We start from the raw sequence: 71,930 nt of genomic DNA on the forward strand, positions 1-71,930 counted from the left end.
TGGTAGGCTTGCAGTAAAGGTTTGATCTTTGAGGAGGAGCTGGACTCTCAGATAAGAGAGAAAACATCCCAGGGCAATAGTTTTGTCATCTACCTAGGAATTCGAGTGAAGAATATTTGTTTTAAATATTGTTATCACAATCATAGCATTGAAGAGTGCTTATCACAGGAGCCATTCAGTAAGTGGTTGTTGCACCAGAGATGAGATAATGGCATGCAGCAGAACACTTGGCTGAATAAGGACACTGTGCACAGGAGCTGGTAAACAGGTACTGTACAGTTCAAACTGTGGAAGTGGTGGGGGGAAGGAGTGAGGGCGGGGCTTGCAAGATGGGCTGGGATCAGTGTACGAAGGATCCCAAGCTAGCCACTGAGGGTTGTTCAATGGGGAAGTGGCCCATTTCTATCTATTTCAGAAGTTATTTTAGAAAGACCATTGTGGGAACAGTGGAGACAATCAATGGATAAGAGCAGGGAGCAGTTAAGGCACCACGGCAACAGAAAGATAAGGGTCAGAACTCCCGCTGTGGCAGTGGGAGACCAGGGAAGGCACGGAAGGCCTTGAGAACACTCAGGTCGACCCGAAAGCTGCTGATCACTGCTGATTAAACAAGAAAAGGGAGTCCCAGAACAGGAATGGGTTGGAGATGCAGGTGGAGAAAACAGATAATCAGCTTAGTCTGGGACGTGCTGGGGGCAGTGCATTCAAAACCACCAGAAGTACAGTCCGCAGGCAAACACTGCAGAGGCAAAGCTGGTGCCAGTGACAGGGGCTGGAGAAGCTACAGCATGGAACGCTGCAATACCAGCACTGGGCTATGAACTGCTGCTTGTCCTCCTGATAATTAGGACATGGATTATTTCACTGAATTTCATTTCACCTGGACAAAATACACAACTAAGTACATAAAAATCAAGCATCTGATTACCAAATTTCAACTCTTGAGCTGTACACAAGTCCAAATAAAATTATATGCAAAAATTTCAAACCACCAAAACAATAATAATCTCATGAAGGTATTAGGTGCTATGTTCAAACTTGATTAATTAAGAAAGGTAAATTTGTTAAAGCCAAAATCAGCCATGAAATCTAACAGATTTATGAAAAAGATAAAACCGTAGAAACAATAAAAAATTAAACTTCAACAGATGCAAATTGCTGTTTGAAATTTTAAAAAGTGTTCTTAAGGCCGGCGCTGCGGCTCACTAGGCTAATCCTCCACCTGTGGCGTCGGTCGCTCCTCTTCCAGGCCAGCTCTCTGCTGTGGCCCGGGAGGGCAGTGGAGGATGGCCCAAGTGCTTGGGTCCTGCACCCGCATGGGAGACCAGGAGAAGCACCTGGCTACTGGCTTCAGATCAGCGCGGTGCGCCGGCCACAGTGGCCATTGGGGGGTGAACCAACGGAAAAGGAAGACCTTTATCTGTCTCTCTCTCTGTCCACTCTGCCTGTCAAAAAAAAAGTAAATAAAAAAAGTGTTCTTAAAAGGTCTTCAGCTGGAAACCATCATATTTGTGAAATCAGTCAGTTCCCAAAAGACAGACATTGTATTTTTTCCCTGACCTGGGGTAACTAATGGAGTACCTGAAATATAGTGGAGTAAAATGGATATTCTGAGATTCTATGGTTGTTTACAGCCCTTGCCTCTTCTGTTGAGGAACAGTGCCTTTTTTTCTTCATATATTTGTTAAACTTTTTACTTAGCGTAGGGTTAACCATATGATCATTAAATAAACTGAAAATAGGTCTTTGTAAAAATTAGGAGTGGGAATAGGAGAGGGAGTAAGAAGGGAGGGAGTGTGGGTGGGAGAGAGGGCAGGGTGGGAAGTATCTCTATGTTCCCAAAACTGTATATATGAAACACATGAAACTTGGACAACTTAGTTTTTAAAAATTACATATACCAAATAAAAAGCTCTTTAGCCCAATTCTAACAAAAAGGAACACAGACTCTTCATTAAATTTCTTGCGTTCATGGATGTCAATCATCACATGGCAGGTATGAAATTCAGGATATGGAATTCACATAGACCCTGCACCCTAAATGAAGGGCAGAGGAATAGAAAATGAACTTGGGGTTTTTACAATATGAAGGATGAACTTGATCAATGGGCACATTCCAATCTATAATTGACTTTCCTATGTTTTATTTTGATCACTTCTCTCACGTAAAAGCTAGCATTTTTATAAAAAAAATCCAACCCATTATCAAATTTCTTAAAAATGGCCCAAAATATTATGATAATTCCATAAACAAACAGACAAACCCCTCTATTACAAAAAATACCAACTTAAATGTCTCTCTGCCACTTTGGGTCAAATCTGAACCTCTCAAGACTGTTTGAGTACTCTTATTATATATTAGCTTAAGAAATGCCTCACAGAAAAGCTAAGTTCTGGTAACTGGATATTTCTGGAGTATTGAAATCATTCAATTCATGGGGAAACTGTACCCCTCTTTGAAGACTCTAATAGTTTTGGCAGCACATTGTGTTACTTAATGTGTTAACAGAGTGCTGTCTTAAAAAATAGTGAGTTCTAAATTATCCTATTACCCAAGTCCAGTCATTACACATGCCAAGAGAAAGACAGAGCAAGCATTTTGCAATGACACTTGGTTTTCCTTCTCTGAAAAATACCAATGTAGCACATTCATAATCTTGGTTATAAATGACTTCCTATCACACTAAATGAAAATGACTAAAATCTCTCATGTATGCATAAATATCAAGATACTTTACTTTTTTCCCCTATCAATTCTTAAAAAAGTAGTGTGATTTGTTCTATTGTGAAAAATGACTTCAGTTTCCTTCCATTGGACAGCTGTGGGAATGAACTGTAAATGTTTCAAAGATTTAAATTTTTATAAAATGTTGCCATGATTAAGAAATGTTTCTTCCTCAACATCTTATAAAACAGGTAAGATTATAATACAGTAACTACCTTATCATTGATGTCAATAGAATTAAGGAAAAAAAATCAGGAACCAGAGAAGCCTAAAAATTTTAAGCAGTTCTCCCCATAAATAAGCCAAATGACTTGACATTTATCTACTTTCTTTCATTAAGTCTGTTACTTTATGACATCTGACACATATTCATCTTGTTAATTCAATATAGATTCTCAAAATCTTAAGGTTAAGCGACACATAACAAGGTTTTGGTCATCGATAGACTGTACATACAGTGGGGATCCCATAAGACTGCATCACACAGCAACGTCTTGGTTGTGTTAATTTGTGTAAGCACATTCCATGACGTTCACATAAGAAAATCACCTAACGACACCTTCTGATGCATTTTCCAGAATGTTTCCCCACAGTTAAGCCACACACGGCTATATAAGCTCTTCCTGCAAATGTCAAAGAGAAATTAAGTTCCTCTTTCTCCAATTACATCTAATGTACAAGTTTCAACACCAAAGCAGAGTAAAGGAATAAAATCATATTAATGCACAGTGACTCTAATTTCTGAATTTCAGATGTTAATGATTTAAACCTTTGTGCTTCAGTCTGGAAAAATTAAATCCTTTTAAAGAAGTTCATAATCATCGAAAGAGCCCCAATCGCTGTTTGCATCACATCTGGCAATAATGAAGACAAAATAACAATGAGATTTTGAAAACCTGGCAATATGATAAAGCCAAAGCATATGAAACTGCTTCTCCGTACTAAAGTCACCGGTGGTCCCAGGAAGGATCGACTTCCTGTCTTGGATTCTGGCATCGAAATTAAAGGAGGGAAACCTTACTGCAGTCTGGGTTCTAGGCTCCTGGTTCACAAACAGCAAAAGTCTAAACTCACTGGGCAGGAAAACCTCATCCCCAACACATCCTGGGAAGAATCTGCTTTTCTTATAGCTGCTTTCAATTTAGCTCAAAGAAGTGACAATGGCATAAAGTCACACCTTCAGGCATTTATTAACTCCTTTCATGTTATCCAACTTACCTTGGGCACGAGGCTTTTTCTTTACACTACACATATGAACACCAGAATTATTAAGCCTAAGAATTTGGTCCCATACAATTAAACTCTCATCTAGTTTTGAAAATATGATTACATTCATTTCTGTCTATGTAAGCGCCAGTTATATAATGACATTTTCATCCAACACTATTTAAAAGAAAAGTTTTAGGCAGTTTTATGTGCTTAAGTAATGGACTCCATACTTACTTTTTAACAAGTAGAGCTGTGATGACCAAAGTAGGAAAGTATTTTGTTAACTCTTAAAGAATGTTGCAGAAGGGCATAGAAGTATCATTTTCACACAAGCTACTCACCCAGCAAAAAAAAATCAGCAAGAATGGAAAATAATTCCACCAGCATTCCATTACAACCTGGCACAGTGGATGAAAATTTACCTCGGCTACAGCCACGTTAGCTTTAGACATGGGAAATAAATAACAAAAGGGATGGCGAATACGGCAGAAGGTATTAGACCACCTAAGGCACTGCTAAAATTTAGGAAACATGCATTCAGCAGTGACCTAAGCACTGGTTTTTACACTATACCACACCAGACTGCAGAAACATACCTTTTTCTGCTGGTAGTATTAGGAACAAACTAACATGCCTCCAATTTTTGTTTACATATTTCTCATTTACAATGTGCTTGCAGACATACCAACCTGATAGGAATCTGTATTACAATTCTGAGAGGTAAGCAACATGGTCATTTCTGTTCCTCCCTTAATGAGCTAAGTACAGTTTTCATCAATGTGAGATATAATACTGTGAGGTAATTAAGCCAAGAAACATGTTGCAAACAATATTGCTATTGTATAAATGGGGCTCAGCATTGGCATGACACATTTTATTAGATGTAATGTGCAAAATAAGATGAAGTGACCTCTATCCAAAAAAGATACAAGACAGTTATTATTTAAAATGCTTTAGTACTCACTTTCAATAAAAAGAAATCTGGCATTATAAAAATACATAAAATAGTCATGGATTTATACCATTAATTTACATAAGATACTTTTTTGGCATAAAACAAAGTTATAAAATAGTTTAAAGGGGTATTTTTATATGAAAGTTATTTCCAGTATAAAATTTTTATAACTTTTTGTAATTTTGGTTCATCTGTATAAATAAGGCATTTTGTCCTTTTAAAATTCATAGCTCCATTTAAAAACATAGGATTCTCTCTCTTTTAAATAAAGTCCACTTGAGGTAGTACGTTAGAATTTTCCCTTGGTCCCATTCAGTCTATGTGTCCAGGTCGAAAGACTGACAATTTGGAGTCCTACTGTTTTCTATGGTCTGTTTATAGGAACATGAGTGATTTTCTTCCTGAAAATCTGTCCTTTCTCTCTCTTCTTCCTCTGACTCAGAGTCCAGGTCTGGGGAAGACGGAGGTTTCAAGTGAAAGGCTCTGGGCTGGCCATCTGGCGTCTGTCCAGAGCCTGCAAAGGCGTCTAGGTGAGGTCTCCTCAGAGGTTTTCCAAACGTACCTGTAAGAAAAGAAAGCTCCCTTGAGCACACAGGTCCTTCTGCCACCACACATGTCAACAGAACTCATTACGAAACTCGAGGCACCTGAGCCACAAACGCGCAGGGGTTGTTTTTGCAAGCGTACACCCACGATGTATCTGGATTGTCTGTGCGTGGACAGAACACGCACACGGTGCCTGCATACCCGTGCATGGACAGAACACACACATGGAGCCTGCATACTCCCATGTGGACAGGCTGATCACTGTACTGAGGGCAGGGTGTGCATGCTCCCTCTTATTTACAGCCATGAAACAAATGCATCGAATCTCTACCACTTCTCATGGCCTAAAGTAGCATAAATCATTGCACAAGGAAGTTGCCCAAATCTTAGCTTCAGTTCGCAAGGGCTCGTAACTCTTCCAGGAGTGCATCTGCAGAGTAACAAAAAAGGGAACTGTGCCTGAACCCAGAAAAGTTTCTATCAAAATAATCCTTTCTTACTCAACTGTGGCAAACCCTTATTCAATTCCTATCTTCAGTCCGTAAAATCAATTACAATCATTTTCTCAAAAAGGAATAGGCAAAATACAGAATTTCTTAAAAGCTGGGTAAAATGTTTTAAAATTCTACTTCGCTTAATTTGGGGGAAAAATTAAAAAAATAAAACACAAAAATAAAAAAAAAAATAAAATAAAACAAAGCAGGGCAAGGTAAGGCATCTTGTCCCATATTGCTCCATTCAGCAAAAGGCGGATCTGTGTTCTTCCGTCCGCTGTTCCCACCCTAGACCCGCACGTCCACCCTGGGCTCAAGGCTGCGGCCGCCTCCTTCTGCCAGAGGTGGCCGCACTGGTCTGAGTGGCGGCTGCTGCCAGGTAGGATGGCGCTCTCCACCCTGCTTCTGCGGGTTCAGCTAGCAGCCGGCAGACACGGCAAGCCACAGTCACGCCGAGCGCACGGCCCCACCCCGAAGGCTGCTGGAGCCCAAAACCACTTTTTCCACATGGCTGATGAGCTGAGCTCCTAAGCCACTCCCCGAGCTCTGGTCTCCCAGACGATGCCACCCACAGCGTTACCCAGAAAACTCCTAAGGGTGATCTTAGACACAGATTAAATACATAATCAAGAAAAATCCCCACGTCTGCCTTTGCACTTAAAAATACTTAAAACTAACTAGTTAAAAAAAAAAAAAAAAGAAGAAGACTCTGTTGTCACCCATGTGACACTCACAGAGCACCGCTCTCCCACACACGGCCTGAAGTAGGGGCCCCGAACCAAGGCACCTGGGGATCTAATCAACATACCCATGAAACAACTACTTGAAGTAACGGCTGCCGGCTCCGCGCTGGTGCTGAACTCTAGAGAGGACTTGTGTAGGCACGCATTTTTCATGCCAGGGCCCTCATTCTGAGCGTAGCCAGAGTGGATCAGCGTCCTCACGTGGGGGGGCCACCCCATGGTACTGCAGCTCCGCTCGCAGGAATCCTCCGCGGGGTGAGGACCGGGGTGGCACTCCTTCTTGACGTAACTGGGCTCACAGTGGTCCAGCAAAGCTGCTCTCGGGTCAGGACTGCAGCCTGTTTAATTGGGGAATGACATCAGAGGCAGACGCAGTTAGTGCTTCTAGGAGTCTCCCTGGGCAACAGAACGGGCCCTGCAAGCGAGAAAAATCACATACCGGCATGGTAGGCTTCCAGCGGCTCAGAGCTGTACCCGCTCCCCTTCAAATACACAGGGCCGGGGGACCCTACGAAGGGACAAAGGAGCGGATCCGTGGCAGCTTCCACCTCAGCTTCACTGCTGTTGTCAACGTGGCAGTTCCCTGGACAACAAGAAACCTGCGTCACTGCACCTGCACCGGTTTTATTCAAGAGCCGTTCAACATTCTAAGGTGGCGAGCACTTTCTCTACTTCTAGATGGAAGTCCAGTTGAAGAAAAACTGCAGGAATGACAGCACGCTTAAAATTTCTGTTGGTGTACGCATTAGTAATTGCATCCACCTGTGACAGCTCCCTCCAAAGGCCTTGATGCACCCCTGTGCTAGGTGTGCCCCCCTTGTTCCTTTGCCCTAGCTGGTTTGCAAGGGATAGTGATCAGGGTGTGTGTGGATCCTGGGGTCAAAGCACCCAGGGTCTGAACCACAGCCCATCAGTACTGCCCCCTTCCTACAGAAGGTCACAGAAGACCAGAACCAGGACTGGGCGTTTGACAATGACCTCACATCGCAGAGAAATGATAGGCCAGTCAGGAGTGGACACAGCAGTCTGAGGCAAAGCAACATCATCAAGATCAGAATTGTGGAGGCCGGCGCTGTGGCATAACAGGTAAAGCCACTGCCTGTGGTGCTGGCATCCCATATGGGCACTGGTTCAAGTCCTGGCTGCTCCAATTCCAATCCAGCTCTCTGCTATGGCCTGGGAAAGCAGTGGAAGATGGCCCAAGTCGTTGGGCCCCTGCACCCGCGTGGGAGACCTGGAAGAAGCTCCGTTCCTGGCTTCAGATCAGCCCAGCTCTGGCTGTTGCAGCCATTTAGGGAGTGAATCAGTGGATGGAAGACTTCTCTCTCTCTCTCTCTCTCTTTCCCTCTCCTTCTCTGCCTCTGCCTCTTGGTAACACTGTGTTTCAAATAAATAAATAAATCTTAAAAATATATATCCGAGGTGTCACAACAGGCCGTGGGCCCGGGAAGCAGTCTGAGGTGAGGGGCAGTCCGAGGGAGAAGCAGGCCTGCAGAACGTATCACCAATGCTCCGCCAGGAGACCCACCTAGGGTCCAGTCTGTGCCACTTGTGTCCCGCGAGCTTAGCACTGACGTCTGCTCAGTCGACCACTGACCCCATTATATCCCAATGAGCCAGAGCATCTGCCCTTCGCCACCAAACAGGTCTCAAGAAGTCTCCCTTGCACACTCAGCTCAGCTCTTCTAACCTGATGCCCCATCACTGCCTTGCCAGGCACTTCGTAAGTTTTTAAAAACTGTTTGTCTCACCACTGACTAAACTGTGAAACTGAAAACAACTTCCCTCCCAACGACCAAGTCTGGCACAGAGCAAACACTCAATAAATAAACACCTGTGGGAAAAGAGGGCAAAATGTTTGAAAACAACGTCAACAGCTTCCACTTACTGTGTCCCTAACGTGCGCCAAGCGCTGTGTAGTCCTCCGTTCTCTGGATTTCCACAGCCACTCGTGGGAAGGCACTAACTGCCCCGCAGCACCCAGGCGCGAGGGCTTAAAGCAAGCCTGGCTCCTGCCTCGTGCTGCCTGTCTCTCTTCCCAAAGGCACACAGCATTGAAGCAAACAGTCAACCCCTAACATAATGACTTCAACTCATTTCTCTTTTAATGTTTAAGGAAGGCCATTCAGGGCCCCCAAACACTTGCAAATGTAAAGGAAATATTATATTGCACAGAATAATTAAAACTTCTTAATCTGCCTGTCTTCTTTTATTACCAGAAACAAAGATTTTTTTTCCCTGTAGGCATGAGAAGGATACAGCACTGTTAATTTCAGCCTTGCTAATGATCTTGGGCCAGGTCCTGAATACCACCAGTGTATGTGTTTCTGGTGAAGATGCGTTTTAGATCTGAGCCCTCCCCCACAGGACTTCGAAACAACGACAGTGCCGTGTTCATCTTAAACACTCACCATTACTATCGTGCTGCGGCAAGAAAAACCCGCCGCTGGAGGTCGTGACGAACTGGTGGTGGCTGCCACTCTCGGAGGAGACGTAGCCATCCTGTCTGTCAGCTAAGGTCCCCTGGGACGACAGATAACTGGGGATATCTGCAGGTAGGTTGGTCTCATCTGTAACCACACAACAGCACGCTATTGATGAGAACAATCGGAATCATCCCAGAGGCTTCCTGGAGGAGCCGCCCCAGCTGCTTCCATCCCTGCACGTGGCCAACAAGGGCAGATCGGCTGCTGGCAAAACCAGCTTTGTCTGTCACACCCAAGAGAGGCAAACGGGGGCTGTGGTGCTCTAGGCAGCCTGAGCTGCTTTGGCTACTCAATCACGTGCTGGACGCACCTCCCAAATTTCAAAACCGACACCAGTTTGAAAAGATAAAGGCTTGGGAATTCTCACGGCATCCTATCTAAGCTCTCGAATTTGGCTTGATTTCTGCCATGTGTGCAGCTTCCCTGAGTTTGTTCACACGCAGGGAGCCTCAAGGTCAGAAAGAGAGCAAACTGGCCATGGAGTTTCTGAAGCTCCTGGTACTACTCAAGTCACAAACCCCTTCCCTACTAATAACTAAAATCCCTACAAGACGCACGCACGCACGCGTGCACGCTCTGACAAAACAAGTAACGGCCTCAGAGAGGAAGCTCACAACTGCGTATCTGGGGCTCTGTCACCAGACTGTTTTACGCTGTGATTTAGAGTCTACCTCGCAGCCACAGAATGTTGGGATGAGCTTTAACAAAAGGTATGATTTCTACACACCAGCCTTCCTGCAGGCCAGTGTTATGTTTGGCTAGCACACAGTCACCCTCCTGACCACAAGCACACGCGGCGCCTGCTCACCCACCTGTGTTGGTGATGCTGCAGTCCTCGTTCCTCCGCCTCGTGTGGTAGATGATGATCACCCACACGAGCGACGTGCCCACCACGCAGCAAACCACCGCGATGATCACCACGCCCACGGTGGCCCAGCCGTCGTCGGCCAGCGCCGGGGCGGTCATCTGCGGGGAGTCGCAGGTGGGAGTGGGGATCACGCTGAGGCGCACGTGGCCCCTCTCCGTGCCAAGGGTGTTGGACATTTCGCACGTGTACTTCCCGGCGTCGCTGACGTCCGAGTCCACGATAATCAGCAGCTGATTGCCTGCCGCGAAGAAGTGCCTTTCGGTCACCACCAAGGGGCTGTCGTCTTTGGTCCAGTTGAGCTTCGGGGGAGGGCTGCCGCCGGCGATGCACTGCAGGACGGCCGTTTCGCCCTTGGTGACCGTCCGGTCTAACAGGGGCCGCAGGAAGGAGGGTGTTTCTGAAAGCACAGGGATGTTTTGCATTTCCTAAGTGAAATTCGGTTTCCATCATCTCTCTCACGTCTTTACAACCTCGCACTCAAACGTGTTCCTGTAACATCTGACGCCCACGCGTGCCTAGACTTGTGCGCTAAGACGCCGAACATGAACAGCACTTGCACATTTGGGATTTCATTACTCTGCTGTCGTTTGCTTGTAACAGAAGTCAAGGAGCATACTGACTACTGCTCGTCTTTATCTCTACCTCCTTGACTCTTGCCAAGGCTGGGAAATTGATGGTGGTGGGGCAGAAACATTTCAAAGACTTTTTTTTTAAATCTATAAGAAGTAATCGCAGGCGTAAGAATGTGTTGATGGGTGGAGGAGGGGGAAATCAGAGGGAAACTTCCTAGTTTCTGGCAGTCACAGATAAAAGCCTAAAAATGATTTATTTTGACTCTTTGCTTCTTGATCAATGTGTTCACAGTTTTAGAAAGCATTTGGTTAGGTGCAAGATTTGAGAAGGGGAGGTGAGGGGAGGCCTGGAGAATGGAGGTGAGGGGAGGGGTGGAGAGGGGAGGGGAGAGGAGGGGAGGGGAGAGGTAGAGAGGAGAGGAGGGGAGAGGAGAGGTGAGGAGGGGAGAGGAGAGAAGGGGAGGGGAGAGGAGAGAAGGGGAGGGGAGGAGAGGAGAAAGGAAAGGAGGGGAGAAGAAAGGAGTGGAGGGGAGGAGAGGGGAGGGGAGAGGAAAGGAGGGGAGGAGAGGAGAGGGGAGGGGAGGGGAGGGGAGGGGAGGGGAGGGGAGGGGAGGGGAGGGGAGAGGAAAGGAAGGGATGAGGGGGGGAGGGGGGAGGGGAGAGGAGAGGAGAATCCCGAGTTCCAGAGCAGTATGGAAGGATATTGGCGCTTCCCAGTCTGTTCCCTTAACATTTCCTTTATACTGTTCCCAGTCTGTTCCCTTAACATTTCCTTTATACTGTTAGGACTGTGGAGACTGTGTGAGTGCACAGCAGAGGACTCCCCTGCAACAAGGGGGAGCATGGGAGCTTTCTCATTCCCCTCTCCTGGGAACACAGGGGGCACATGCATGCCGTGGGCTGCAGACTTGAGGCTGCGAGGCGGCTTGCGCCTTCGAAGCTGCCCGCAGACCATTTGCTCTTTCCTCGGAAAGCTCTAGCCGCGCCCCGTGGGTTTTCACCTCTCAGCCTCACCGCCCCGGCCTGCTGCTTACCTAGGACGGTCAGCGTTGCGTTGGCGGAAATGCTGCCTGCGCTGTTCTGGGCCGTGCAGCTGTACACCCCGATGTCCTCGATCTTCACGTCCACGATGAAGAACACGTCGTCCTCGGGCATCACGTGCATGCGCCTCTCCCTGGCCGCAGGGAAGTCTGTGCCCCCGTCCTTTTGCCAGGCGATCTGCGGGGCTGGGTGCCCCACGGCGGCGCACTCCAGCCGGGCCATGGCCCCGGCGCGGATGGTGAGGTCCATGGGGGTCTTGGTGAAGGAGGGGAGCACTAAAACCAGAGAAACAGCGCAGGCACAGGCCTGAGTGCGTGGGCCCACCAAGGACTCCCTGCACTCCTTGTTAAACCACCACTGTCCCTGTCCCTGATGCTGTCAAGGCGGGGGGGGGGGGGGGCTTCCAATTTTAAGATAAGGAAAGGAGAGATTGAGAAATGCGCTCAGGGTTACACAGGCAGAAAGATGATGGAGCCAGGACGAAACACCGGCCACCGACCCTGGGACTGAAGGTCTTGCTGCTGCGCCCCGGCCACTGTTCAGCTTCCTCCACAATTAACGATGAGACAGTGGCCAAATCAATTCATCCCTTCCTCCCTACCATTCACCGCCCCACCACTTATTTTTTTTTTCTCTTCTAGAAGACTGAACATTCTACGGCCTGTGGTATGAATTCCATCCTGAGTCTCAAACGCCAGGCTGTTCTGTGTTGCCCAGCCTCCGCAACCACTGGTTGAACTGGATGCGTAACTGAATCAAATCCAAAAGCTTCTGCCACAGCAGACGCAGAGGGTTAAGTGATAAAGCGGCAAACTGTAAAACTGCACGCCTGCCACGCCAGGCAATCGATAACACACTATTAGTACTAGGGGTGCTAACATTTATTGTATTCCCTGAGCACTGTCCATACCCCAGCCATCTGCGAGTCCTCTAGACGGGATGATTTATTTAAAGCACATAATACCTCCAAGGAGGTAGGCAGTGTCATCCCTAAGGGAAAGATGGGGAAACAGAGGCACGGAGGCCTTGAATAACTTGCGCAGGATCACACGGTTACAAGAGCAGTGCTAGGATTCACCCTAGGACCTCTGAGTTAGAGGCGGTGTGCCTTCACGTCGGACCCTGCGACCTCCTCCGTCCGCCTGGCGCATTGTGAACTCCCAAGGAGTAAAACCACGGAAGGTTTCTCTCTACGTGCCCCAGCCACCTTCAGCAAAGCTAATTACTGACTTAGATCAAAATAATCAAGAGTCTTCATGTCGTGGACAGGCAAAGGGAGGGTCTGGTGGGGAACTGTGCGAGCAAAAGACAGGGTTAGGAATGGGAGAGAAATTTGGTGCCCTCACAGGGATGTTGCAAAGGAAAGTGACCACGTACTGTTGACGGTGAGCTTGGCTTTGACGGAGTAGGACGAGCCGAAGTGGTTGGAGATGACGCACTGGTATTTCCCTTCACTGGCGAACTCCACGTTCCGCAGGCGGAGGATGGTGGTGTACTCCATCACCTCGCCGCCCTGGGCCCGCAGGTGGGCGTAATTTTCCATCTCAGCGTCGTGCAGCAGCTCGTTGTCTTTTTTCCAAGCAAAAGTCATGGGGGAGTCGCTGCTGCTGGCAGCCGAGCAGATGAAACTCAAATTGGAGCCCTTTATTGCCGCCTGAGTTTCTGGCTGAACGGTGATCTGCGGTTTGGGAAAATCATCTGTGCACGATGGAGAGGAGGAAACAGAACAACGTGATGAAGGTTCGAGAGTCCCAGAGCTGCCCCAGTCGGAACACCGGGACATGCGAAACACAGCAACTCAGGTTTTAGCCTGCGTGGATGTCTTATGGACAGACCAGCAGCCCCAGGGCGGAAGTGACAGCCTGGGACACAGTTATAAAGCAATCCCTTCATTTCAAGCAGAGACAGACCTAGCTATCAATCATTAGTACCCGAGAGGAGACTGTGGCTTTGGGATGATCAGAAAACCCACGGTGTATTCCAGACCCCCTGTGCGCCACATGCCAGGCCCCGGAGCATCTCTGAATGCTACAGTCAGGAGCTGCAATTTTCCTTACGTTCTCCACAAACACAGAGCAGGAGAATTAAGAAACCAAACATCCATCGCGATCATCAATATCACTAAAGACAGCAATTAGCATCCCATTTACCAAAAACAGAAGCCATAGTAAAAAGCAGCAATTTAGGCAGGGCCAAAAAAGAAAAAAAAAAATCCTGTTGCCAATGAAAACGTATCTCCAGAACTAGCTGCGAGGCGCTGGCTCTGCCCGGAGTTCGGAGCTGCCAATCAATCACGGTGCTGTGCTACACTGTCAAGGCTACATTATAATTAGAGCTAAGCGACTCTTTCATTCCACGCTGTTATTTTTAGTTCTGTTAGGCCTGTGGAAAAGTTACCTTTTTGAACTTCAGCTTCTCAGAGATAGTCTAAACCCAAACGGAAACATCTCAGATTTACCAACAGGTATTATTTGGGCCTTCTGAAACAAAATGTTTAGGTGTGTGACTGGGAGAGGGGGCGTGCTCTGGTAACTCCAAGGTTGCTCACTTTCCACGCTAAGCCTGCGTGCTGGAAGCCAAGATGGCTTCTTCCGTCTGGTTAGTCTGAAATTCCCATTGGATAAAACCAATGATCAGATTCACAATGACGGGAGTGGAGAAACCAAGGATGTTCTATGGATGTCGCCAGAAAATGGGGAGCTCATATTATGAGAGCAGAGCACTGTGCAGGAAAAACCATGGGAAAGGAGCAGCTCAGGCCCTTCCAGCAGGAATGCCAAAAGCTTATTCGGATCCAAAAGCTACAGCAGAGGTTTTATTTCCAGAAACCGTTGGCACTGTTAAATACTGCAACCTAAAAAAATATCATGTAGGCAAAGCAATTTTAAGTAAATTTTAAAATGCCAACATAAAATAAGGCTGCATAACATTTTAATACCGCTTACATTTAAGTGAATTTTGATTTCAAGTTTGATACTAACACATTCTTTAAAAAGTCAGCCAATAATAAATAGCAGTATAATGTAGCAGACAGAAGACAGTACCAGCAATTGTGAAAAGATGTTTTTAAATCCAGATCTACTACTAACTAGGGATGTGAACTTCAGTAAGCAGGTTTCCAATGCTGAGACTCCAGGATGCTAAGACAGAGGACCTCAAAAAAAAAAAAAACTTGCAATAAATTCCCACTTTCTATTACTCTCAACGCTTTGCCCACAGATAGCTAATGTTTTTGCAGCCCATAAATTAGCTAGTAAGTCTGTCTTTCACACACGCCTCCAACGAGCCCTAGAGTTGGAAAGAGCAGATAACGGAGGCCCCACTTCATGGAGCCAGACAGACACAAAGACTTAGGGGATGTAAACCAAGTAGAGAGCCTGGGACTGCCCTGCAATTCTCCCAAGCTCCAATTTCATTCTCTTTCCACCCAGCCACTCTGATGCCAAAACAAAGGCGAAGGAATTTTCGAAAAATGCTTTCCCATCTGCCAAATTAAAATAATCAGCAAAGTATAGCTCCATTTTCGTCTACCTCAGCACAAACGCACGCTGTCCTAGGTGAACCGAAAATCTGTGCAAAGTCCTCTTTGGACGCAGGGGAGTCAAAGAAGAAGGCCTCCAAGGCAAGAGCACTACTAATACTCACCACACACAAAGCCGTCTGGGCTGACGGCAAAAATGCTTCTCCCCTTCAGCAGCTGAGGATGGGCACAACTGGCGCTGACGAAGCTCTGGAAGTGGTTCTCTGCCACCCACTGAGGGAGCCACTTCAGCTGGCAATCACACAACAGGCTGGATGTATTTAAATGCCTGCGGAGAGTCATTACCTTCAATTTGCTGTGCACGCGACGCAGATTTCTACAAGTCAACTGAACTTAAGTAAATATTAACAAAGCAATGAATCTGGAAACCAAGGACACACATCCCACGTCAGAAACATTTCTTCGTCTGTCTGAAAATGCAAGAGCTGTACCTGGCATGGTTTTGTTGTTCTCCTCACTGTCCCACCGAGATAGAAGTGCTGATGGGTTCAAAATTCTTTCCTACTGAAAAGCTGCTACTAAGTGTACTAAGTTTATACTATGCTATATTTGGTCCCACGGATTTAAGTTGGGAAATCAGAACACAAAGACCAAGAAATTCCTCATTTTAATAGAGGGAACAAGTCACCAATTTCTTTTGTTTTCTGGTATAAAAATGAAGTAGTGCCAAGAAAGCGCCAGATGCATTTTGCAGGCACAGAAGCTAGGACGAGACATCACGGGACAGTCTCCCCCCTCTATGCTTTATATGAAGTTCTTGGAAGGAAAAGAAAAAGCTTACAGTTGCTGGAGTTTCTTCATTTGTGAAAAGGCATTGCCTTGTAAAGACATGATTGCGTTGTCACTCAGGTCTCTGCAAAGCAACCAAATCAAACCGATCAGAGCCAAGCACAGTCAGTGTGTATCCCCGGGCTTCGATGCACGCGTCAGGCAACTCTGGAAGAACCCCTTACAAGGCCCGGGCTGGGGAATGAGGCTATTTGTATCAGAGAGGGACTCTGTCATGGTGGACATGATGGACTTCATGGCACCACTTACAGGTCAGTAGTCTCACATGAGCCCAAGCAGTTGTGCTGTGTTATTGCATTTCCCCACATTCAAATTACTAAATTTTAAAGACACAAATAAAATTCTGCACGGTTATGCCTTCAGAAGAAACCCCATTTAGAGAACACTCTGATATACCCTCTGTTTGGTGTTTTCTATACACTACTGCATTCATTCCTAGAGCAAATGAAGATGGCCTTACCACCTAGCTCAGCATGAAGGCGGAAAGATAAGAGTGGAACCAATTATTCCCAGTTCCAAAACCTGTGCTTTTATAAGCACTGGTCCAATTCTGCCCCACACACAGCTCACTAATATAAAGGCAGTGAGATGTTCAGACAAGATGTACTCGTTAAAGCAAACAAACATTTCAGCCAGGACATTCATAAAATGAGAGGATATTCAGGGCCGATTTTATTTTTAACTAGTATTTACGAGTAGCTTGAATTCAAGTATTCTCCACAATGATTACTACTCTGTTTTTCTTTACAGGGGTCAGAGTGTACCAAAGGGATTCTGAGTGAGACAAGTGGCAACAGAAGACAAAGAAGGAAGGTGCCAGACCTGGGAGGGAAGGCGGCTGGGAAAGCAGAGGAAGGTTCAAGAAAGCTGCACCAGAAGTTAATACTCCTCTGATCCACTAATTCCACTTTCCCAGAAATGGAACGGGACTCATGACAAACCCTTCTGGCTAGTTTTCCTCTGAAAATAATCTCTCTCAGAAGTATAGCAAGACTGGCCCTCCCTTCCCTAACCCAGCTTTTGCACAATCATTTCATTGCTATCTGAATCTGGTCTAGAGAGTCAAACTCTCTTAGACCAACTGGGCGTCAGGAGATGACAATAAAGTGCTTGATAGATAACAGCAATCTTCACTGCACAAACAAATACAAAAACTGAAATGTGGATTTTTTTTTCCCTTAATCTGACAGACACAAAAGAGAGACAAGGAGAGGTTGCTTCCACTGAATCACTCCCTAAATGCTCACAACAGCTAGGGCTGGACCAGACACAAGCAGCAATCTAGAACTCAATCTGCGTCTCCCACGTGGGTGGGTGGCAGGGACCCAAGGACCTGAGCCATCACCCGCAGCCTTCCCAAGGCTCACAGTAGCAAGAATCTGGGATTGGGAGTAGAGTCTAGACTTCAGCCCAAGTCAAGTGGCATCTTAACTGCCACGCCAAATGACCACCCCTCCAATGTTCATTTTAAATTATCACTTCCTTCACTCAAGTTAACAGATATTAAACTTTGGATTAGAAGCGTTCCCTAATGGAGTAGACATATCACACAATATATATTTCTACAAAACTTTACTGTTCAAGTGTAAAACACCTAGCCACAGTTATAAGCACCTGGTTGGTTCAGTTAGTCAAGATATGGTGCTCATGCAGGTTTTGACTGCTTTGAAAGTGAGCTATCGTTCTTGTTCTACTGTCTAAAAATCCCTGAACTCCTAAATGTCACTTCAGAAATGGATGCCAGGCATTAGAGAAAGCGCATGCTGAAACTGTGCAGGCAAGAGCTAACGTGACGCAGGGACACAGAGAAAGCAGAGGCTCCTCTGTTTAGAGTTCTGCTCTGCCAGTTCCTACCTGAGGGGTAACAAGCGGACAAGAAAGAGAATAAGCAGGAAGATGGACTGTACAGTTAGTAATAAGACAACAGCAACACCACCACCATAAAAATTCTCTGGTTATGCTAGAATTCACACTACTGGGGCCAGAGCTGGAGTGAGACTGATTCTGGCTGTTCTGCATCCCATCCTGCTCCCTGTTAGCGTACCTGCAAGAGCAGAGGATCTTGACCCAAACAACTGGGCCCCTGCCCTGCAGACCAAGATAGAGTTCCAGGCTCCTGGCTTTGGCTTTACCCAGCCAAGGTCATTGAGGCTATGTAGGAAGCGAAGCAGCAGAAGGAAGATCTCATTCTCTGTCTCTTGCTTTCACTATGCCTTTCCAATACATAAAATAAACCATAAAAAGGAAAAACCGTACTACTTCACAATTTTTGTGCAATTTAAAAATTATTCTAAAATTTAAAAAAGGTAAAGAGATAAATGTAATGTCCCCCAAAACCCACCATGTCCAATGTTACTCTTCTTATTTTTCAAAGATTTATTTGAAAGACAGAGTTACACAGAGAGCAAGAGGGATCTTCCACCTGCTGGTTCTCTCCCCAAATGGATGCAATGGCCAGGGGTGGCTCAGGCCAAAGCCAGGAGCCAGGAGCTTCTTCCAGGTCTCCCAGTGGTTAAGATGCCACTTGGGAATCTTAACCATTTGAAGTGCCTTGCCTGAGTCCCGACTCTAATTTCCATTCAGCCTCCTGCTACAGCACGCCCTGGAAAGCTCATATGACGGCTCCAGCACTTCAGTCCCTGCTACCCAAGTGGGAGAGCCAGGTTCAATTCCCGGCTCCTGGCTTCAGCCTGGCCCAGCCCTGGCTATTGCAGGTATCTGGGAAGTGAACCAATGGATCTCTGTGTCTCTCAGTGATTCAAATACAATTTAAAAAAAATTATTTTACAAAGTAAAATCATAAAGATAAAAAAAGATGAGCTTATTTTGATGCCAAAAAAATTTCAAAACCTGTACTGCTTTTCTATAATACACATGTTCCATGACCTTTATAAAACCCCTCATAGGGGTTAAGTAAGTAGACAGGTGGGTAAGTAAATATGCACGTATCTGTTATGGTCCTGGGCAAATGGCAACAAAATCACATTCTAAATTATCGTTGTGACACATGAATAGGTTACTATCTCAGACCACCCCTAGGGTAACTAAATTCCAGCTACTCACAGATGTTCCAGTGCATCCAAACCAGTGAAGGCTTTTTTGGTAATAGATCGAATCCGGTTTCCCTGGAGTATCCTGAAAAAAAAAAAAATTATATCCCATTGGAACAGTTAATAAAAAAAGTCATTTTGGGGATAGAATTCAGGTTAAGAAGAACTGCTTTTTAAATGATTGGTGAATAATTCTATTTTCTTCAATTAAACCTTGTAAAATGTATCCATACTATCTTTTTAAAAAATATACTTCTATATGGTTTTCAAAGCATTTAACAGAATACTCAGCAAAAATAGGTTCTCCAAAGGTACTCTGATGGTTAACACACTATTTTTCAAAGTCTTTTTAGGAATATGCAGAAACATTATCCTAATTAAAGGGCATCTGAACTCTAGGAAACAAAGCTGATATCAGCAAAGGGTATCTTCTTTCCCTCCTGTGTAGCTTCTTTCGTCAGCCTTAAACATACAGTGACCTATCTGCAAGACCATCTGGTGGCCCAATATCAAATGATTCTTCACTTGGAAACCACTGCAGCACTCTCAGAGGATTCTGATCCATATATTAACAGCCCCGTGAACAGTGCCAAGTGGAGGGCTTCAAAACGCTGGCATTAGTGAAGTGCGTAACTTTATGATGACAATCCCCAAAGTCTAAGCACTCAGGGCAATTCAAAACTCTCATCTAGATAGTGAGGTTACACAAACTGAGGTGTTGAAGAAAAGCCCTTTTAGCAAGAGAAGGAAAGTGGATTAACACAATTCTCAAAGAACAGCACTCATCCAGGGAGACGGGAAGGGGGTACCAACCAGATCAAGCTCCTGTTTCTACTAACTACAACTTCTGCAACTGGTGCCGCCTAAGACAAAACCTTTTAAGTCAAAGAGTGAGCCAAATCGCGAGGCCGCGCGTACTCACAGCCGCCGCAGTTTGTCAAGCCCAGAGAAAGCACCGTTCATGTCTTCAATAGTCCAGGAGATCTCGTTGTTCTTCAGATCCCTAATGTTTTGAGGCATTTGCGTTAGAGACAGGCTCAGATATCTCAGACCCCCACGCCGGCAGCACATTGCTTGTAACGGGTGCCCCATCTTTCCCAGCAGCGTCCCATGCCTTCCTCAACAACAGACAATTCTTATCTCTTCAGCAGAGCTGTGACACCCTGGCCCTCCTTCCCTCAGTAACACCTGCAGTGTTTGCCCCAAATCAGCACAGCGGACTCTGGCCTTGTTAATTCCTCTATCAAGATGACTAAATTCTGCAAGATCTGAACAGTTTAAGAAAATACATTAAAACCATGGTTCCAACCACACAAAGCAAGAGTTCGCCAAAACATACATTATGTCTCTCAATTATGTAATGCTTCAAACAGCGAGCAGGGAACATATTTTTGACAGTGTGCAAGTTAAAAGCCCACTGCATGGGGCCGACGCTGTGGCGTAGCAGGTAAAACCGCCACCTGCAGTGCCAGCATCCCATATGGGCACTGGTTCATGTCCTGGCTGCCCCACTTCTGATCCAGCTCTCTGCTGTGGCCTGAGAAAGCAGTAGAAGACGTCTCAAGTCCTTGGGCCCCTGCACCCATGTGGGAGACCCGGAAGAAGTTCCTGGCTCCTGGCTTCTGATCAGTGCAGCCCTGGCCATTGCAGCCAATTGGAGAGTGAACCAGTGAATGGAAGACCTCTCTCTCTCTCTCTGTTTCTGCCTCTCTGTAACACTGCCTTTCAAATATATAAATCAATCAAAAAAAAAAAAAAAGGCCACTGCACAATGTTGAATTCACAACAGAGATTTTTCAGAGGTCAACGAGTGCAACGCTTGGTTCTCTTTGGACAGACATCAGGTCGTGGATCTGACTGGCATGATAAACAGGCATCTTCTCTGGATGCCCCTTGTAAATCTTTTTTGCTTTGGGCTATATCTAATCTATATTGTACAGAAAAATCAGTGGACTTAAAAGTGCTTTGCTCTTAAGCAGTTACCAACTTTCTGGAGATCCTAAGAAGACAATCTGTCATCACCCAAGCCGCCGGTCCAGGAATGCAAAATGGGTCCATTTTAATTAAGCTAACCATTGCTCAAAGTGTGCACGCTTCCTTGACAACACAGGAAGTTGAAAATGGGCACACTGGCCGGCGCCGTGGCTCACTAGGCTAATCCTCCGCCTTGCGGCTCCGGCACACTGGGTTCTAGTCCCGGTCGGGGCGCCAGATTCTGTCCCGGTTGCCCCTCTTCCAGGCCAGCTCTCTGCTGTGGCCAGGGAGTGCAGTGGAGGATGGCCCAGGTGCTTGGGCCCTGCACCCCATGGGAGACCAGGAAAAACACCTGGCTCCTGGCTCCTGTCATCGGATCAGCGCGGTGCGCTGGCCGTGGTGGCCATTGGAGGGTGAACCAACGGCAAAGGAAGACCTTTCTCTCTGTCTCTCTCTCTCACTGTCCACTCTGCCTGTCAAAAAAAAAAAAAAAAAAAAAAAAAAAAGAAAAAGAAAAAGAAAATGGGCACACTGAGGAGCCAATCAGGTTTTTGTACCAAGAGCAAATGGGTAACTTACAAAGTCTTCAGACTGGAAAGCCCCCGGAAGGCACAGTCCGCAATGTAGCTCAGTTTGTTGTTTCCGATGTGCAGTGTGTTCAGTAAGCCCAGGCCGAGAAAGCTTGAATCATCTAATCTTGATAAGTGATTGAAAGTTAGGTCTCTATAAAGAAAAAAAAAAAACAGCTTTTTTTTTTTCAGTTCAACACAATGATTTGTTTTCCAAAAGACAGGTAATTAAATGTAACTACAATAATCCCTATTTGAAAATCCTGTCTTAACAGGACTCAAGTAAACACTATTTCTAACCTTGGTAATTAAACAAAAAATACCTGCTCGTCATCTAAAAATAACCATCACTGCTGCTGCCTGTGAGTCACAGAGCTACAGCAGCAGGGCTGGCTTCCCCTTCTCACAACAGACCCCGACCAGGGTCCATGTGGAAAAGGCTGTCACCTTGGCAACTTTGTTATGAAAATGTCACAGCCCAGTGGTGAGCAGCTCGTGCTCTGGCAGGAGCCCTGCTCTCGAAGCTGGGGAGAATAAAAGGCGACTCACAGCTCACTGAGCTTCTGGCAGAACTCCCAGGCATCCGGGCTGATCCTGTTGATGGCGTTTTGGCTGAGATGTAGCTCCTGCAGCATCAGCAAGCCGTACAGCCAGCCTTTGGTGATCTCGGTTAGGTTGTTATGGTCCAGCTGCCTGCATTGACAGTAAGAATCAAAGACAGGATCAGAGTTTACCACCTAGTCTCTTCAAAGGGGACACAGAATTAAAACCTATTCCAAAGTGTTACTGGATACTCAAACGCTGTTATATGAAGACATCAGCAAAAAAGGTATAAATTCATTTTTTATTTAATTTCTTTTTTTAAAAAAAACTTGAGAGGCAGCAGGAGAGAGAAAGAGAGAGAGAGAGAGAGAGACAGAGAGAGTTTCCATCCACTGGCTCACTCTGCAAATGTCCACAATGGCCAGAGCGGAAGCTGGGATCTCAATTCAGGCCTCCCAAGGACACAGCAGGAAACCAATAACCTGCACTGTCACTGCTGCCTGTCAGGGTCTCAATTAGCGGGAAGCTGGAGTCAGGAGCCAGAGCCAGGTATTGAACCCAGAGACTCTGATATGGGACACAGGCATCTGACCCACTAGGCCAAATGCCTGCTCCCTATATTTTTATAATGTATGTGTTTATAAGTTCTCAATCACATGACCTGAGACAAAACTGAATACTAAATTATGAAAAGGTTGCAAATTATGAGATGTTAACATCAGATTTCAAATATGAGCTACAGAATATTCAGTGGGTATTCTACAATCACATAACCTGAGTGGAGATTTCTTGATAACCCACACTTACAAGATTTCCATGTTGCTCAGCCCCCAAAATGCTCCATCCATAAGTTTGGTTACTCCGTTTCTTTGCATCTTGAGAGACTTCAGAGCACCAAGCCCTTGGAATGTGAGTCCATCTACATTTTTAATCTTGTTTCGGTTCAGTTCACTGCAGTGGATACCAGAATTAAAAGGTTACATGTAAATGACAAGTTCTGGAGGTGGCAATAAAATGTGTCATTACTACAATCGTATTAAAGCCAGTGTTAAATTACACAGAATGTTTCAAATTTATTCAATATTTTTATTGAGATGAATTTCAATCTACTGAAATAATAAAAGTATAAAAGCTAGACTGCACTTTCCATTTCTGAACTGTTGTTCGCTTAGTAGAGAGGAAAAACAAATCAGTATTTGTTTCTAAGTGATAAAGGATGACAACTGAATGGTACATTAAAACATGAAGCCTCTTTAACAGCAGGAATGTCAAGTTTATCCTGTTCAATCTGCTTACAAAATTGGCTCCTATCTTCCACGGTTCCTTTTAGGGTTAATGCCTTCTCTTTAAACAATAATTCTCAAACTTGGTTGCACACTGGAAGCATCTGGGGAGGTTTTAAAATTACTGAACCCTGGGTCTCACCCTAGAGGTTTTAATGTAATTGGCCTGGGGTGTGGTCTGGGCACTGGGGTTTTTAAAAGCTCCCCAAGTGTCTGTAATGAGCAGCCGAGGTTGAAAACCACTGTAGCAGGAGCCAGATCACAGATCGCTCCACTATCATTAACAAGACAGTTCTCTATGGCCACTTAGGCTCTCTGAGTCGTGGGTATCCGTTCGGAGTCCCCATGATTTCAGTGCCACAGTGGCATAATGTGTCTTGTCAGGCAGCCATGGCATGAGGGGTGCTGCTAACAGTTCAGACTCTCCAAGCAAAGGCAGCCACATTCTTGCTTTGAAACTCCATTTGCAAACTCCAAAGGTGTGGGGCAGGCGAGGAAGGGGTGTCTACGAAGACACTTCACTTACAGGTGTTGCAGCTGGGGCAGTTTGAACATCTTGGGGGGGATAACTGAAATCCGGTTCCTGTTCAGTTTCAGCACCAGCAGTGTGTTGCCCAGATTGTCAAAACACCCGGGCTCCATTGATGTGACTCGGTTGCTGTTGATAAACCTGTTGAAAATTTGAAGGTGAGTGTCTCTTTCTGATTTCTTTGGGAAGTTAAGGTACATGCAACTTCCTTATTATAAACAATCTCCAGAGATCTTAACCATCAACGATACTTAAAATTATTGCTTAGGTTCTTGTGGACAAATGTTGATTAAGATTCATACAAATATTGCTGGGGAAAAAGGGATAGGAATATTGGAAGGTTGCAAAAAATGTATTATGGATACCTACCTGCTTTTATTAAACTCACTTATTCACAAAATATAGCAATGATTTAACTTTGATTTTTCTTAAAGAAGCCCTTTTCACAAACTGTTATTCTTCCAAAAAATATCTAACTTTTTTTAATCCACACACATTAAGAATAAAATGAAGCTTACAGTTATGTGGGCTTACAGCAAATTTCATGTCAATAAGATTACAGGTTTTCACCAGCACAAAGATAGAATTAGTTTTATCTTACAAGTTTATTTTTCTTTCATTGTAATAATATTACAGCTAAAAACTTTGATAAAGAAAACATCACTTACAGATATTTGAGTTGTAGGGGTGGAAATGCAGTTTTAAGCTCTGAAATATTGTTGCTACTCAAGTCCAAAGTTTCAAGGGATTGATATTGTTTCAGATGTTCAGGTAATACTTCAGCAATCCTGTTTCCAGCCCTGAATTAAAACATGGCACAGAAAACAACAATCTGAAATGCAGAAAAATACTTTATTATCTATCCCTAACTGTCCTTCAGAAATAGAGAAAACTGAACTAAACAATAACTTTAGAAGTTAAAAAGCAATATCATGGCCACTTTCAATTATTCACCAAGTCATAAATCATAATATGATTTATGAAAAGTGGAGCCGGCTTTGTGGGACAGTGGGTAAACAGGCGCTGGTTCATTTTCTGGCTGCTCGACTTCTGACCCAGCTCCCTGCTCATGGCCTGGGAAAAGCAGTAGAAGATGGCCCAAGTGTTTGGGTCCCTGCCACCCACGTGAGAGACCCTGATGAAGCTCCTGGCTTTGGCCTGGCCCAGTGCTGACCATTGCAGCCATCTAGGGGGTAAACCAGTGGATAGAAGAAGATCTCTCCATCTCTCTCTGTAACTGACTTTCAAAATAAATAAGTCTTTAAAAGAAAAAAGAATACATGAAAAGGCATTTCCCTGTAAATATGGGTTCCCAGCAGCTGTTTAACTGCTATATACCTAAAGATCATTATTTGGGCTGGTGCTGTGGTGCAGTCCTCCCGCTGTGATGCACCGGCATCCCATATGGGCCCAAGTTCTAGTCCCAGCTGCTCCTCTTCCGATCCAGCTCTCTGCTATCGCCTAGGAGAGCTGTGGAACATGGCCCAAGTCCTTGGATCCCTGCACCCACGTGGGAGACCAGGAGGAAGCACCTGGCTCCTGGCCTCGGATCAGCCCAGCTCCAGCCACTGAGGCCATCTGGGCAGTGAACCAGCAGATGGAAAACCTTGCTCTCTGTCTCTCCCTATCATTGTCTGTAACTCTACCTGTCAAATAAATAAATAAAATTTTTAAAAGAATACAAGATAACTATTTGTTTTTTTTAGTGCTTTTAAAAATTGTATTATGATTATTTTAGTTGAGAGGTAAAAACATACAGAGAAAAAGAGAACACATGAGAACAAGAAAGCTCCCCCTCACTGATTCCCTCCCTAGATGCCCGCAAAGGCCAGGACTCGGCTGGGGAAAGCTGCGGCTATAATCAGATTTCCCACGCCAGTGCACAGGATGAGAACCAGCACCCATAAGGGATGCCGTTGCCATAGCTGGAGGCTTAGTCCACTATGCCACAGTGTCAGGCCCTGCTCCACTTTTTTTTTTTTTTTTTTTTTTTTTTTTTTTGACAGGCAGAGTGGACAGTGAGAGAGAGAGACAGAGAGAAAGGTCTTCCTTTGCCGTTGGTTCACCCTCCAATGGCTGCCGCAGCCGGCGCGCTGCGGCCGGCGCACTGCGCTGATCCGAAGCCAGGAGCCAGGTACTTATCCTGGTCTCCCATGGGGTGCAGGGCCCAAGGACTTGGGCCATCCTCCACTGCACTCCTGGCCACAGCAGAGAGCTGGCCTGGAAGAGGGGCAACCGGGACAAAATCTCGCACCCCGACCGGGACTAGAACCCAGTGTGCCAGTGCCACAAGGCGGAGGATTAGCCTAGTGAGCCACGGCGCCGGCCTCCGCTTCTGGTCTAGCTCTCTGCTATGCCCTGGGAAAGTAGCAGATGGCGGCCAAAGTCCTTGGGCCTCTGCACCTGCGTGGGAGACCCGGAAGAAGCTCCTGGATCCTGACTTTAGATTGGTGCAGTTCCGGCCATTGTGGCCATTTGGGGATTGAGCCAACGGAAGGAAGACCTTTCTCTCTATCTCTGCCTCTCTCTGAAACTTTCAAATCTTAACACACACACACGCCAGTCTAAATAATCCCTGGGTGTAATTAGATTAAAATATTTTTTACATTACCACTCTTAACATCATGTGATGGCCAGTACAGCAGCCACTTGCCACATATGGCTCTTTAAATTAACTGTTAAAATTAGGTCCTTAGTCACAGAAGCTGTATTTCTTAAAGATTTCATTATTTATTTGAAAAGCAGAGTTACAGAGAAGGAGAGACAGAAAGAGATGGATCTTCCATCCACATGTTCATTCCACAAATGGCCACAACGGCCAGGACTCAGCAAGGCTGAAGCTAAGAGCCAAAAACTCTATCTGGGTCTCCCGCATGGGTGGCAGGGTCCCAAGTAGTTGGACCATTTTCATCAGCTTTCCCAGGCGCATTAGTAGGGAGCTTTATGGGAAGCGGAGCAGCAGGGACTCAAACCAGCTATGGGATGACAATGTTGCGGGCAGCGGCTTAACCTGCTGGGCCACAAGGCCAACCCCAATACACTCTTAAAATTAGGAAAGTAGGGTTTCTTATCTAACAAGTCCAGGCATTCCCGAGATGTGTCACAGAGTAAGGCCAGGCTGATCGCAAAGCAAACCATGAAGGCTTGTTTTACAGAATACAGAGTCTGAGAGACTCCAGTAGTTCTGAGATGGGCACGTGCTTCCACAGAGACCAAACGTGGGGTTTCAAAGTGATACAGGAAGGCACCGGGGCTCGCTGAGCTGCCACTGTGCCAACACAAAGAAAGGCCCAGCCCACCGCCCCTGCCTACTCTGCTTGAACCTACCCCTACTACGTGAGAGGGGCTCTCCAGGGGCAAACATCAGGTGCTGCTTCCTCCGTGAGAACAGGGGCAGGACACAGGGCAGTGTTATTTTATACATAAGCAATAATAAACTGACACAGCTTCCTAAATACTGTTGAAAACCCTCTCAGCATGACTTTTAAGAACGGGGAGGCGGTGTTTTAGCTTTAAAATCCAAGTCAAATCCTACACAAGGTAATAAGCATAAACAACGAATATTTTAAGAGCTAGATTCTGTGTGATGGTAAAGAGGAAAAAATAAGAAAGGATTAGCTTCCTGGGTACCAGTCCCGGACGGCAAGCCCTTCAGATTCCCATGAAGCCTTACAGCTTTTTGTTTAGAGTCAAGTCAGCCACGACCTCTGATTGTGGCCATTTCCCACATCTGGGTTCGCCAGCGCATAAACTCCTTGATCTAGTTGTGAGGTACAGAGTAGACCGAGTGAGACAATTAGTCAATTTCTGGGCCCGGAGATGGATTCAGTCCAACAGACAAGCCACAGGGCCTTAGGGTCAGGGTGTGTGGGTTAAACAAAACCACACGTTGGGGGACAAAACGTTTCTCTTAAGTACATAATCCAATTGTTTGCTTTAGCAGGATGTCCTCCCACCAGCATTGCAAGAGCCCTCCAGCGCCTGAGCCCCTCTCTCCAAACGCTTCCCCTGTCCCTGGCCACGCTCTCCCTTCAAACTCTGCATCTGGTTTTGCCCCCCGCCCTCCACCCCCAGACTGTCTGGGGGCTAGCACAGCTACACTTACATTTAACAGCAACAAAAAAGAAAACACTCAGCTTTAGCTTTAGCAATAAATGGAGCAGAATCATTTCAGGGGGAGCAGGGGCGGGGAGAAGGAGACCCGCAGGTGTCTATCACGTTGGTCAAATAAGGCTACAGGTTAGATAACAGACCATACAATCGCTGGTTTATATATTCGTTTGTTTATAAGGTAATTATGAACAAGGTATTAAAACTGCCAATTACTTGAGTGACGAATAAAATTTTCCTTGCAGTAAAAATATGCCCCAGCCAAAGCCAGCAATTTCCTGAGCTGCACACCTCCTAAATTGCAGTGTGAAAGTGCTCAGTTATAGACGGAGCCTGCACAGTGCCGTCTTTGTCAGCTCTGCTCTCTCGTACAAAAATCCCTTACAACTGCCAGGATAATAGCCCCTGTATCGCAAAAATTTAAATCTGTCCTAATGGAACTGAATTAAATCCAAATACCAGTTTCTTATTAACTCTCAGACCAACTGGCAAACAACCACCTGATAGGGCCCATTCAAAACAAAAAAACAAACAAACAAAAAAGCCTGGCTTTCTATCATAAAAAAAAAAATAGAGAGAGAGAACCCCAACCACACTGAAAAATCTAGATTAAACATCTTCATCATCTGAGACCCAAGAACCATCATATTTTACGCAGTGGGTCACCAACAGCCACTTCTGGAAGACAAAGATTTGTTTTCACTCCAGCTTTTTCTCCAAATATGGATAAATGCCCAAACAGATCAATACATTAAAAAGCCTTGTAGTTAATTAATATTTTTTGGCAGGAAACAGGCAACACTTAAAGAGAAACAAAACTGTGCGAACACTTTTTTCCATTGCTTTAAGGTAATGTGGAAATGCCCCTTCCCCAGTGTTCCCAAGATCATGATATAGTACTCCACGTACTGGACGGTGTTCCAGGCTCTCCATGCAAATCCCTACTAGAGGCTAGGAATATTTTGGTCTTCTATGTTGATAGTACAGGGAGTTTCACAGTGGAATCATCACTGAGGTGAAGTATAATTAGTCCCTTGTGGACAGGCAGACTCGGGGGTTTGGTTGGTCAGGAACCAGGAAAAACAGGGGCCACAGGTATTTCAGCCGTGGCTTCTCGGGTCTAACCATGATGGTTTGATTTTGTTGCCATTTTCAGCTTCAGCCAACTTTGAGAAATATGTTTAAAATGCAGAGGCCACCAGGGCTTACTATCGTTTTCATCTGATGGTACGTGCTCCCAGGGCTGGAGCGAACAAGACGGATATGGCCCTTGACCTCAGCAGGCTGAAAGTCCAGTGAGAACAGCAGGCAAGGGCAGAGGCCAACACTGAGATAAAGGCTAAGATAAGGACGGGAGAGAGGGCAGTGGGAGCAGAAAGAACAGGCTCCCAGGGCGGAGGGAGAGGGTAGGAGGTTGACGAAACTTCTCACAAGGAGTGAAGACTAGGACGGATAAGGAGCCGACTGGGCAAGGGAGACGGGTGGCTGGCATCCCATGCGGAGGCAAGTGGGAGCAAAGCGAGACTTCTTGCCTCCGAGGAAACAGAACATCTTGACGGCTGGAGGATGGAGTTCAGGGTGGGAACGGGAGAAAGACAAAGCTCATGAGTGCGTGGCTGGAGGGGGCAAGAAGAAGTCAAGCATGGAGGTATTTGGCCTTGATCTCAAGACTAGCCCTGAGGGAGGCCAGTGGCAACAAGAACATATGTGTGTGTTAGCGTGGCTGCTGCCCTGGGGGTGGGGTGCCTCTAGGAGGCTCCTGATTGGATGAGGACAGCTGGTCTCTCCGGGTGCTGGCCGTGTGGGTAAAGCGACTCTTCTGGCTTCCAAGCACAGAATGTGCCTCTCCCCTCCCCTAAAACTCAGGCTCATTCTAGCTCTGCAACCTTTGGCTGTGGGGACCCAGCTCCACCCTGCTGCAGCTCCCATTCACTCTATCTGTTAGCACTGTATTTCACGTTTCGGACAGGGCATGAGGTGCAGACCAGGGTCCCCTCTTGCTCAGGTATGAGATGGCCCTGATCCGGGTCATTCAGTACTGGCATTCTGACGTGTCTTCAGTCATTAGGAAGATGGAGAAGGCAGTTGTCTCATACACAAGACATATGTTTGTTCATTCTGACACTCTGAACCTAAAACTGAGCCCAATGAGAACAGTAAAATCCTAACCGATGAGGCCAGTGATATGGACCCAGGGCTTGGCTTTCTGACTCATATAATCTCCAAAAAGCCTATGGGCCTCGGAAGAACCCTCATGCACTCTTCCGTGGTGTTAGTTTATTTCCAAAGTCTGGAAGGAGAGTCACTGAGTGGCATATTCTTTGTTAGTGAGAAACCTGAATATCAGGTTTGTTCACGCTGGAACTCCCGAACCAATCAACTGCAGCTTCTTGATGAATAAGAACAATCCGTCCACGGTTTCCACCGTTTCCTGACTATTGCACAAGATAACAGGCAGCTTAAAGCCCTGCAGAGGTGATGTGTAAAGACATGCTATCTTGGCCACTTACAGAAGGTATGTGCATTTGGCATTTTGCTTTTTCCAGAGGATGTGTGCACTAAAATCTACTGTGAAACCATTTTTAAAATATACTTTGAATGCTTCTTAGAATGCATTACTCCACCCACATCCCTTAAGCCCAATCCACTTACTGCAATTCACAAGCTGCTGAATATGTGGTCTTCCCATACAAACAACCATCAAGCAAGCACATTAAAATGTATTGGCTGGTACAGTCAGCACAACCCCAAGGAAATACTGAATTCTATATATAACTGGCAATGAACCATCCTGGCACCATATAGAAAGAAGTTACAAGTTGTTAAAGAAACACTTTAAAGGTCACTTATATTTCCAACAACAATCCTCAATCCTTGCCCCCCCCAAAAAAAAAAGCTTCCTTGACAACTGCTTTGGCTAAAATAACTAACACCTCATAATACCAGGTTTCTTTTAACCGAGAGATTTGGCAAGCAAAGACCCTCTCCCATGCAGATAAAAATAAACTGCGTCTTTTCCAGATAATTAAGAAGTTTCATTAAAAGAACACATGTTGAGACTGGTCCACTGTTTCTGTGGGCTTCAAAGAATAGAGCCAACTGAGGAGACCTGTGCAAAGAGACAGATTCTTGATTAGGAATTAATGATACTAGCCAGCAGCAAGCCACGGTGTGAGCAGCAGAGAGTCGGTTCTTTCAGCTAAAAGCCGAGTCCACATAAAATACAATTATCTTTTGGATTACAAACCGGACCAAGGAGGCTCACACACAGAATTTTAATAGAGGTCCTACAATAATCAGGGCCCTATTCACGTGCCAGGTCTAACACATGTTAAAAATGAAACAAGAAATATGGGTCAAAAGCCCATTCATACCACATACAAAACAACCTTCTTTGATCCCCAACTGTGAATTCAATTTAGTCCTCTATGTAAACAAATGTAAAGGCGCATCCTGGAAGACAACAGGATAGAAACTGAAATAATTTATGGGGAGGAAAAATTAGCTCTGTTTTGATTCGGTAAAATTTTTGAAGTTTTCTCTACCACTCTTCAGAGGCAGAGGCAGCCCAGAGCCTTTGTCACCTAACAGACCTCTGTCATGATTGAGCTCTGAGCCTTCCAATACTTACCTGAGCTCATGATTCACTACCAAGTGAAGGCAATCTCTAACTCATCTTTGGCTCCCTGGAACTCCTGGTGCAATGGATGGATTCAAGACTCTGACGTGAATCATCTTGAGTAGCTACTCACACGTTTTCATGATGCAAACCCACACCAGAAACCAGCATGCTGGTTTAAGAGTTGCTGGCCTGGAAAACCAAAGCTAAAACTGTTATACTCTATACTAGTCAATCTGCTAAAAGGAAGGCCTCTTTGATACAAGAACTCAAATTATGGTTCCCCAGAGTGGAGATTTTGATTGCATTCTTGGTTTCATGCCTGAAAGTACTACACTTTGTGAACCTTGATTTCTGTGCACCTGTAAATAAATAAATAATAAATAAACAAATGGAGGGCAATGGAGTGGGATCTCCAGGTTTCTGGGAAGTTGTGATTCTAGACTTTGATGATAAACACTGCAAATGACCAGAAATGTGCTACCAAGGCTTCAACGACAGTAGACTGTAAAAACCAGACTACTCTCAAGCCTTGACTCTCTTGGTGGGGTGTGTGCGTTGGAGGTGGGGGGGAGGTTAGCTGGGGGTGGGAGGAAGGTTCATTCACCTTTCTCCTCTATGTTGCTGTCCCAATGCCTTGCTGCCCAGCCAATCATCTTCTTGGTACACCTTTATTTTCCTGAGCTGTATCATCCACCAGCTTTCAAAAAACCATGCATAAAAGGTGCTTCTCCCCTCCCACGTTTGGAAATATCTTTATAGGACTGATAGTTCCGGTGTGCATAGCATTTAGATTAGGAATACTTTCCCTTAGGATTTGGAAGACACCTTTTTAGTGTATCATTCATACATGGATGTAAGTGAGGAGTCAGAGCCGTTCTGATTCTCTGTCTCACTGTTGCTCTAACTTAAGTACATATCAGAATTAGGGCTGGGACGGGGTGGGAGGTGCAGGCATTTGGCCTGGTGGTTAAGATTACAGTTAAGACACCCCCGTGTGAGGCAGGCATTGCGCAGTGGGTTAAGCAGCTGCGTGGGATGCCTGTATCCCATACTGAAGTCCCAGCTACTCCATGCTCCCAATCCAGCTCCCAGTTAATTTGCCTCAGAGGCATCTGGGTTCCTACCACCCACATGGGAGGCCGGGATGGAATTCCTGACTCCCGGCTTCAGTCTTCTAGCTTTCGCTGTTGTGGCCATTTGGGGAGTAAACTAGCAGATGGGAGTTCTGTGTTTCAAATAAAATGTTAGAATATGAATTGCTCTAAAAATTAAAAGCATGGGAACAGCAGGGACTCCCTGAAGCACACTCTAAGTTTCTGTTTCAGTGGCTGCAGGGCAGCATCTGAGAATCTGCATATTTGTCAAGTTCCCAGGGATCCCAGTCCGTATTTCTGCGGCTGTAACAACAACTGAAGGAAGGAACGAAGCTTCCCTGGCTCATGGTTTTCAGAGCTTGGGATGGCACCAGCACATAGTGAGGGGCCTCCTCCTGCATCCTAACAGGACCGAGGGCATTAAACGGAGAGATGGAGCAAGCGTGTGTGTTCGTGTCTTACTCTTCTCACAGAGCTACTGGAGCCATCATGGGGACCCCTCTTAATGACCTCATGAATGCCCATTACCTCTCAAAGTCCCTACCTCCAAATGCCATTGACACGATACTGGGCAGCAGGTTTGCAATACATGAACTTTTGGTGACAACACATTCAAATTACGGCACCAGGTTATGAGTGCTGCTGGGAGCACACTAGGAAAACTACTACTGATCCTCATAGGCAAACTCATGGGGGGGGGGGGGAGGGCGGGGCACGGTGTGGAGGAGGAGGGAGGGAGAGGGATAGGGAGAAGAGAAGGGAGGGAGAGGGAGAGAGAAGACGGAGCTCCTTCATCAGTGCCCACAATGGTCAGCCCAAAGCCAGAAACTCAATCCAGGTCTCCCATACTGGGGGCAGGACCCAATTATCTGAGCCATCATCACTGCCTTCCAGGGTCTGCAGCAGCAGGAAGGCGGAGTCAGGATCAGAGCTGGGTATCAAACCAGGTACTCTAATGTGGACACCCAGGTACTCTAATGTGGGACACCCACGTCTTAACCCCTAGGCTAAACTCCCCCTCTCAGAGCTTCTTCTACTCCTGGTGTTCTGCAACACTCCTTGCCTGAGTTCTTGTTCTGGGCAGGCCCTTTCAATCTAGAAATGTGTACTCCTGGTGCTGCACATGTGGTTTTGTATCTTTGACAACTTTTTGTCTACAGATATCTTTGTGGAATTCCAGTTACACAGGGTTAGACCTGCTACCTGATCTATTTCCTCTTCTTCCCCCCTTCTCCTGTTCTGCATCCCTGTCTTTCATCTCTGAGAAACTTCTTCACCATTTCCATTATTCTGCAAGTGCCTGCTGTATTTTCAACTTATTTTCTGAATACTCACTTTCTACAGCACTTTCCTAGCTTTGTAGACACAGCTTCTTTGCTTTCACTGCAAAGAGAGGAGATTTGTTGTGAAGTTTCCTTCCCCTTCCATTGTCTCCAATTCCCTTTTCTCATTTGTTTCAGATTCTGACTTTACTGTCAGAAACTTCTTAACAACGTCTGGTGATTGCTGGCTTTTCATTCATAGTTAATAAAAAGCAGCACTCGGGAGGGTTTCAGGGCTGTGTGTGACAAGGGCTTGCAGGGTGGTGCGTCTCAGCACAGAAGACTGTGAGAAGCCCTACGACTTCAGGATGAGACAGCCTCATATCAGTTTCTGTGGGTCCTAGCTCTCAAATCCTGCCATTTCCAATCTGTTCCCGTCGGGAAAAGTGAACAGGGCAATAAGCTCAGAGCGGGTGGTATCAGATTTGACTTAATGCCCCTGATTTCAGAAGATGCTGTCTTTAATCCCCCACGCCCTGCATGGCTGGGCCCGTGTCTTAGATTCCAGACTTTGCATTTAAGATGTCTCCCCAAAAATAAACTTGCAGTCTTCTATGCCAGCGGGAGGGCAGGCACTGGGCATCTGGGTTTTAGAAGAGGAAGCCGGAGGTCTGATGACTCTTAAACAGAGTGTTAACTGATCCCCTGTTTTCGGTCCTACTCCGCACCCCTGGTTTTATAGGCTCGGAATTTCTGAATCATTCTCAGCTTTCACAGTGCGCACACACACAAAACTTGCTTTTGAGGGGAATCGATTCCACTTTCTCCCTCTTTCAAGTCAGTTACAATTTATCCATTTGCTTGCAAAATTTTTATGGCATCTTTCATTTGTATTGTATCCTCTCTTTGTTCTCTATTTTCTCTTTGTTCCCCTTGGCATGCATTTTTTTTATTCCTCTACTTTCATTTTAAGAGGGGTCAGAGTCACATGAAGGCAATCAGCGCACCATGCTTAATAGGAAGCCTTCCACAGAAATTCAATCGATGAATAAAACCAAGTTTTCTTTAGAAACCAAAACAAAGCCTTCCCTCAAAAAAAAGCTACTGTCATTTTTCTTAATTAAAAACCCAACTTAGATTTGTATAAGATATTTGACCAAGAAATTAGCATATATAAAACAATTTTTGCTTGATAAGTACAAACCTGAAAATACTACATCATTATTCTGAACTCTGAATTAATACACACTGTACAGAGGGCTGATTTTGTAGGAATATCAGGCTAATTAATGCCATTTTAGTTTCTTATATACAGTTCATGGTCCAATGAACTAGGGATATCACAAACATAGAATATCTCGATTTCACCCAATAATTTGTCGCCGTGAATAAGACACGAAAAATGTGGTGATGATAATCAAACAGACAGGCAATTACAAGCCCTTATCTTTATTCACATACTGGCACTGACTATTAGGGGAGATGAGGGTAGCTGCTGTGGCCCTGAGCTGTCAACATTTTGTAAGAACATAATAGAGACGTGAATGGCAAAGTGCAAATGCCACACAGTTGGAAGCATAACTCATCTATCAGTTGTATCACCACCCCAAACTCACTGTACTAAACTGATGTTCTAACAGCGAGGTGAGAACACAGCTGGGATAAGGCAGCCCTGGATTTTTGATCAACCATGTTTACAAACCCTATTTGAAAACAATTCTTATGAAAATGACAACAGATTTAAGGGTCTCAGCTGACTACAAACTCAGCAGGAACCAATATTACAACCAACGTGGAGCTTAAAATAGTAATACAACCTTAAGCTCCATGAAAGAAGAAAGATGGTCCTACCACAGGGTTTATAAGTCAGACCACATCTCCAGTATCTTGTCCTGGGTACTGCACACTTGACGTGTGTTTTGAAGGAAAGGACTTTAAGAGTTTACACCTACACTCTTAGGGGGTTAAACCTGAACCATCCAGTACAACAGCCACTGGCTATGAGGAACCATTTAAATTTAAATTAAATTAAATTAAAAGTGCAATTGCTCAGTCACACTAGCCACATTTCGTGTGGTCAATCCACACGTGTCTCGTGGACAACAGACACGGAACATTTCTAATGTTGCAGAAAGTTACTGGACAGCCCTGGCCTAGACCCCTAGTTACACAAGAAATGGGAATGAGAATGTAATCCAAGGGAAGAGAAGGCTTTGGGAGAGCCTTACAGTGTAAAATGTCCAAGTATCATTAGCAGGAAAGAGAAGGGAGCCGTTCTCCCCAGCCCACAGGTAGAGGCTAGAGCAGGGCAGAGGTCAGTTTAACATGCAAGCCCTAGCAATCACGCTCTGGAATTAGTCACTACGATAAACCTCCTCCCCACAAATGAGCTCTTGTCCCCTGCAAGTGCTTAAGGGGAGGGAGGCTAGATGACTTCCCTTCCAGGGATTTCTCAATAAGCAAAAAAAGAAAAAGAAAGAAAGAAAAAAAAAGTCTCTTCTGATTCCAAGTCACTAGGGCCGCACAAAGACATGCAAAGCTAACAGAAGACGGGTTGTAACCAGCTACACAACACAGTGAACCATTTCTAACTCCGTTCACCTTTTCCGTGATACATGGGGACTGTGCTGAGGAAAGAATGATAAGCCTGAAGGAGAATCACAGTGAGACAGATTTATGCCAGCCGATGAACTGACTCTTTGCCGAAGTCAGTAAACATCCATTCACCTTGTTTCCCTCTGTGCTAGACCAATACCTTGTGTGGAATCAAACACCGATCAGTGAATTAGTAGTCTGCTAAAGTTAAAAGCATCGTATTTGCCTAGAAAAATAAAAGTATGCTCATTTTGATTCTGTTCTACAATATATTTTTAAAATGTTTATTTTTTTTATCTCTCCACTATTGCAATGTCTACTCTTTTATCATAAATAGTCACACTTTTCAGTCGTCTGTGATTCTTTGGTGTCTGTTTCCCCCACTCAAGTGAAACCATGGCTATTTTGCTCCCACTGTAGCCCTGGCATGTGGTAGATACTCTGTACATGTTTGCTGGAAGAATGAGTGAATGTATGGCTTAGTCCAAAATTATCTGTGTGGTTAACTTTTCTCTTCCTCTCCTTCTCCCCCCATAGACTCACAACATCATTTTAATTCACGAAATCTCATTTTTTTTCCAACGTAACAATTTTGAATTTTACTGAATGACCCATTGATCAATTGGCAGTATTTTTTATGTCCATAAAGCTGATCCTCTCCACACTGAACTTGACCTTCCCAGACACAGCTTGCTACAAAAACTCCTGTATTAGCAGTGTTTATCCTGAACCTATACCATTTTCTCAATCCCTCCTCCAACTTCATTGTAGCCATTTTGATTGCTGCTTTGAAGTAGGAGGTACCCCTGCTGGCAAGAGGTTTCTCTATGCCAAGTGAGGCGTGTTCTGCCAAGACAGACAAAACAATAAAGCTGCAGCCAATTGCTTTTCATGATTGCCATGGCAAGATTCAACATGTATCTCTGTCCTGGCTTAGTTACTTTCCCTCCTTCTCTTTCTTATTTTCATTTCTCTGCTGTCTTCCATAGGCCAGAGGCTTAGGGATATAGATTGGTAGAGAGACCAAAACAGTGGAACAGAGATCCAACCAGTTACCACCTCTTCTTTCTTTGGCACAAAGTTGCTTTCAAAACATCAAAGGAAAGACAATTATAAACACTTCCTCTGGAGCACTTAAATCACCTGCATGTCTGTCTCCCTCCTCTCCCTCTGTCTTCAGCCAGCAGATAGAACTGTCTCTCGAGTAGGCTGCAAAGCAAACTGAAAAATGCAGGTAATATGCATGCTTCAAGCACCACCCAACATGGGATACACATGGGATACATGGTTAGACTGTCAGTGTTACTGTGCATGAGCAATAGCAACTGTTTTCTATATCAATACAAATATACTGGGGCCTATGCTGTGGCATAGAGGAAAAAGCTGCCGTCTGCAGAGCCAGCATCCCATATGGGCACCAGTTCAAGTCCTGGCTGCTCCACTTCTGATCCAGCTCTCTGCTATGACCTAAGAAAGCAGTAGAAGATGGCCCAAGTCCTTGGGCCCCTGCACCCATGCGGGAGATCCAGAGGAAGCTCCTGGCTTTGGATCAGCACAACTCCAGCCATTGCGTCCACCTGGGGAATAAGCCAGCAGATGGAAGACTTTCTCTCTCTCTCTCTCTCTCTCGCTCTCGCTTTCTCTGCCTCTGCCTCTCTGTAACTCTGCCTTTCAAAAGCTTACAGTCAGGGCAGTCAAAGTCTGATTTAATTAGAGCGGGAGAAGGAGCATTCCAGGCAGGGGGAAATGTTTATGCCAAGGAACCCCTTGGGCAGAATCAACCTGGCTCATGCTTGGGTCTGAAGGCTTATTCCAGAAAACACTGGATGGGAAAGAGGACAAAGATCATGCAGAACACTGCATGTCTTGAGAAGGATTTTGCTCTTGACCTAAGAGCAATGGGGAACTGCTGGAGGGTTGAAAGGGCCATGTAATGATCACAAATTTGTTTTTCAAACAGTCACTCTACATTGAGAATTCAAAAACCTAGCAAGCTTGTATACTGGGCACTAGTTTATGATTGAATATGAACATAAACTTACAGAATGTTTATCACAAATTCAGCTCTCTGTACAATAAACTCTCTTTCATGTGCAAGTCACATGCAAACATTTTAAAATCCAACAAAAGGATATACTTTATCATATTAAGATGTTCAAATGTGTTTCTTAAGCTTCTTTCTATTGAACACAATGACAGGATGCATGGACCACTGACAACTGTAGCTCTCTAATGAAGACATGAACCCATTCATCCCCGTCACAACAGCATGTATTTTGGGATGAATTCCGTGCTTAACGTGGTCAAATTTCATGGGTTCTACTACACCCAGATGTGGGTAAGGATGGGATATGGTTTGTGTCCACTTAATCAAAACAAAGCTCTCTGATGCTCCCAGCAACTTTAAGTTCTAATTTTGGCTAAAGCTGTTCTGACTCCCTTAATTAATATGACAAACCAGTAACCTCTTCTCAAATATTGACTTATAAAGGTTTTGGTTTAAAAAAAAATGCTAACAACTACTTGAGCTTCACTACATACTTAAAAAATTACTCAGACACATCATCAGTTGAATACATACATAGTGTTTGCTTTCCCTGTTGCTGTCTCTGAGCTAAGATCCTACTCAAATATCATCATTTTTTAAAAAATGTACTTATTTAAAAGGCAGAATGAGTGGAGAGGGAGAGGGAGAGGGAGAGGGAGAGGGAGAGGGAGAGGGAGAGGGAGAGGGAGAGGGAGAGGGAGAGGGAGAGGGAGAGGGAGAGGGAGAATCACCTTCCACTTACTGGTTCACCCCCTGAATGGCCACAATGGCCAGGGCTGGGCCAGGAAGAAGCCAGGAACCAGGAACTCCATCCTGGTCTCCCACATGGATGGCAAGAGGCCCCTGTACTTGGGCCATCACCCACTGCCTTCCCAGGTACCTTAGCAGGGAGCAGGACTGGAAGCACAGCAGCTGGGATTGGAACCAGTACTCTGGATGTGGGATGCAAACATCCCAAGAGGTGGCTTAACATGCTGCATCACAACACCAACCCTCAATATGGTTTTTAAAGGTCTAAATTCAGTTTGATGAATTATTTAAGTAAACTCAGTGGCATACAGCCAGACAGCAGTCACTTCCGTCAGCGTCTTTCACACTGATTCTTTTAAATCATCTGATTTTTGGAATGTAATGAGAACGATGAGCTTATGAGTGAAATTCCCCCTTAATACAGAGTTGCGTTCAGTATATAAATAACAGAATACTACAGATGGCATTTCTGATCACTAGTTTACGCTATTCATCCAGTCAAGGCCCAGATGATTCCTACCCCATGGCCCATTTCTCCAGGTGGGAAACAGAAATGTGACCCTATACCCAGCAGGGCTCAGAGCAGAGAATGGCCCCAGAGATCTGTGAATGACAGGCATTTAGCAAGTTAGGGCTGTTAATTATCAAAGCTACATGACATTCCTTTCTGGAATTTGATTTTGAAAATGAACACTATCTGGGAAAAGGGGGAAAAACAGATAGAGATTCTTGGATTAACTGAAATACAGTCATTTCATTCCCATTTTTAAAAAAATCTTCAGGGGCCGGCGCTGTGGCATAAGCATGTTAAGTCACCGTTTGCAATGCCGGCATCCCACACGAGCGCACTGGTTTGAGTCCCAGCTGCTCCACTTCCGATCCAGCTCCCTGCTAATGCACCTGGGAAAACAGTGGAAGACGAGCCAAGTCCTTGGGCCCCTGACTCATATGGGAGAACCAGAGGAGGCTCCTGGCTCTGGCTTGGTCTAGCCTCAACTGTTGCAGTCACTTGGGGAGTGAAAAAGCGGATGGAAGATCTCTCTCTCTCTAACTCTGCCTACAAGTAAATAAATAAATCTTTTTTTTTTTTTAAAAAAAAAAAAAGGTCTTCAGTTACTCCCCAAACCTGCAAGCCACATAAGCATGGAAGACCCCACATGCACTGACCCCTCCCAACTTCCTCCAGTCTTCTCCTTCCTGACTTCCCGACACCTCCTCTGCCCTCCACGGCTCCACCCACCCTGAAACCTGGAAGGGCACACCCCAGGCCAACCCCCCACACACACACTGGGCGGCATGCGACGCAGCCTATGGCTTCCCCTTCTGCCTTCCCCATTACTCAGAGCCCTGGGAGAGCACAAGCCAGTCCTGTTTTCCTGATCCCTAGCACTTGGCAAAAAGGAGGTGCTATCAAAGGGCACACGGAACAGCTTCAAATTCACCTTACAGACACACGAGCCCTCAGACCACCACTGCTGTTCAATCACTAATGCTGAGTGTCCATGCGCTTGCAGGGAGCTTTCTGAAGGGGACAATAGTTTTTCTGCTCATTCTCCCCAAACGCAAAGTGCTTTCCCGCTCCTTCATTTACTGCTCTCAAGATAATGTTTCTGAGTCCCACCATCCTCCTGTGACCCTCCTGCACAAGAACCCACTCTGGCCCGCTGGCTCCAGCCTCTCTGCTCCTCTACCAAGCCCACCAGGACTGTGAGGGGGTGGGGGCAGCTCACACGTCTTGCAGCCCTTTTATGTACCTATGCCATTTGATACTGTACCGGAATCATTCGTGGATAGGTGGGCAGACATCTTATACAGATAAACAGAGTTAATTAAGTCTGTCTAAGGTCAGGTAGGTCATTAGGATGAGCCAGGACAAAGACCTCTGTGCCCCATTCTGTGCTCTGGCCTCTCTCTTACTGCACAAGGGCCCCCGAGATCTCTCTCACCCATTTAGGTATGTAATGAGCATCTTCTATATGCCGCGGATGGAACCAGGCTTGCTGAGAGTTCAGCAAGACCAAAGTCCTACCCTGGAATGAGACGCCTGACAGGTGCCACTAGGGACTACACCTGTTGCACCAGAGGGGAGTTGCAAAACTGAAAGAAAAGTCCCCGTCCTTCCTGGAGTCTGGAGTTTGACAGTAGCTCCAGTCCATGCCACAGGCATTGCCTCACTGCTCACCACCCCATGCTGTTCTCTGTAATATACGATGGGCCCTCGAGGGAGGGATGCGACTCTCATGTGTTCCTGTTTCCCCAAAACCCCTCCAAGAGGGGAGGAGACATGGTGGGATGGAGCCAGATCTCAGATCTCACGCGACACTGGGTCCCAGGGCCAGCAGATGGGGGAGAGCCACCTGTCACCCACACGCCCTTCCAGGTCCTGCAGGCAGGCACTCCATCAGATCACCACACCTGGTCCACCTGCCTTCAGTGTGAGCACACACATGGCGTCTGGGAGTGGGGGTATGTGTTCTGTCACTGTTATGGTTTTGTATTCTCAGTGTCGGGATCAAAAAGTGTGAAGGGCACAGAGGATGTGAAAAAAATCTGTATGTCTGAATGCTGAGGTCGCCCCAGTAGGCTGATACACTCCGTCTTAGAAAGACAAATGCGAAAGGGGCTTTTATTCCCCCCACATGCACACACACTCCAGCGTGCACTCACCGGCCCCGGTGGTGAGCTGGACTTTTTCCCTTTCAATTATTACCACTGTCATAATGTATTATTATTGTTTTACCAAGTATGGACAGTACGGACAGTTGAACCCAAGTGCAGCATAACACAGGTATACTGTCTCCGTTGTCAATCTTTAGCTGCTGGTGTAGACTAAGGGTCTGATGTAGACTACAGAGATCTGTCTAAATTATGCCAAGTGCATGCCACTGTTCCATAATCACTCCTTAATTCATAGACTAATTAAGCACTAACTCCATGCTATACACCTGCATGAAGTGCTGGGGAAAAGAAGTCAGCCACAGAGGTCACAACACAGAGGGGAAAAACACAAACAAACGCATTTTGTTACTGGTTACTGTGTCACAGCGGATATACAGGTCCTTTCTGCAAAACACCTGTGTGGGACAGAAGTGCACTTCAGATTTCAGAGTGTTTTGGATTTGGGAATATTCACATAGACTCTTAAGATTTTGGAGTTTTGGTTTAGGGATGCCCAACCCATCCAAGGCAAGAGCTGGACAGGGCAGGGTTACAGATGATCCCCCATCCGCTACTGCGGACAACCACCCTGCATGCAGGCCCTAACTCAGCTTCATCTTCCTACTGAACCTTGCATTGTCTGTCTCTGACCACTCACTCCTTCCCCACTTGCTCTCTCTCCCCAGCTCTCGTTCGTCTTTTGTCTTTCTGTTTCCAAGAAAAGCTCAGCTCTGCGGGGGCAGAGATTCTTGTTTTGTTCCCTGATGAATCCTGGCCCTAGAACAGTGCCCAGTTCCTGAGAGGAATTGGTAAATATTCACCGGCCCCAACCTCATGAAAGACCACACCAGAGCTCTCTAATCCTTTTAGCCTCCTCTGTTTGCCTTCATAGCATTCATGGTAACTCAAGTCATCTTGCAAAGTCCATTTACTTATCTGGTCTTTTCTCACCCCTCACTAGAATGCAAACGTCGTGATAAAAGGCAATGTGTCCACTTCTTCACTCCTGTGTCCCCTGCGCTTGAAACAGAGGCTGGCACACAGTAGGCATTTGGTAAAATGTAGAGGAATGAATTGCTGGGGTCCTCACCTTCACTCATCAGCCCCCATTCACAGAGCACTGAGTGTGTGGGTGAGCTGGCTTTACCTGCACTTTCTCTCCACATTTTCCCAACAGCCCTGGAGTTAGGCATTCCATACTCTCATTTCAAAGGGGCACAATGACAGTATCTTGCCCAAGGACACAAGCCTAGGAAAGGCTACAGCCAGCCATCAGCTCCAGGCAACCTGACCTGAGACTTGCTTTTAATCTCTCTCCTGGCAGGATGGGAGCTGCCTTGCAAACAGGACCACCTTGCTTCTGGGCTGCTGGGAGAGTCTAATTTGCAAACGCCAAATCTCAACTCTGAATCTCCTCAGAGGATTCGCACTGGTAGAGCACATGTTGGGTTGGGGGAGGGGAGGTCCTACGAGCAAAAGTGGCAAACTTGTCCCGAAGGATGAGCAATGTCATCCCTGGCAAAAGGACAGACTATACAGCAAATGACGGACTTGAGAGATACGCTCTACCTTTGATGTCAGAAATAAAAGAGAAACAGCTCATGTGATGATGAACTTGACACTATCGTAGTTCCAGAAATGTTTATGCAATACCTGGCCAGAATTGGCTGAGGACAGTGTGTTAAAAGGATACTCCTGGGCCCATCCAACCCCATGAACTTGCATCTCTAGGGATGGGGTCAGGGGACCTATGTTTGCATCAAGCACTGGGGGAGCCGCTGTGACAGCCACTGAGCTAACACTTCTCAACTACAGGACATTGGGCAGGCATCTGCAGGCTGGGCAGCACTCTATCAACCATCAGCATCAAGACTAAGACCCAACTAGCTCTACTGAATAACCAACAAGGCCTCTTTTTGTTAACAATAGTGTTGCATCACTCAGGGATTCAAAGTTCTCTAACCTAGGACACAGTCTCAAACATATCCATGGCTCGAGCTGGTCATGTCACATCACATGAAGTAGGAACTAGTACATCCAGGATAATCTGCTCGCTTCTGCTAGGTCCACAGTTCTCCTGTAGACGTGTTCACTCCAAAAATTATTCTGCTTCTTCTCTTAAATATAATCATCAGGCCGGCGCCGCGGCTCACTAGGCTAATCCTCCACCTTGCGGCGCCGGCACACCGGGTTCTAGTCCCGGTCGGGGCGCCGGATTCTGTCCCGGTTGCCCCTCTTCCAGGCCAGCTCTCTGCTGTGGCCAGGGAGTGCAGTGGAGGATGGCCCAAGTGCTTGGGCCCTGCACCCCATGGGAGACCAGGAAAAGCACCTGGCTCCTGGCTCCTGGCTCCTGCCATCGGATCAGCGCGGTGCGCCGGCCGCAGCGCGCCAGCCGTGGCGGCCATTGGAGGGTGAACCAACGGCAAAGGAAGACCTTTCTCTCTGTCTCTCTCTCTCACTGTCCACTCTGCCTGTCAAAAAAAAAAATATATATATATATATATATAATCATCAAGGCAGAGTTAGGAAACAGCAAAAGAAAACTTTAAAAAACACATACAAACCATGAGCTTTGCCCCTCCTATGCTAGCTGCTTTCTGAGCCAGTTCTAAGTGGCACTCAAAACAACACAGGTCTACTTAAGATTCCTGTATCCCAGATGACCCTAAGATGGGTCGTATGGGGGCATGCAACCACCACCCTCCAGCCCTGGACATCTTGCCAGGATTCCCTGACATTATCAGAAGTAGAACCTTACTGAAGTCATCTCTGGACATGGGGTGTTGCTGACCCTGTACTAGCTCCTGGTTGCTATAGTTACGAGAGGAGGTATAGTCTACTCTGCATCCAGCCCCAGCAGCTGGGAGAGGCCCCCATGGCCAGAATGACGGCAGCACAAGGTACACACAAGGTACTACTGTTACATCTTATGCTTAAGACTCCAACTAAAGCTGCTTTTCCTTACCATGGCTTTCAAATTATTTAACCTGTGCAAATCATGTAGAAATATGTTTTCTTACACACATTTAAGAAAAAATTCATAAAGATTAAGAAAAAAATAAACCCTTGATAACCTAAATAGTCTTGAGAACTACTTTGAAAGACGCAGGATTTGACTGTGGTACTACAGCAGGTTTCTGAGCTAGGTCATGTGGTTTAACAGATTCCTTCTGAAATTGCAGGAATGTATTTAAGTGCTGATTCTTGGCTCTGATTATTTCCAATGGTTTCTACATAGGAGAAAATGCTCTGCCCTACACAATGCAACACGAATTAATGATACTAGAAACAAGGGTTGTGTACCGCACTATCCAAGGAAGCCTGCAGGACAAAAGGAAACATTTGTAGAAGAAAACAAGCAGAGAGTGGAAATTTTTTTTCAATATATTTTGTAAGTATGAAAATGATTTTTCACTCTCCACACGGAATTAGCCAGCCCGACACATAGATTACTCTTCCCAGAGTCTTTGTAATCCAGGTAATAAATCGGATCTATCATTATACGAGATGAACAAAGCAGTCACCAGTCAGATGTACTCCAACAAATTAAGGGGAAAGAAAGTGAAATTACTCAGGCTGATCTGACACACAGCACTGGCTAAAGTGAAACAAACAAAACTGCGTGCAGAAGAGTCCAAACGCTGAGGTTGTCTAACTTTCCAAATGTCATTCTAGCTCTCTAATGACAAGGTATAGTGTTAAAGGGTACAATCACTGGATTACTTCTTTCCAACAGACGTTTCTGACTTTCTCACAAGTTCTGACGCCTCCAACTCTCTATACCAAGCCGAAGAACAGACGCTGCCCACTCCCTACCCGGTTTCCAAAAGTGCACTCCAGACACCCCCCGCCATGAAATCTGTGCCATGACCCACAAGGCGCTCTTGGACGTGCTGATGGGAACTGCCAATACTCAGGACGACAGTGAAGCATAGTGGGGTGGATTTTAAAAGGCCCCATTGGTCAAACAAGAAAAGCTGAAGATGTTTAAGGTACCCAAATCAGTATCCCATTTAAACTCTAATATGCTAAGCCATTGTGAAAGACAAAGAAACAAGGTATTAATGCCAGCAGAAAAACATTTCTTAAATTCAGTGTTTATTTGTCAAATACCAACTGCTTTTTTTCTTTCATTCCTTTCTGTTTCTGATCTTTGGAAAAACCACATCAGTATCAAATGTCACTTAATTCTTATTCAAACAGAGGAGAGCAGACACAGCAGACACAGCGGCTGCACCCGTGACTTGGCTGACCTGGGCCCTCAGTAAAAACAAACCTCTATAAATCACCAGATGTAAGCAATTGTGTAGTGATCACTTTAATTAATTGAACAGCTTTCCTGAAATGCACTGTATAATTTCAACTCTCCCAACACCTTTCCCAGAAGCAACTAACAAGAGTGGGTTCTTTTCCTAAAGTTGTTTCAAGGAAGAAAACACTCTCAACTCCAGGAGCTTACAGATATTTTTTAATCATTCAACATTCAGGTGATAGATTACTTAATTTTAGAAATCAAACTTTGGGCTGGCAAATGCTACGTGTAAATCCAAAAGTCAAAATTATCCCCAAAGCTATGGCAATACATATATATAAACATGTTACCTGGCTTGAAAACATAAAAGACCTTACATAATTTTCAACTGAATTTGAAAACTCTTATTTGCAAAAGAACAAGCAGAGACTTTTCTGACTTTCATGTACTGAATTTTAGCTGCACAAAGCTGATGTTTTCCATTGCTGTTGCTGAACCTGCAGGCGCCATACTTAAAAGAGGATACTCCAATGGCTTATAACAAACGCCTTTCCTGCTCACAAAACCACTCTGATCACTCACCACCAAGAACTATGTAACACGGACTCCACAGATCCCATGCCAACCACTGAGCCATACCAGAATTAAAGTCCTCCTCTACAGAACATAATCAAATACACGTCTCTCCGGAGTGAAGGTGATTTGTTTGAATCTTTTGGCAATGAAAGCAAAGTGGAAAGTCTGTTGCTCTAAGAATATTTGAAATTTAGGAGTAACAAAGCTGGAGGCTGCAGAAGAAGTGAATCAATTTAAAGAGCCCTTCTTAATAATACCCTGAAGGAAACACTCAAATTTGGCTTATAAGATCTTTATGCTGGTTCAAGTAGAAGTACTGGCCCTGGCCCTACAAACATACATGCACAATTCTGCAAAATTCCACTTACAAGGAGAGAAGTGTAATATTGGCCGAGATTGGTCCTAGATTTGGAAAAGTCTCCAGTTCATTGTTGTTGAGTTTCCTAGAAAAAAAAAAAAAAAAAAAAAAGACAGATTAGGTAAGCAGCAATTCCTAGAGGTGAAAACTTTTTAAAAGAATTACTTAAAGATAACTTTCAAATTAAAAGCTGTAAATAAAGTACTACAAACGTCCCTCACAGTGGACCGGTGTGAGGGGTAATACATTTTATGGAGAACTCAAGAAGAAAATAACCCAGACTCACACTTCTCGAAGGCTTTGAAGGTGGCTCATGGAACTTGCCTTGATGACAGATAATCTGTTGTGGCTTAAGTCCCTACAAGAAAACAACAATAAAATTACAAATGCTCTCTTAAAATTACCATTAGTGCTCAGTGATATGCAAGTCACAGGGGGCTTATGAACCACTTCCAGCAACACTCGTGACAACGGGAGGAATAACTGGTCCATTCTGCCCACTCACAAGATGGCAACCAGAATGGCAAAGTCAAAAATACAACCTCCACGCACAAAGTTTGTTGAAGAGGCTGGCAGATTCGAATACTTGAAGCCCACAGACATTTTAAGAGCTGTTTTCTGGCACAGGGTGAACAGATCTTTTGTGAACTGGGCCCTTGGCTCCCATGCCTTCCCTCGCCCAGTCACTCCCTCCTTGACATGATGACATCATGGCTCAGGAACAGTGGCTCAGCAGGCAGGTTGCTGAACCCAATGCCTCTAAGAAACTCCTTTATTATCAAAAAAAAAAAAAAAAAGCAAGCACCAAGGTCCTTAATGCAGTCAGACAAAACAGGAATTGCTACTCAGGCGCTCTGAATGAGCTTCTCTGGGTTAAAGCACCCGATTATTCAAGAAAGTAGAAAACAGCTGGAATCCTTGGCTTTCTTGCATTCAAAAACATCGCAGCATCTGTTACTATATCTGAGACCACATCAGCGTTCTAACAAAGTTAAGCGGACTGTACAGAAACTTACAATCATTAAAATCAAATTTCAGTGACTTCTTACTCAAATACTCTAACTTAGTAGCAATTTCCATAGGGCATTGCTATTTAAAACAACAAACTGCTGCATTCATAATACTCTAGGCTAAAAAAGACATCTCAGCATTAACATGTGAAATATGGAACAAAATCTGTCCAATAGGCTTGGTCACCTTCCCTATACTGGTCAATACTCTGACTATGGGCCTTCAAAATGGTGTGGTATAATGAAAACGAAATGGCTGAAAATAGCTGTTCAAAACCAGCTTAACAACCAGTCTGGCTTCCAGCTCCTCCATCAGAAGTAGTTAACTAACCCTTACTAAGTTAATCCTTATAATGTTTAAAATTAATAGTTTTAAATAATCATACATAAGTTGATTGGAGAAAGCATGAAATCATTTCATGCTTCTGCATCTGTTATATGCATGAGTGTCCTCCTCCCCCCTCAACAAAGGAGAGAAATCGCATCCAGAGAAAGCACAGTGTGGCTTGGTACTTGGCTTACTATTAGAAATCAGACATCCTTTCAGCCTTGAGTTTTTGTTTTGAGAATAAACCTAGATTTTTTTCTCTTTCACCTGGAAAAAAAAATCTGCAAAGGTTTTATTTGAAATATGTTTGCCTAAAGACCTACCAGACAGTAACAGACATGAGTAGATTTGTTCTGGTAGAGTTATAACATGAAAAAAAAAAAAATCTGGCACAGTCTTTAAACTATAAAAATCCTGCAATTACAACCACTGCTGTGCGCGCTCACCACGCTGGCTGGAGCCAGACACTTTCCCTCACAGCTCAGCTCAAGTCCATCTGGAGTTCATCAAGGAAACCGTGAGCCCAACAACTCACGTTAGGATTCAAACAAAACCTGTGTGCTTTTAGCACCCCAGACAGTCACAGATTTCCCACATGGTTTTAAAAACAACCAAGGCAAAGAGTCCTTCACCTGGGAGGTGGCAGTCTCCCTTGGACCTGCATCCCCTATTGTTTCAAGCTTTCACAGAAAGGACACTGCCTGTCATTTACCTTTAACCCAGGTGATTTTCCTCTTAATTACAAAAACCGAAAACCACACTCCTCACTTCACTGTAAGGATTATTTCACAGGGCAGTCCTGGGAGAAAGGAGACTGCTAGCGCTTAGCTTCTCTTCAACCAGTCATGGGATGAGATCTCCCAACAAAAGACCTTTAAAATCAGACACTGCCTTCAGAGACCACTCATTCCTGACCCAGAAGCAGGAGCTGGCAACCTTAAACATTTCAGTTATTGCAACACACTTCCATTCTTGAGTTTTGTGTGCTATTAAAACCACATTATATGTGGGAGCAAGAAAGGAGAAAAGAAAGAGAAAGAAAATCACTCTTAAGTGACTTATACTGCTAAATACTTAAAGCAGTGAAACTTTCAATGTACCTAAATTTAGATTTAATACAGTTTACATTTCAGAAATAATTACTTTCCAGTTAAAGGATGTCATAGTTTCCTAATCTTCCTTATATTGTTTTTATGGCTAGACCATTACAGAGAGAGTCAAGTTGTGCAAATGCCCATGTCTTCTTAAATCCAGAATATAACACATTCAGTGAAGGTGATTCTTATTTTTTAGATTTCTATTAATGAACATCATCCCAGGAAACTTTTTAAAAAGTGTTTCTGTAGTAAAGTTAATAAACGAAAAAGATGGTGAGATAGGGAGGTGGTAGCTAGTTATCCAGAACTCAGCAGGTCAAATACATAGAAACAGAACTGGTTCTATATGGTAGAGAAAAGTCTGTCTTCCTGCCTATTTGCAAGCAAAGAAACTTATATGAAAACAATTAATTTACAGCATTTGGTTTCAGCTATCGTTTTCTTCCTTTCAGCATTTGGCAATCTGACTTCCAAGTCAAATTTTGAAATGCAAATCCAGCATAGCTTCTTAATCAATCCCACTGGGGCCTGCAGAGCTGCTAATTCAGCAGGAATCTAGAAAGCTGAAAAACAAAAAAGCCAGGCTGTAGCTGTTTTAAGACAGTGATCCAAAGTGACTCATAAATCAGCCTGCTATGTTCAAGTTTTAGTCTGGAAAATACAGAAAAACAGCTGTGAAAACCATAGGGACTATTACCCCCCCCACCCCCACCCCAAATGCTGGTATGGACCAGAAGATTTATAACACGCCAACACTAAAGAAGTCACACCAGCCAAAATTACCTTTCAGACTTTTGCTCGAAGCCCCGTTGAGAATGCAAACGTTTCTGCGTGATAAAATAAATAATTCTGAAATCCCAGTGAGAATTTAATAATACTTGAAGCTCTCACTGGCAACTGAGCAACTTTTTTCCTCTTTTGGCTAAATGATAGATTCTAATAAGCATTCCTCTTTAGGTTCAGAACTCTAGAAGTAAACCAAGTCTGCTTTTAAGGGCGCTTGTAAGCAAGGCTTCAAATAGTTCCTGTTTTAAGAGGCACTTTCATTAGAGTGTTAGAGGTTACTTTTTGAAAGGAGAACTGAGTGCAGTGTTATTATTTTACAGCTCAAACTATTCAACTTTCACACATAGGGCTTCTATGGCAATAAATTACAACTGAATAAAGTGGAAAAAGGCATGCATGTTATCTATGTTTTTTTTTAAACTTGCAAATTCAACAAGACAAGCAAAAGATAGACACTGAAATTTTTCTTAATAGTGCTTTCAGAAACTAGTCCAAAGACAAACCTACTACTTTAATTATCTAAGAAAACAGGCAGATATGGGGGGGGGGGGCGGAACAGTATGTATTTTTCTACTGATTTCTGAACTCTGAAACAGCCTGTTTAAGAGCTTTTCTAATTATGTAAAGGTAAGTAGTAGCTCCTTAGACCTCCTGTGGAAAACACCAAACAACAGAGAAGGTAGAACTCAGCTCCTGTTCCTTTCAAAGGTAGAGGAGACCTCCAGAGCTTAAGGCACAAACAAAAGAAACACAATAAAGGGCTTGGACCACATGGCTCGGTGACACCTACAAAGACGGTTAGAAGTCACTGAAGTACAAGAATGACAGAGTTGTTCAATGAGTGATCACAGCGGGGCTTCTGACAACAGGCTGAGCGCTTATTTATACAAGTGGAACTTATTTTCACATACATTTAAGGAATGTGGACTTGTATTGAGACAATTTACTGCTGGCGGAAATGTAATTAAAGACCGTGCTAACCAAATAAACTGTAATTTGTTTTTTAGTGTGCCACCAAATTATCTGCAAAACAAAATCCTAATTAGGTCAGCTACTTTTAAGACAATGTTTAAACAGGTATGGAACCCCTTTTGGTTCAACCCAACTTGTAATCAGAGGAAACTCAGTTTCTCAAAAAACATCTGAGTTTACAAATAGTATATTATTGCAAGTACTATATTGCAGACTGGCAGGACCCAGTGGGCCACCTGGCCGGAGGAACCTGGACAGTTAGATTCACTGAATAATCCGAGCATTTCATAGCACACCCCGGGAAGCTTGGTACTCTTTGCTGGTTCTCATCCCTCTGTTATTCATAGGTGTTCACCTCCAGTCATTCAAACGTTCAGTTCCATATGTTGTCAATAGAGCCATTCACAGCTCATGAATAAGGCAGCCTGACCTCCACAAGAGGCAATTGAATAGAATTAGCCACAACTAATTGAAAGTCTTCCTGCTCTGGGTTAAAGCCCTTATCTCCTTCTTCAATTGTAATAAAAACGACTAAAGAAGACGTCTCGTGCTAGAAGATTACCTATCAACCAATACCTCATTCTGCTTTCTTGTTAAACTAAGGTTTATTAAGAACACCAAGAATATGCTGTCTGAAAGTCAACAATTCTACCGCTGACAAACAAAAAGATGTACCCAAGCATGATGATTTAAAAACACAATTTTCCTAAACTACAAAACCGAAGCAGCACAGCATCTGGAGAACATTCTACCAGAATTGTCTAAGATCTGAAAACTTCCACTGCGATTTTGCTAGGCCCAAATCTAAGATTAAGTCTGAACTGTAATTTTACATTTTCCAAAAACAAAAAAAAAGGACTTTTTTAAAAATACAAATGTTGACTTTATAACATTTTACAGCACATCTCCAATGTTAACAAGAGGGGGGGCCGGACGTGAGTAAGACACAGAGCTGCGTCTGCAGCCACATTACTTGGTCCCCCCATGTTGGCAGGGACTTCGGGTGTTCAGCCTCCACAGCTGAAATCCCCGAACTTCCGTACCAGCAGCAGCCCTGGGCGCACTGGAAGTTACAGAAGACTTGGTGCTGAACAATCCGGTTCCTTCCTTTCCGTATCTACCGATCAGTCTTATCAATCAACTTCTCACCCGCAGGAGGATGCGTAACAAGGCGGTCGGGTGGGGGTGCGGGGCTCGCACGCCAAGGCGAAGCACACGGGGCGCCCGCCAGAGTTGGAACAGCGACCAAACTCTGTGCCAGGGGCTTCCCAGACGAAAGGCGCGCGTTCAGCTGCCGATCGAGAACAGGAAAACGGGCCTGAATTCGTAGGAAACCGAAGCTGAGCGGGCAGCCACGCTCCCGAAGGGGCAAAGGCAAACTCCGGCCGCCCCGCAGGTAGCCAGCTCTCCCGCTCCGTTCGGGCGCGGAACCCCCAGGCTCGCTACCATCTCCGGACGGCGCCCCAGGCCCTAAGAACATCCATGTAGCCGGCTATCCTCTTCACACCTAGGCGGCCCGCAGAGCGCTCGGAGAGGCCGCGACCGTTCCTGTTCCACCTCCACGGAGCGCCACTCGCGGCCCGGGCCAGCAGGAGCTGCCCGCGTGCAAAACGCTGTGCGCCAAGCCCCCAGCAACCCGGGGCCCTCGCCGCGTCCAATGTGCCCATCCCCTCCGTCCGCGACAGATACTTACAGCCGAACGACCCAGGGCGGCAGCGGCTCGGGAAGGCGCGCCAGCCGCCGGCGACTGCAGTCCAGCAGGTCCCCGAGGCAGCGGCAAGGAGCGGGGCACGCGCGCTCGGCGGCCAGCCCGGAGGGCGGCTCGGCCGGGCCTGCGCGCCCCAGCACGGCGCACAGCAGCAGCCCCAGCGCGGCGGCGGGCGCGGGGAACCTCGGCGTGCCCATGGCGGCCCCGCGGCGTCTGTTCTGCCCCGCGCTCCGCAGCCCGTGCGCACTCGGGCCCGGCACGAACTTCCAGTCCAGCGATCACCCGGGGACCCGGCCGCGTGCGCGCGCGCGCTCTCCTCGGTCAACTCCTGCTTTCACTCCCAGCAGCGAAGCCCTTTCATGCCCGCCGGCAGCCGGAGGGAGAGCCAAAGCCGACCGGCCCACGGCGGTGGAGCTGCAGCCGCAGCAGTGCCCGCACGCCCGAGTCCCTTCTGGCCCCCTAAAGAAACTTTTTTCGCCCCGTCCCCGCGGTGCTGCGCGAAGTCCCCGCGCGGCCGAGGCGCGAGGCGGGGCGGGCAGAGGCCGGCGCGCGCCTATTGGCTCCGCAAGCCGCGGCCGACCCCGCGGCCACGTGACAATAACAAGGCTGCAGCCGGGGCCGGCGCACGGGAGAAAGTGGGGCTGAGATTGCAGGAAATTCGGAGTTAGATTTTCCAGCCTCTCCAGCCAGAAGTCTGCACTACGTCCTGGGAAACGTGTATCGGATGGAGCTGGGGGGCAGGAGGGAATGAGCAAACCAGTGAGCAGATACTGGGCTACTTCTTGGAGATAGAGGTATTTTTTTTTCCTGTATCCTTTATTTAGGAAATACTTTTTCACATGTGCAATTAAAAACCAAGCAAGGATGACAGCACAGAGAACAGTGCAGGTCAACTCAGTTAAAATACATGCAAAAGTTTTAAATGCAAATTTGCTTCTAAAAGTCATAGAACTGCAAACCATGAGGTAGAGGTATTTAGGGTGACTTCAGGGGGCTCCCGTTCAATTCGCTGTGACCAGGAACCCTTTCGATTCCAAACTATTGGAATGTATACATTATTCCACCATTCACAGATGAAACAGTGGTTTCAATGGGAATATAATTGCTTTAAAATTCATAAGGCAGTGTAGGGTTTTTTTGTAGGCACCAAAATTAAGAACAATAATCACGTGCAAAATTCGTGGATTTGGAGATGATATATTGAATTACAAATAGTTTTAGTGCATTGGATGGAGTGGGGATGAAATGACCTCTCCCTAGAGTATGATGGTAATGGTGGGTTCCAGGCACTAGCTAGGAATAATAAGAATAGGCACAGTACTATCGCAAAGCAAAATGAACCCTAGGACTTTGCAGGAAAAACGTAATGGGTGCACTTTGGTCCACCTGGGCTTTGAGTGATAGCAAATCTTGATTCTCAGCCTAGCAGGGGCAGGGATGGGTTGAGGCCGCAGGACTTCCCAGTGAGAAATGTGCCCTGACTTAACTTGGGAGTGATTGGGACCACTGGCGGCTGCAATGATGGAGACTTCAGAGCTCCTGTGTGAATGCCCTCCTCTGAGTAAAGAAATCCACCCAGAGAAGGCAAGAGATGGCAGGAAATTCACAGTTAACATTTTCCAGCCTCTCAGGCGCAGACTGGCCCACTGTGGCAAACAAAACAAAAACAAACTTTGGGAGCGTATGTTAAGCTCCCACTTCCATACTTTTTTTTTTATTATTATTAATTGCTCTCTGCCCAAGTATGTCTGTCTTTGGGGCTGCTTAAAGCTGCTTGATATTGAGGAGTGGAGATAGTTTGTGGAGCTGAGACTTTAACCCCGGTTCTAAGGCCCGTTGGTTTCCACCTGTAAGAGCATGGCCATTCCTGAGGCAGGGTAAAGACTTGGAAGCTGACACGCCCTATCTCAGATGTGACATCCTATCCTGTTCTTGCCAGCTGCTATTGGCATCAACCCCACCACCTTTTCTGATGATGTACAAATAAAAAAAAATATTTATAATGATGGCGTCTTGATTTTGAATTATGATTTTGCTTGCTTGGACAAGACATGCTACAGCCATGCCATGGATTTTTCAGCGCAGTATCACTCTCTGTGTTTTTCATGTAAGGAAAATCAGGCTTAGTCCATTGGTGTCTTTAAAAAAAAGAAAGATGCTATGCCTTACAGGCCTCCACGCATAAGCATGGTGGCATGGCTATGGCGGTCTCGTCTTGAGATTTCACTCACGTGTCTGATATAATCAGAAATTTGCTACTATTCAGGATGTGTGCCTCATATTCTTTCCAATATGGATTCTCCTTATATTGTTTAATCTTCTTCCATGAATTTTGTTTACAACATGCATATTTCCAGCCCAGATCTTTCTGCTGCTAACTCGAGTCCCATATATTGAAGTACTCAAAGGTCATTTCAAACTGGATGTCCAGATATAACATGCCTGGAATAAAATTTTGCTACCTCTGAAATTTATTCCCTGTTCTGCATCTGTAAGGATGTTACTTCTCCAACAGATGACTGCTACCAAAACCTAAAGTCCCATTTCCCATTGCCTCATGGTCACCACTGCTTTCACCTGTAGTCAATTAGTAAGTCCTGTGGAAACTAACTTCGACACAAATCTCTCTATCTTTGCAGATGTCAGGCTAACTCAGGCCCTAGCCTTAGTCCTATTTGGCATTCCAGTCTTTCCTCTGCAATGCAGTCAAGTGATATCCCAAAAGCTCAAATCTGAGCCTGTGACTCAATTGCCTAATTCCATTTAGCAGTCCCCATTGTTCTGGGAGTAAAGTTCAAGTTGTTTAGAGTGCCTTATGCAGCTTTTGTCGTATTTGACATCTACTTACCTCTTTAACTCCTATGTTATCATCTCCCTCCAACTCTAGGAACTATTTGCAGTTTTCTTCCCACCTGGGCTCCTGTTTCTTCTGTCTTCTTTCAGATGCAGGTCCCCTGGTCCAGATAACTATGTGCCCCCTTTTGCCTGCTCCATTTATGCTTCGTTGTAGATTTCCCTCTTTTGGAGAAGGCTTCTCTAACTCCTGCCTAGTTACCCGTTCAGTACTACCCAGTACATCCAGGCTTCACCTTTTCCACTCTACTTCTGGGATAATGGTAAGAGTTTCTACTTAACCTTGTACCCAGTGGTTTACCAGCTATGTGATGGTAAATCACTTAAACTTTTCATAACTTGGGTTCTGCATTTGTAAATTGGGGACACACACACACATACACACACACACACCATCTCTTATATGCCTTCCGTTTACCAGTCACTGAATCAGCTCTCATTGTTCTCCCTAAAAGAATTACTGACTGATTGCTATGACCAGGCAGAATCCAGAGGCCCCCAGACTCTTCCTAGTTCACCCTTTTGCAGGTATGCTCCTCCTAGTCAGGTGCATATCCTCAGCGGTTCCAGGCTTCTTTATAATCAATCACACAAATGAAAGGTATAAACTCAATAAGTATAAATACAACAAGAAAATAAGTGCTCTTGAAGCTTAGAAAACATTCTTAATCACTAAAGCAGTGCTGTCAGATTAAACAAGGGCAAGATGGTTGAAGTGGTGGGAAAGGTGTCTTTGTTCACTTCTGTAATTCACAGTGAACGGAGATTTACTTCTTGGAATTTTGCAGGCTGGAAAGTACAAGGTCAAGGGGCCCATGTGAGGCCTTCATGATGCTTCGTCCCATGGCAGAAGGTATCACCTGCCAGGTGAGTGTGTGTGTGTGTGTGTATCTGTGCACGCACACATGTGTGCACGCATGCACTAAACTCATCCTTCTATCAGGGGTTCACTGCCATGACAATGGCATTCACCCATTCATGACCTGGCCACCTCTGAACACTGTTGCATTGAAATAAAAAAATAACACATGCACTTTGGGGAACATGTTCAACCATAGCAGGGAATTATAAATATCTGGAATCTTTGTATGGATTGCTCTGTCAGCATCTTTAAGACCTTACTCTACTTGAAAGTAAGCAAAACTGAAAATCAATCAACAGAGATATTTATAGACATGGCTTTTGCTTACTTAGAAGCTCACAGAGTTGGAAGAAAGAAGAAAGATGTGGCCCAAATTAAATACCACTGTGGGGCCAGCACTGTGGCACAGAGGATTAAAGCCCTGGCTTGAAGCTCCTGCATCTTATATGGGTGCAGGTACTAGTCCCAGCTGCTCCTTTTCTGATCGAGCTCTCTGCTGTGGCCTGGGATGGTAGTAGAAAATGACCCAAATGCTTCGGCCCCTGTACCCACATGGGAGACCGGAGGAAGCTCCTGGCTTCAGATCAGCTCAACTCTGGCCATTGCAACAATATGGGGAATGAACCAGTAGATGGAAGACCTCTCTCTGTCTCTACCTCTCTCTCTGTAACTCTGACTTTCGAACAAATGAAATAAATCTTTAAAAAAAATTAAATATGACTGCTCCATCTCAACATGTCTGAACCATGCAACCAATGGAAAGAAGAGCTCCTCTCACCCGGAAACTCAATGAAATGTTTTCAAAGACTTCCCAAACCCTTCCTGAAACACAGGGCAGAGAGAATTTCCACTGAGTATCCATGTATCTGGGCAGATGAGGACTGAGTATTTTCTTAGGTCTATCACAGCCCTGTACCTATTCTTTTGTGGTATGCAGGAATGAAGGCAACAGACCAGGAAAGCTAGTCGGTATTAAAAGGAGAAAAGTGCTGTGGTTTGAATGTATCCCACAAAGTTCCTGTGTTGGAAACAGGTTCCCCAGCACCTTTAAGAAGTGATGAGATTATGAGGGCTCTGCCTTCGTGAATGGATTCATGCCATCACAGCAGGAGTGGACTTGTTATTTCAAGAACAAGTTGATGGGGCCAGAGCTGTGGCATAGAAGGTTAAGCCTCCGTCTGCAGTACCAGCATCGCATATAGGCCTTAGTTTGAGATCCAGATGCTCCACTTCCAATCCAGTTCCCTGATAATGTGCCTGGGAAAGCAGCTGAAGATGGCCCAAGTGCTTGGGCCCCTGCACCCATGTGGGAGACCCAGAAGAGGCTCCTGGCTCCTGGCTTCAGATGGGCCCAGCTCAGGCCGTTGGGGTATTTGAGGAGTGAGCCAGCGGATGGAAGATCCATCTCTCTCTCTCTCTCTCTTTCTCTCGTCTCTCATCTCTCACCTTCTCTTTCTCTGTATCTCTGCCTTTCAGATAAATAAATCTTTTTTTAAAAAAAGAACAAGTTGATTATAAAAATGAGTTTGGCCCTCTCCCCACCCCCCTCAATCTCCTCTTGTCTCCTCCAACCTCTGAACCCCCATGGAAACATCCTGTCTCACTCCCCTTCCTCCTGCCCTCTGCCACGGATGACACAGCAGGAAGACCCTCACCAGCTGTAAGCCCCTTCACCTCGGGCTTCCCACCTCCAGAGTTGTAAGAAACAATTCTCTTCTTTAGAAACTATCCAATCATAGGTATTTTTGTTATAGAAGCACAAAACAAACTAAGAAAATGAACTTAAAATTCTGTTTAATCTCCCCGAATTTGTCAGTAAATAATCGTAACCTCAAAACAGGCTCGCTCACTCTCTCTCTCTCTCTCTCTCTCTCTCTCTCCACACACACACACACACACACACACCTGCATGGTATTGTAGTTTCATGTGTTGATTCTCAGATTCTGTGGCTAAGTAAGGATTTAGTGTGAGCTAGTCAAATTCATTTCCAAGGTAGCTCTTTTACAGTTGAATTACAATGAGATAAAGTGTTGGATAAAGTTTACACTGGTTAACAGGGTAGTTGAAAATTGACTTCATTGGAAATTGACTAAATCCCACCGAGAGCCTCTCATTTATAATTTCATCCCTCCTGGTGAATGGCAAGCCCCATCCCTTTTCCAAATGGATTCCTCCTCCCGCCCGTTTTGTAGTTCACATATCCCTGCCCCTTTGCTGTTTTCAGTTTTCCTGGTTGTTTTTTTTTTTTTTTCTTTTTCCCTGCCCCCTGGCAAGTGTGAGACTTTCTTATCTCAAGTGCTGGCAAGGCCAAGGACTCCCAGATAAAAAGTAATAGAGGTGCTAAGCTGTCAGTTTTAACATCCAAGGACAAGAATGAAAGCTAAACACTGGGTACTTGCTTTATCATTACAATGAATGACACAGTTTGTGTAAGTGTGAACTGTGAAAAGGGAAGAGAGATAAGGGAAAGCAGGAAGAAAATCACAAAACCCCCAGATAATGACGCCAAAAGCAAACGTGGCTGCACTCTGTAACCTAACCATATCTTTCTCATTCATTAAGGCGGTTTAGAAGATAAAGATAACCCCTTCTCTCTCTCTCTCTCTCTCTCTCTCTCTCTCTCTCTCACACACACACACACACACACACACACACACACACAGAGCAAAGCCTCACTTCCAAAGCAGGAGAGAAGAATCTGGCTTTGCAAAACCCCTGCTATGAATACATCTTCGTGCTTTAGAAAATATTTAGAAAAACGAAGATAGCCACCCATCTGTTTCTCCCAAGCTGGCCAACTGTGCAATATTACTTAACTGAAAGCAAACACTGTTATCTGAACGTTCACTTAACCATAAATTAAAAGTGTGCTGTTGTGTGTGTTGCTGTTGTGTGTGTTACTCATTTCTCAAGTGCCCCTCTTGGAGTCATGTGTGCTCTGAGGAAAACTATTTTGTGGACAAAACTGGACCCACTGGAAATCGCCTCCGTGCAGCCTGGGGCTACTGGGAGTCTGGGTTCGGGGTGGCTGGGGGCTGCAGGCGCCCTCAACTGCCCCCAGATTCTGCTCAGTGTCCTTCCTCAGCTAATGATCTTTTCCTTAGGCTCCTGTTTCTCCTCCCCTCTGAGGACCTCAGGGCATTTTCTGTAATTCTCTGCCTCTTTTTTTTTTTTCAACCTGTAGCTGGCTGCAATCTAAAAATTTCCCTGGGATTCTCAATACCTATAAAAAGGCCCACCCCGTCAGGGAGAGAGAAATCCAAGTGCAGGAGGTGTGGTTCTAGAAGAAGCAGGGTGACCAGAGAGTGGAGTGCAGTAGCTTTGGCTTCCTTAACTCCGTGCTCCATTTTTCTCTCCTGTGAATTGGGGTGAGGAACTGGCCCTTTTATGGGTTTAGATGCCCGCCTGCCCCTGCGGAGTACTGGGTTCCATGCCAACTCTTCTCCTGACTGCAGCTTCCTGCCAATGCACACCCTGGGAGGCCATGGCAATGACTCAGGAGACAGTGTCCCTGCTGCACCCATGGGAGACTTGGGTTAAGCTTCCGGCTCCTGGCTTCTACCTTGGCCCACCCCTGGCCAATGTAGGCATTTGAGGAGTAAACCAGTGGATGCAAGGTCTCTCCCTCTGTCACCCTGTCTTTCAAATAAATTTTTTTAAAAAGTCATTGCCTAACTCAATTTGTTATGATTTATGCTATGAGATTGAAATGAATCATTAAGCATATTTACTAAAAAGCCTCATATATCCCTCTTGGGAACTGTTTTTGCAGAATGTTTTTCTCCTACTTCTTGAATGAACAGTTGGTCAATGCACTATTATAAGAATTCATTTGCATTTCCAAACCATGAGAGTGCTCATATGTGAATTATTTAGTGCTTTTATTTATAGTTTCATCTTTTTACACATTTACTTGAGCCTGTCAAATTGTTAAGGTGATTTGATAATAAATATTCTCAGAATCAAGTTCCCTTCATTAAAAATTCTGCTATGTCTCCTGAATATAAAATGTTTCTACCAAGCTATGTTTCTCATAATAATATTCTGTGTAGGGGCCGGTGCTGTGGCACAGCAGGTTAATGCCCTGGCCTGAAGCACCGGCACCCCATACGGGCGCCGGTTCTAGTCCCAGCTGCTCCTCTTCTGATCCAGCTCTCTGCTATGGCCTGGGAAAGCCTTAGAAGATGGCCCAAGTCCTTAGGCCCCTGCACCCGCGTGGGAGACCCGGAGGAAGTTCCTGGCTCCTGGCTTCAGATCGGCACAGCTCCAGCCGTTGCAGCCGTCTGGGGAGGGAACCAGAGGATGTAAGAACACTCTCTCTCTGTCTCTCCTTCTCTCTCTGTGTAACTCTGACTTTCAAATAAAAAAATAATATTCTGTGTAAATAGGAGGGGGTCTTCAAAGGAGTTCATGGATAATTCAACTTTTTTTCATCAACATTAAGTTCTCTTTTAAGAGCATTTTTTTCAATGAGCTTTTCGAAATGCTCTCATATTTTCAAATGGAAAACAAAGAAGAAATTAGGTAGTGTCGTGGTTTGAAGAGTAACTTGCTCCCACACTCATGCAAAAGGTGAAATCCCCAAATTTGGGTTAGCAGTTGAGGAACTGATGTCCTGGCTGATGTGGAGACTTGATCCCAATATGGTACATGCAGGAGGGGCCTTGGGAAGCAGCCGGGCTGGCTTTGCTTTGCCAGGGCACAGCCCCATGATGGAATCACGAGGGCTTTATAAGGACAGACCCCACAGCAGGTAGAGGAAGCCACATGCTCCCCGGGTCTCTCTGCTGCCCGGCTCTCCGCGTCCTTGCTCCCCTGCATGCCCTCTGCCACAGCCAGCCGCCACCAGACACCAGACTAAGGGGCTGCCCAACCCGGGACTGCAAACCTCCAAACTTGTGAGCCGGAACAAAGCTGCTTCCTTCACGAGTGTCTCCTTCCCGGTACTTTGGTTAGAGTAACGAAAAGCTGGTTACTATGGGTACTGTGGGATCAGTTTCAACGTGATGCCGTGTTCCTGTCATGGTGAGGACAGTACAAATACTTTCCTGGGGCTGGTGGTGTGGTGTAACGGGAACAGCTGTGCCTGTGGCGCCGGCATCCCATATGGGTCCCAGCTGCTTCACTTCAGATCCAGCTCCCTGCTAATGGCCTGGGAAAGTAGCAGAGGATGGCCCGAGTGTTTGGGCTTCTGATACCCATGAGGGAGACCTGGAAGAAGCTCCTGGCTCCTGGCTTCTGCCTGGCCCAGCCCTAGCTGTTGTGGCCATTTGGGAAGTGAACTAGCAGTTGGAAGATCTCTCTCTCTCTCTCGCTCTCACTCTCGCTCTGTGTGTGTGTGTGTGTCTCTCCTTCTCTCTCTATAACTCTGACTTAAATAAATCTTAAAAAAAGCTTCCTGCTAAATTCTTAAAAATTTAGCTCAAAGCTCTACATACCTCTGTGGTGTTTATACATCCATGCAAAAAGATTTCCAGGGAAGCCCTGGCCTGGTGCTAAAGAAGCTCTCTCCGGCAGGCACCTGCCCATCTGCTTGCTGTGGCACACTTCTGTGTGCAGCAGGCAGGCTCCTCCGCTCCCTTGGCGGTTATTTCAGACTTAAACAACTTTTGTCTTTGTAGCCCACATGCATAAAACCCTCCTGCTGTCTTGCTGCCATTTGAACTTTCCTGTTTCCTTATTTTACCCTGGGCAAAATAGAATCTATCAAGATTCCTTAGCTATCTGTTTACGAATTAAGTAGTGCAATTCTTTAGAATACTTTCCTACCAACACTGCCCCTCTGGCATCCAGCACCTTCATGAGGGATGGGATTCTCTTTTCTGTCTTTTTGTTTTGCTTTTTAAGATTATTTAGTGGAGCCGGCACTGTGGCGCAGCAGGTTAATACCCTGGCCTGAAGCTCCGGCATCCCATATGGGCACCGGTTCTAGTCCCAGCTGCTCCTCTTCCGATCCAGCTCTCTGCTATGGCCTGGGAAAGCAGTAGAAGATGGCCCAAGTCCTTGGGCCCCTGCACCCACATGGGAGACCTGGAAGAAGCTCCTGGCTCCTGGCTTCGGATTGGTGCAGCTCCAGCCATTGCGGCCAATTGGGAAGTGAACCATCGAATGGAAAACCTCTCTCTCTCCCCCCCATCTCTGTGTAACTCTGACTTTCAAATAAATAAATAAATCTTTAAAAAACTATTTTAGTTTTTCATTTATTTGAAAGTAAGAGTGGCATAGAGGGAGGGAAGAAGAGGGAGGAGAAATAGAGAGAGGGGGAGGGAGAGACAGAGAGACAGAGAGAGAGAGAGAATCTTCCATCTGCTAGTTCAATCCCCTGACTGCAACAGCCACATCTAGGCCAGGCCAAAGCCAGGAGCCTGGCACTCCATCCAAGTCTCCAACATGGGTGGCAGAAGCCAAGCACTTGGGCCATCTTTCATTTCCTTCCCAGGCACATGAGCTGAATGGGAAGCTAAGCAGCCAGGACTTGAACCGGCATTCCAACATGGGATTTCGGTGTTGCAAGAACTGTCTTAGGCCAGCGCCACGGCTCAATAGGCTAATCCTCCACCTAGCGGCGCAGGCACACCAGATTCTAGTCCGGGTCGGGGCGCCGGATTCTGTCCCGGTTGCTCCTCTTCCAGGCCAGCTCTCTGCTGTGGCCAGGGAGTGCAGTGGAGGATGGCCCAAGTACTTGGGCCCTGCACCCCATGGGAGACCAGGCTCCTGGCTTCAGATCAGCGCAATGCGCCGGCCGCAGCGGCCATTGGAGGGTGAACCAACGGCAAAAGGAAGACCTTTCTCTGTGTCTCTCTCTCTCACTGTCCACTCTGCCTGTAAAAAAAGCAAAACAAAACAAAACAAAAAACCTGTCTTAACCAGCTACCCCAGAACGCTGTCCCGTGTTTTCTCTATGTGCCTTACAGAGATGAGTATGAGGAGGTGGAAGTAAGAGATCCTACAGCTGCTCAGATGATGATACTGCACGTTTATCAAGCTCTCACTGTGGTTACTATTCTCTAAACATTTGGTCCCTGTTAAGTCTCTTTCTTTCTTTCTTTCTTTCTTTCTTTCTTTCTTTCTTTCTTTCTTTCTTTCTTTCTTTCTTTCTTTCTTTTACAGGCAGAGTGGACAGTGAGAGAGAGAGAGACAGAGAGAAAGGTCTTCCTTTTACTGTTGGTTCACCCTCCAATGGCCGCCGCTGCCAGCGTGCTGCGGCCGGCGCACCACGCTGATCTGAAACCAGGAGCCAGGTGCTTCTCCTGGTCTCCCATGGGGTGCAGGGCCCAAGCACTTGGGCCATCCTCCACTGCACTCCCTGACCACAAAAGAGAGCTGGCCTGGAAGAGGAGCAAGCGGAACAGAATCCGGCGCCCCGACTGGGACTAGAACCCGGTGTGCTGGCACCGCAAGGCGGAGGATTAGCCTATTGAGCCGCGGCCCCGACCAAGTCATTTATTTCTTAGAACCACTTGGAAAATGTCATCCCCACAGTTTCAGGTAGGGAAACTGAAGTATAGAGATGTTCAGGAATTTGTCTAGGGTAGACTTGACATTCAAGCTCAGTCAATCTGGTTCTGCAACATACCCGATAACCACTAGTCCACACTGCTTTCCATTAGACTTAGAAGAAGCTAAGGTGGCTAAAGTCTTCTGCAATGCTCAAGAAAAAGGGTTTCAAGTCAGAAGACTGGACCCAGTAAGGGAAGCACTGCCTTTCCCTGCTAATTCTCCTGTGGTCACTTTCTCTGCTTGCTTGTCATTCTCCCCTCCCTTTCTCACTGGTCAGATCCACATTTAGGGAAGGTATTTGCCTTATGCACATGCATGACTACGAATTACACGTTAGGTCTGACTTGTGAAGGTAGATGTCTGGGCCTGGGCATCGAGGTGATACAGGAAATCTAACCATTGGAGATGAACGTAGGGGCTCTTGCAATGTCAATGCTGTGTCACCCCAGGAGTGCTGCCATAGGTGTCATTGGCACTTCAGGGTCATCACTCCTTAGAGCTAGTTTTGGTTAACAGGAGAGGTGAAGCTCGGTGATTGGTCACCAGAACAGGAAAAGAACACAGAAAGGGAAACAGGTTGTAGTTAGTTAGGAGAAGCGTGAATGGGATCCATGGGGTCCAAGAACCCCAGAGAAAGGACGCCTCACTGCTGGAGATGGTGTGCTCCACGCGCAGCACGGTCTCCTCCTTCTCTTGGTTTGTGGGTTACTGCGAATTTCTAGTTTTAAAGCTTCTCTAACTCCTGTAGAGTATAAAAGGAAATCTAAAACACAAAGTGTACCAAATTGACTGATAGCTCAGTCGGCTTTTGTTCAAGGCTTTCTTTCACGTCCACAGCTCAGCCCTTGCAGAGGGTTCCCGTTTTCCCGTTTTAGGAAACTGCACTCAGGTCATCTCAGGGATGATTAAGTCTATCTTCCCCCAAATTCAGACTTGGGAGAATTTTTTAAAAAATTTAAGATTTTATTCATGTGCAATAGCCAGAGCTGGGCCCATCCAGAGCTGGGAGCCAGGAGCTTCCTCCAGGTGTCCCACATGGGTACCGGGGCCCAAGCACTTGGGCCATCTTCCACTGCTTCCCCAGGCCATAACAGAGAGCTGGATCGGAAGTGGAGCAACTGGGACTCAAACCAGCGCCCATATAGGATGCCAGCATGGCAGGCGGAGGCTTACCCTACTCCACCACAGCACCAGCCCTAAGAATTTTTAAATTTTAACTGATCTAGTTTCATTTTCCCAGAAACTTTCTGAACTCCAACCCTCGTAATAGACACCAAGAAAGTAAACTCACTGGAATTCTGGTTAAAAAAAAAAAAACAAAAAAACTACATTTTCTAGTATTATAAGACAGAGTGCTGAGATGGCTTCCCTGTGTTAAAATCTAAGAATTCATTTTTGAATTGTTATTATCATCTAACATTAAGAACTTTCATCAATGATTTTATGAATCTGTGAACAAAAACAGTTATTATAAAAGTATGCTGATTTTTTTCAGATATTTAAAAAATGTGTTCTTAAAGGTGCATCTTAATGGACCAGTTAGTCCTAAAACATTAAGTTGTTTAATGTAATGGTGATATTCTTAAAATCCAAGGCATATTTTAAAAACAGGAACTTGGGCAGGCTCTCTATTTCACCTAACAAAATCACACCATGGACACTTAATGGAAACATGAATAGTTACATTAAATGCCGGTAGCTCTGTCCCAAATGGCATTTGCAGTTGATGAGTATATTCCTGAAGTTTGTGATTATTCATTGAAATTGATATGCTCCTGAAGGAAATAATAAAATGTACCACATTTTTTCTCCATAATTTTGGACTTTTTCCTACAGTGTTAATGATAGTACATGATAAATGTCTCAAGGTGAGGGTAGTATTCCCTCTCTTGTTAGTAATTGTACTTGACTTCTTGTGATCCAGGATGAGAATGGTGGAAACAAAATTATGCATAATTTGAACATATTGATTGCAGTCACAAAAGCTCTTTCTAAAAGTTTTGCCCAAGGCATTTTTTAAAGAAAATATCAGATTTATAAAATCAGTTGAATGCATTGTGCTTGCCTCCATTAAAAATAACTTAACCATCCTAAGGCAATCCATATTTGCTAACTATAGGTATATCCTTAAGATGTATTTCTTCAGGCCAATGCTGTGGCATAGAGAGCCAAGCCTCTTCTTGCAGTGCCAACATCCTATATGGGCCCGGTGTGAGTCCTGGCAGCTCCACTGCCAATCCAGCTCTCTGATGATGCACCTGGGAAAGCAGCAGAAAATGGCTCAAGTGCTTGAGCCCCTGCACCCACATGGGAGACCAGGAAGAAGTTCCTGGCTCCTTGCTTTAGCCTGGCCATTTGGGGAGTAAACCAGTGGATGGAAGATATCCCCCCCCACCCCGTATCTCTGTCTTTCAAATAAATAAATATAAAAAATATTTTTAAAAGATGTGTTTTTTATGTGTCTAGATTTAAGATTAAGAGAAATTAGCTCCTTAAAACTCTGATATTTAAAATAATAAAAGGAGGTTTAAGGTTCTAGGATCTTTTAAAAAATTTACCTTTAAATTGTTAACTGACAAAAATTGTACGTATCTATGGGATGCCATATACTGTCTCAATATATGTGTGCATTCTGCATGTCCAGTCAGGTCAGGGTAAAATAATAGTGGTAAAGTGGGCACCTTTGTCTTCTTTCTGATCTTTGAGAAAGCATCACCTTTTGCCCATTCAGTAGAATGTTAGCTGATGACTGGTTATAAGTGAACTTTATTATGTTGCGGTATGTTCCTTCTACATCCACGTTGTTCAGAGTTTTCATCATGAATTGGTATTAGATTTTATCAAATGCATTTTCTGAATCTATTGAGATGATCATGGTTTTTGTCCTTAATTCTATTGAAGAGGTGTAGCCTGGGGCCAGCGCCATGGCTCACTTGGTTAATCCTCTGCCTGCGGTGCTGGCATCCTATATGGTCACCAGGTTCTAGTCCCAGTTGCTCCTCTTCCAGTCCAGCTCTCTGCTGTGGCCCGGGAGGGCAGTGGAGGATGGCCCAAGTGCTTGGGCCCCTGCACCTGCATGGGAGACCAGGAGGAAGCACCTGGTTCCTGGCTTTGGATTGGCTTAGCTCTGGCCATAGCGGCCATTTAGGGGGTGAAACAACAGAAGGAAGACCTTTCTGTTTCTCTCTCTCTCACTGTCTAACTCTATCTGTCAAATAAATAAATAAAATAAGAGGTATATCCTGTTTGTTGATTTGTGAATATTTAACAATCTTTGCATCCCTGGCATAAATCCCACTTAATTATGGTAAACGGTCTTTTTATCATGCTGCTGGATCTGGTTTGCTGGTGTTTTGTGTCTATGTTCATCAACACTATTGACCCATAGATTTTGTTGTTGTTGTGTCCTTGTCTGCTGTTTTTAAAAATATTTATTTATTTAGTGGAAAGACAGAGTTACAGAGAGGGGAGGGAGAGAATAGGTAGAGGGGGAGAGAAAAAGAGAGAGGAAGAGACAGAGAGAGATCTTCCATCCACTGATTTACTCCCCAAGTGGCTGCAATAGTCGCGGTTGGTCCAGGCCAAAGCCAGGATCCAGGAGTGGATGCAGGGGCCCAAGCACTTGAGTCATCTTCTTCTTCTTTTTTTTTTTTTTTTTTTTTTTTACAGGCAGAGTGGACAGTGAGAGAGAGAGAGACAGAGAGAAAGGTCTTCCTTTTGCCGTTGGTTCACCCTCCAATGGCTGCCACGGCTGGTGCGCTGCAGCCGGCGCACCGCGCTGATCCGATGGCAGGAGCCAGGTGCTTCTCCTGGTCTCCCATGGGGTGCAGGGCCCAAGCACTTGGGCCATCCTCCACTGCACTCCCTGGCCACAGCAGAGAGCTGGCCTGGAAGAGGGGCAACCGGGACAAAATCCGGTGCCCTGACTGGGACTAGAACCTGGTGTGCTGGCGCCGCAAGGTGGAGGATTAGCCTAGTGAGCCGCGGCGCCGGCCTTGAGTCATCTTCTGCTACTTTCCCAGGTGCATTAGTAGGGACCTGGATTGGAAGTGGAGCTGCTGTGACTCAAACTGTCGCCTAGAGGGGATGCCAGCACGGCTTAGCCTGCTCTGTCACAGGGCCAATTCCCTTGTCTGGTTTTGATACCAAGGTAAAAGCTGCAAGTTTGGAAGGATTCCCTCCTCTTCCTTTTTTAATTAAAGAATGGTATAAATTCTTCTAGTTCAGAGAATCTTTGAAGTATCCTTTCTTTTCATCATACTTATTTACAAAACTTTACACTGAATGTGACTCCCCTATCTACAGGTTAGAAGGCATGTGGCCTGGATAAAATGGAGCAACTTCGAGATGACAGAATTTCTCCAGGAGTGATCTTGCAACTCTAGCATCAGACACAGGAAAGGCTTCTTGCACACGCAGACGGTCAGCCAGTTTCCCTCTTACTGAATCATGAATTGTACAGATGGGCCCTGGGGACCTGCACTTTAACATGCCCTCCTAAGTTTGAGAATGTGCAAGTTGCTTCTCTGGAATTGTGGGGCACACGTTCTTCCCTCACTCTGTAGCTTTTCCTTTGTTTTCTTTCCGTGAGTGATGAAACTCTTACCATGAAAGCACAAAACCCCATTTTTTCCTCACCTTGATCCATCAAAGTATAAAGACAGCTCTGGAGGCATAAAGAAAGATCTATTACTTTTTGAGCAATCATTGTACCAGTATGGGAAAAAGAAGAAAAGGGGGGGATACTTTCCTACTTATTTCTTTGGTGTGAAGCAATAGATACTTACATGATAAATAGCCATAAAGAATTTTCTAGTCTACAAACTGACATGTGCAATCAGCCTGCACTGAAATAATATTAGATATCCCAGTAGGCTACACCATTCAGTTGTCTACTTATGTGAAAGGCAAAAAGAGAAACACAAATAAATGTTATGAAAAACAGAGATCAGAAAATTCATGTGTATATTTTTTTTTGACAGGCAGAGTGGACAGTGAGAGAGAGACAGAGAGAAAGGCCTTCCTTTGCCTTTGGTTGGTTCACCCTCCAATGGCCACGGCGGCCGGCGCACCGCGCTGATCCAAAGCCAGGAGCCAGGTGCTTCTCCTGGTCTCCCATGCGGGTGCAGGGCCCAAGGACCTGGGCCATCCTTCACTGCACTCCCGGGCCACAGCAGAGAGCTGGCCTGGAAGAGGGGCAACCGGGACAGAATCCGGCGCCCCGATCGGGTCTAGAACCCAATGTGCCAGTGCCGCAGGTGGAGGATAGGCCTATTGAGCCGTAGCGCCGGCCCTGTGTATATTTCTATGGCAACATTTCCCAGGGGTGTGTGTGTGTGTGTGTGTGTGTGTGTGTTGGTTTCCTTCCAGTGTTGTGAGCATCTATTTTTTTAAAGATTTATTTTATTTATTTGGAAGGCAGTGTAATAGAGATTCAGGGAGAGACAGAGTGAGAAAGAAATCTTCCATCTGCTGGTTCACTCCCCACATGTCCTTGGCAGGAGCTGGGCTAGGCAGAAGCCTGGAGCCTGAACCTCCACTGGGTCTCCTATGTGGGTGGCAGAGGCCCAAGCACTTGTGCCAGCATCTGCTGCTTTTCCAAGTAAATGAGCAGGAAGCTGGGTCAGAAGTGGAACAGCCATTACTAGGTCCAATGCTCTGATATGGGATGTCAGCGTGGCAGTCTGTGCCACATGCTGGCCCCTAATGTGAGCTTCTTGAGGCCCGAGATTGTCTTCCGTATCTGGATGCTCACCTCAGCTGAGACATCCTCTTTTTGTCACTCACATATCCGAATTCCTGAGACGTGTCCTCCACTCGTCTCTCTCCCTCACAGCTTGCAGCCACCTCTCCGGTCTACAAGTCCTATCTGTCCTACTCTGGAAACCCATGCTCATTCTGACGAGGCTCACGCCTCCACACTCACCACTCTATCCTTGCCGTCATGCCTTTGCCTGCATTTGCGGAACAACCTCTCAGCCCGTCGCTGACGCCACTCAGCAGTTCCCATAGTCAGCACTCCACATCTTTTTAAACAGAAGCCAGGCTCCTCTACACTCCTATTCAAAATCTCCCTGCGACTTCTCTCGCACCTGGAATAAACCCCAAAGATTGTCCGAGGTCTGCCAAGCCCCACAAGCCTGCCTGCTTTTCCAAGCTCATCTCCCACCCACCGCTGGGCTCCCATCTTGTACAACCCTCCCTCAGGCTATGCCACCCTTGCTCCTTTCCTTTTATTTCTGGAGCACACCAAGGTCATTTTCACCTGAGGACAGTTTCCACTGCTGTTCACTCCGCCTGGAACGTGCTCCCGGGATAGCCTCATGCCTCGTTCTTGCCTCATTAAAATCTCACAGAGAAACGTTCCTCACCACGTTTCCCAAATGGCCTCCCTCTTCTCCTCCCCCAGGCAATCTCTGGTTCTTAGCCTACTTATTTTTCTTCTCTGTTATCATTACCTAAAAATACATTATACATGTATTTTTTATTGCTCATTTCGTTCACTAGAATGCACACCCCATGAGGTAGAAACTTGGTTCTGTTTCCCATTGCAATGCCTTGGCCAGAACAATGCCAGGCATGGCATTAAGTCGGCGGAGCTCTACAGAATGTCTGAATCCCCAGCAGTGCTGCGTGTCTGAAGGAAGGGATAGCAGGAGCTTTGTGTCCCTGGTTGCAAACACTCCCCTGGAGCAGAATGTGCCCCTCTGGGTGGGTGTTCCTCCATTTCCTTGGCCATCATCTCCCATTTGCACAGATTTATTTTCTTCTCTTTGAATGACGGAAGTCAGGGAGCAATTCAGTTTGCGTTAACTAAAAAGCAATTTGTGGTCTGTTTCATCTTGGAAAATAACCAGAAAATTAATTTTGCCCAACAGAAGGGTGCAGGGTGCTATTCGGGTTATCATGAAGCAAGTCAGGATCGGAGATAAAACAGCAGAGTAGATAGGGGACATTTTGCACTTGTTTCTATCTCTACCTTCCTCTTTGCTGGTGAGACCCTAAACATCTGGTACGACCTGCTTTGGTGTTCTTCCCCTACAAGCTGCAGACTCCTTATCAGATTCACACAGCACACCAGCTTAGGTTTTAGGCACCAGGTGCCTGCTGACACATTTCTGAGCAGAAACTAGTTCTTTATGGAGCACAGATTTTAGAACATGTGTAACGGAAAAGTTACAGACTCTCGAGCAGCTCTTTGGTCTCGAGGGCAGGTGTCTGCCTATCAAAAGTATCTTAAACATATAACCTGTGGTCACAGGAGAATAGCCTTGGGCAATATTGTCCCAAACTATCCTGGAAAGTGACATGAGTCATGAAAGGCAATACAATGGTGGAGTTACTTTATGGTACAGCTTCCTTCCCCCTCGTTTAAATAATTTTTTAAAAGACATTTACTTGAGAGGCAGAGCTCCTGTTCTCTGGCTCGCTCTGACAATGCCCTCAGTGACGGAGGCTGGGCCAGGCTGGGTGGAAGCTGGGAGCAGGGAGCTTAATTCAGGCCTCCCATGTAGGTGGCAGGCATCTAAGTACTTGAACCATCACGGGCTGCCTCCCAGAGTGTGGGTTAGC

At 45.6% G+C, this 71,930-nt stretch overlaps 1 protein-coding gene across 1 annotated transcript; it reads right to left on the reverse strand.

Annotated features, from left to right (window-relative positions):
* Positions 1–4,793: 4,793 nt before the first annotated feature.
* On the reverse strand, positions 4,794–53,486 carry LRIG3 (leucine rich repeats and immunoglobulin like domains 3). Its single transcript, XM_002720902.5, has 19 exons — positions 53,128–53,486; positions 47,528–47,599; positions 47,252–47,326; positions 24,586–24,717; positions 23,915–24,058; positions 22,913–23,056; positions 22,112–22,255; positions 21,573–21,716; positions 19,942–20,022; positions 19,033–19,104; positions 15,962–16,033; positions 15,285–15,448; positions 13,017–13,337; positions 11,633–11,914; positions 9,971–10,423; positions 9,084–9,242; positions 7,112–7,255; positions 6,738–7,010; positions 4,794–5,451 (listed from the first exon to the last, which is right to left on the reverse strand). Exons 1-19 carry the CDS (start codon positions 53,337–53,339, stop codon positions 5,207–5,209), a joined length of 3,333 nt encoding a protein of 1,110 aa, XP_002720948.2. The 5' UTR covers positions 53,340–53,486; the 3' UTR covers positions 4,794–5,206.
* Positions 53,487–71,930: the final 18,444 nt, after the last annotated feature.

The sequence above is a fragment of the Oryctolagus cuniculus genome, chromosome 11 (assembly GCF_964237555.1).
Source record: "Oryctolagus cuniculus chromosome 11, mOryCun1.1, whole genome shotgun sequence".
In the NCBI taxonomy this organism is placed as follows: Eukaryota; Metazoa; Chordata; class Mammalia; order Lagomorpha; family Leporidae; genus Oryctolagus; species Oryctolagus cuniculus.

Bases quoted from the DNA above. Each gene is read 5' to 3' on its own strand.
- LRIG3 (XM_002720902.5), bottom strand. From the start codon at position 53,339: ATGGGCACGCCGAGGTTCCCCGCGCCCGCCGCCGCGCTGGGGCTGCTG. The intron at 21,717-22,111 runs GTGAGTCGCCTT...TTTTCTTTATAG, and splicing joins TGCCAGAAGCTCAGTGAGCT to AGACCTAACTTTCAATCACT. The intron at 15,449-15,961 runs GTAAGCTTTTTC...GACTCTCCGCAG, and splicing joins ATGAAGAAACTCCAGCAACT to GCATTTAAATACATCCAGCC.